This window comes from Vanacampus margaritifer, chromosome 14 (assembly GCF_051991255.1).
Source record: "Vanacampus margaritifer isolate UIUO_Vmar chromosome 14, RoL_Vmar_1.0, whole genome shotgun sequence".
Lineage (NCBI taxonomy): Eukaryota > Metazoa > Chordata > Actinopteri > Syngnathiformes > Syngnathidae > Vanacampus > Vanacampus margaritifer.
The window spans coordinates 17812112-17884200 of NC_135445.1; the positions used below are offsets into that span (position 1 = coordinate 17812112).

General features: G+C 38.4%; 4 protein-coding genes across 7 annotated transcripts in view; 3 read left to right on the forward strand and 1 right to left on the reverse strand.

Moving 5' to 3' along the window:
- Nucleotides 1-1043: 1043 nt before the first annotated feature.
- On the reverse strand, nt 1044-27349 carry ptpa (protein phosphatase 2 phosphatase activator). 2 transcript variants are annotated; one of them, XM_077542289.1, is made up of 10 exons: nt 27192-27349; nt 25758-25861; nt 24850-24936; nt 24471-24596; nt 22484-22601; nt 20601-20700; nt 20259-20383; nt 16832-16932; nt 8745-8852; nt 1044-2213 (listed from the first exon to the last, which is right to left on the reverse strand). In XM_077542289.1, the coding sequence occupies exons 2-10, from the start codon at nt 25824-25826 to the stop codon at nt 2139-2141; spliced, it is 909 nt and encodes a 302-aa protein (XP_077398415.1). In that variant the 5' UTR covers nt 25827-25861; nt 27192-27349; the 3' UTR covers nt 1044-2138. The 2 variants fall into 2 exon arrangements, with proteins under 2 accessions (XP_077398415.1, XP_077398414.1); XM_077542288.1 differs by lacking the exon at nt 27192-27349 and adding an exon at nt 26549-26634.
- crata (carnitine O-acetyltransferase a) lies at nt 26587-38080 on the forward strand. 3 transcript variants are annotated; one of them, XM_077542286.1, is made up of 14 exons: nt 26587-26653; nt 28823-29119; nt 29249-29367; nt 30762-30815; nt 31180-31345; nt 31490-31664; nt 31862-32040; nt 32158-32258; nt 33661-33780; nt 33876-33998; nt 34391-34526; nt 35654-35716; nt 36111-36248; nt 36981-38080. In XM_077542286.1, exons 2-14 carry the CDS (start codon nt 28835-28837, stop codon nt 37194-37196), a joined length of 1875 nt encoding a protein of 624 aa, XP_077398412.1. In that variant the 5' UTR covers nt 26587-26653; nt 28823-28834; the 3' UTR covers nt 37197-38080. The 3 variants fall into 3 exon arrangements, with proteins under 3 accessions (XP_077398412.1, XP_077398411.1, XP_077398413.1); XM_077542285.1 differs by lacking the exon at nt 26587-26653 and adding an exon at nt 26680-27257; XM_077542287.1 differs by lacking the exon at nt 26587-26653 and adding an exon at nt 27495-28248.
- A 2898-nt stretch (nt 38081-40978) lies between these two features.
- LOC144034067 (leukemia inhibitory factor receptor-like) lies at nt 40979-57131 on the forward strand. The gene is made up of 18 exons (XM_077542593.1): nt 40979-41180; nt 41260-41424; nt 47177-47328; nt 47419-47572; nt 47669-47944; nt 48059-48185; nt 50151-50287; nt 50392-50537; nt 50619-50772; nt 51361-51422; nt 51625-51841; nt 52009-52188; nt 52292-52393; nt 52524-52685; nt 54521-54649; nt 54772-54865; nt 54955-55021; nt 56517-57131. Exons 2-18 carry the CDS (start codon nt 41355-41357, stop codon nt 56916-56918), a joined length of 2631 nt encoding a protein of 876 aa, XP_077398719.1. The 5' UTR covers nt 40979-41180; nt 41260-41354; the 3' UTR covers nt 56919-57131.
- A 9168-nt stretch (nt 57132-66299) lies between these two features.
- tdgf1 (teratocarcinoma-derived growth factor 1) overlaps nt 66300-72089 on the forward strand; it is a 5885-nt gene continuing 95 nt past the window's right edge. Inside the window, exons 1-6 of the mRNA XM_077542452.1 lie at nt 66300-66955; nt 67063-67118; nt 67657-67845; nt 68777-68891; nt 70558-70667; nt 71433-72089. The exon at nt 71433-72089 is cut by the window's right edge and continues 95 nt beyond it. Of these exons, the coding sequence (XP_077398578.1) occupies nt 66942-66955; nt 67063-67118; nt 67657-67845; nt 68777-68891; nt 70558-70667; nt 71433-71536 (588 nt within the window). The 5' untranslated portion in view covers nt 66300-66941 and the 3' untranslated portion in view covers nt 71537-72089. The remainder of the gene's footprint in view (nt 66956-67062; nt 67119-67656; nt 67846-68776; nt 68892-70557; nt 70668-71432) is intronic.

Below are 72089 nucleotides of genomic sequence, written 5' to 3' on the forward strand. Positions count from 1 at the left end.
CCTACTCAGCTCAGACGTCTGGACCCCCAGAATTCATGGCCACTATTTTCCCACTTCCTAATTGTGACTCAATTGTTCTATAAAATCAATGTAACCTTCTATTATATCAGCTACTTTTGTTGCAAGGGTCTTGTGATGCTTCAACAAAACTCAATTTTAAAAAATCCATCAATTTTCTATACCCATAAATAAATTCGGGTGAATGGCGAACCTCATTGCATTGGTCGGCATCAAAACAATTGTACATAACAACTTTATAGTACAGGGGTTTGTACTATACTATGTCCTTCAGAAAGAGGTATGTCTGTTCTTATGAATTTTGGGTGTAGACAGCATAGATTGTTACAGTTAACAATTTTAATCAACCAGAAATTTAATTCCTGCCATTTTAAGCTCAAGTTGCTAGACTCAACTGGCACATTGTGAGCAGAGCGCTATTGAATGTCCCACCATTTATGTTAGAGCAGTGATTCATCTGTAGAACATTCCATCTGTGGAGCCTTCAATCGTCAATCGAAAAGACGTTTCAATGAATTCAATTAAAAAATCCAGAAATCAGGATCAAGTGGTTAACTTTTGCAAAGTCCTTTGTTAATCTTTGGACTGCTTGGCGCTCACTGCAGTCTAACATCCTCTCTGAGTGGGGATTCCCACCTTCGTTCTTGAGAGGGCTCATTGTATGGTGTGGGGGGGGGGGGGGTGTTGTTACACTAGAATCGTGGATTTGCATCGCAAAAGTTGACACATTTTACACACTATAAAGAAGACCAATTATTTACACTTGGGTCTGAACCAGAACCTGTGAATACAGTAAAAGCCTCAAATGTACGTTCACTGGCTTTTACCAATTCGGCTCTGTGCATGTGGCACAAATCTACGAACAAAAAATATAGCTTTCTCATGACAAGTTCCTATTACCGACCAGACTCACATTAGTAGATTCATCCACTACCAAAATCTATATTTTATTAGTTCATTTCAACCAATTCTAAATGGCAAATCGATCTCCCTAAATACTTTACATTTTAAGTCAAAAGACAAAGGAAGGTGCACACAAAGGTTTATTAGGTCAGGACAAATTAATGCAAAAATAAGCACAAGAAGCAAACACATGGTCTTGCATATGTTCGCTCTTTAACATTTTAAACAGACAAGATGAAGTGATTGAAAAACTTTGGAATATGAGCAACATAACTTGATCAGGCATAAGTAATCCGGGGGGAGAAACAGACTTAAAGGTGAGATGACAACATTATAGACAGACCAGTTTCCTCAGCCCAGGTTTTATGTACTAATCTTTACCCTATTCAAATAATCTGACAAACAAAAAATGATTGTGCCTCCTTATTTATTACGGTACTTATTGTGCCTTAAATGTTAAGATGAATGGGAAAATAAAGGGGAAAAAAACATACAATGGGAAAGATATTAACATTTGGCTTTGAAAGCAATATAATAAAAATAACAAAAATGTTTATATTACATATGCGAATTAATGACTACCTTTTCGCTGTCATTACCTGCTCCAAAGTAAGCAAATCTGGAGGCAACTCAAGAATTCATTTAAAAAACATCCCCTCTAAAACAGAGTTTGATCCAAAGTTTATCCAGGATATAAATACGATAACAAGAATAGAAATATGATCAGAAAATAACAAATCCACAACAGATGGACGGTTTCAACATATTCACACCTAATACACAACTTGGGCGCTCACACCACAAAATGGCAGCGCTTGCATGAATGCAAGCAAAATCCATTGCTGTTGACTCAGACATCTGGATGTGGTTGGGAGTGCACCAGTGAAGGCCCACACGCCCTTTTTCTTACAATTTGGAAAGCCTGGAACACGACGAGAACGAACAAGTAAAGTTTTAATTTCAGAAAGAAGTTATAGCGTGTGTAGATGCTGATGCATGTGAAAGTTGGAGCTGTCAACATGTGCTTCGAACACTCAAGTTGCATTTCAATGTGAGGTCCAACAAGCCATCGTGACCACATTTGGGAGAATGGCGTTTGTGTCCAGATCTGCAGTGCTGTAAATCCATGACAAGATGTTTGACATTGGGAAAATGGTTGATCTGATGTGCTGGGATTGTGGTCGTTCCATCATGTTGCTTGGTTTGATCCAGGAGTGTCAAGGGTTTGATGGCTGGATCGACAGCAGGCTACCAAATTTGAAGTGCTGGATCACAGGGAACTTCTCCAAACACTAAAAAAAAAACGGTTGCAAATTGAGACGTTACCAGAAAAAAAAGAAAAACAAGTATACTTTATGGTAATTTTATACAGTGTGTCAGCTAAATTTTCCAAACTGTTAAAATTATGCTATTGGTTCAGTTTTTATTCCAAACAATAACCCTTTTATCCCTCGCCCATATATGAATGGGTGGGCTGTGTCAGAGAGGGCATCCGGTGTAAAAACGGTGACAATCAAATCATGTGAACGAGTTGCCCTGGCGACCAAACAGGGTCAAAAATCACCTTTTCATTTTGTTCGTTTGGTGTAGTTCCAGGTGAAACAATGCGAGTGGCTACCGCTTAACTTGTACTGTTTGGACTGCGTATAAGAGTCCATGCTCTATAGGAGCAAACAACTATTGAGTCACTGTATGTGCAAAACTCATTGTGAGCTCATATACATGGTGAGTAATATTGTGGGCAATATGACTGATCCGACATTCAAAATGTAACCTTCTGCCATGGTGCATTGAAAGTCCTTTATCTCCACTTGACGTATTTTGATATATGTATATATTTCAAACTCACACTACAAACTTGACTTTGGAAAATATGATTGAGCAGCACGTCTACAAACAGATCTTGTGGCATTTGCTTGGTTCAGTGTGTGAGAAGAGGTGACAATAGTTTTGGTTTTAGATGCAATCTTTTAAGTTCTCTGTGCTCAGTCAAAAATAAAACCTGTCCAAAATCCATTTCCCAAACGAACAATTTTTAACAGTAAACCAAAATGCAAGAGTTTGATCATTTTGAAGTTAATTGTTATCCTTAAAAGGGAACAATTTACAAGTCAGTTGACTTCTTAATTGGTTTCAAGCCTACTAGAGGTCTGGTTTCACTAATTCCACTGTAGTACTCGACTGTCGGTTGTGCCCTGTTAATTACCTACATTTTCTAATAAAAACACAGAATGATTTAGCTATTTGTTTACAAGCAGGGCTGGTTTGGCACACAAAAAAATGAAATAGGCCCTGGCATTTTGACTTAGACTAGCCCACAGAACTCTCAATGCATTAATGGGCTGCGCCTTCTAAATTGTAGGCTATTCTCTTGGGGTTAAAATGGAGGAAAATAATAATCAAATAGCACCGTATTGTCCCCAAAGGATGCCGGCCCACCGGGCAACTGCGCTACAATGTATGCCAGATGGCCAGTCCAGCCCTGTCCTTTTAAGGAAAACAATTGTGGCGGCTGTGACTCAGGGTGTAGAGACGATCGTTCAGTAAACAGAAGTTCGGCTGTACGATCCTCGCTCTCCCCAAGTCATATGTCGTATCCTTGGGCAGGGCACTTCACACACGGTGCCTCCAGTGCTACTCACACTGGTGTATGAATGGTGCAAATATTTGGTGGTAGACGGAGGGGCCGTAGGCGCACACTGGCAACCACGCTTCCGTCAGCCTGCCCCGAGGCAGCTGTGGCTACTTAAGTAGCTTACCACCACCAGAGTGTGAATGTGTGAGTGCATGAATAATGTATACATTCCATTGTAAAGTGTCTTTGAGTGTCTAGAAAAGCGATATATAAATCTGATGCATTATTATTATAAGACATTTTAGAGACTGAAAATGGGGGAACACCAAAACTAAATCAAGAGTTTTCACTTCCACTAAATGACCTTGTATGATCAAAACGGTTTTGTTTCTTTGTGTGTTTACAGATGTTTACAGATATCAAAACACTCTCCATTTACATATAGTGGCATAAACAGCCTGGTTCATTTGCATACCGTGCCTGAAGGAAGTACAGTAATACAGTACAGTAGGAAGTACAGTACACAGAAAGTGCTTATCCTCCCAGTCTTATCCATAAGTGTATTTTTAATAGTCCACTCCCTCTCAGCATCAGCATAGAGAGAATTTGAGTAATGGCAGTTAATGTGTCTCCACTGGTAAAAGTAAACGCATACTTGGTGGAGAAGCGTTATCAAGCTTATTTATTTATTTTATTTTTAGCATTTGACATGCACGCGCACACAACAGCACTGTGCTCCAACCTTCATGAATGAATGTGATGTTTTGCACATATCCTCTGATTTAGAGCTCTCAGGTTTGTAGCTTTCAAAGTTCGCAATAGCGATTAAAAAATTGAGACATGTTTTTAAAAGTTTGCACTCCTAAAAATAGTTGAGTATACATGGGATCAACACATCACAATTTGTACCGTATTGTGTAAGATGGGCCTGAATTTGATAACACTCCACACCAGCAGCAGTGTGTATTTATGGCACCACTACTGTGGCCAGCGGAAAATACATTTTGCTTACTTTTGGATAAGCCCTTGGAGAACAAGCAATTGGTGTTTCCTTACAGAAAGTGATATTGCCAACTATTGGCAAGGCATTCATACTCTTCATTGTTTTTTTCTGAATGTAAGTTATTATTATCTCATCACATGTAAAAGGTACTAGGGACAAAACAATCTCATTTGTTTACACCCAAGTTCGAGCCCAAGTTGATTCATTTTGAACTCTGGTACCATATCTCGGCAATGCATTATGAAAAATGTGTATTTCAGAAAAAAAAATACAATCTACAAAATCAAATAATAAATGTAGTGGCAAATAAAGTTCTTAACTGGCCAATGATCCAATTTCACACAGTGAAAGACTACACGAGTAAAACTAGCACGGTTAACTCCACTTCAATCAACGGACATTGACAATTGGACGCATTAGATATGTTGCTTTTTTTCCCCCTCAATTAACTCACCCGGTAATGCTTGGTTAAAGGCCTCGATACACAAAGCCGACATCAGCCAAATGTGTCCAATGCCAACCACCTGTGACGTCGGCAAGTCACACCACATGTGAGAACCTCCCTACCATCGGCGGCGATAGTCACTATTACTTACTACTTACGATGTACGGCAATCAGAGTGATTGATGAGTAATATAAAACAGATTTTTTTTTTTTTATAAAAAAAATAATTAATAAATGTTTCATTTATATATATATATATATAAAACGTTCAAAGACAACAAACATGAACATTTTACCGTGATAATGTTTAAACTATTTTCTGAAGTTTTTTTGTTCGTGTATGCTGGATCCACTTGAAGTTTCAGAAAGATACAGCCAAATGGGGAAAAGAGGTACAATTTCTCAAGCTGTGGAGTGGGCCTTTGAGATGAAGAGATCAGAGCTCACAAATGAATCCAAAGCTTCAAACTATCTCCATCCAAATGTGTCATTTCATGTCTTTGGAAACATTAGCCCCTATCAGACCGAAGAAGCACTGGATCCTGCTTTCCCCAGGCCGAGTAAAACTCAGCCCGAAACCTTGTGTGGGGCCAGCAAAGGGAGTGAGGAATGCGAGTCTGCTGATGGTTGCTCCAGGCTTGGAGGAAGGTCGGGAAAGAGGGAGGGGTGGATTTAATGAAGGGAATGGCAGTGGAGAAGGGGGAGGGGAGGCAGACAGCTTGGCCCCTCAGCTCTTTGGGAAGACTCGCAGGCTGCTCTGGAAAACACAGGATGTGGGCATGCAGGCGGGAGAAGGCTTAGACATCCCCCCCATACCCCTCCCCCTACCGCCCACACACACGCACACAATTCCATTCTCTCCATTCCTCTCTTAACCCTTCCCTGCCTCTTCTCTTGCTTGCAGATGGTTAAGGGCTTGAGTTTCTCTAATGCCATTAAAAAAAAAAAATCATGAGAAAATACTTCAAAATGAGACTAAACTAAATTTACTGAGACCTGAGAATTTTCAACAAGAAAGAAGGATTACAAATACTTCTCATGAAACATCATAAGACGATGCAATATCCCCAACTACAGTACAATGACAATTTACATGACCATTCTTTCTGTTTTAGGCAGAAAACGTCCAAAATTAAAATGAATCCAAAACCAGAAGCCAAATGTTTTTTTTTTAATTTGCTGACTAAAAATAGGTAGACATTGAGATATTGCAGACAAATACATCTCCACCGCTGACAATAAATCTCAATTAAAAGTAGCCACTTTCACACCAAATGCCCAGTTAATTAGCGCATCAAAGTAGAGCCGGGATTTATTTGCCTGTTCACATAGCAGTTGCGGCTTGCCTGATTAAAATAATTAGATGCGTGGTAACGTCAGTAACACAAAGGGGTATTGGAAGCGAGTCTTGGGTGCTAAACTTCACACTGCTTGTGGCAGTCAGTATCCCGCCTGTTACAAGCCCTCAAAATCCTGGTCAACCCTACCGAACCCTATCAATACTTACCCACAGGACGGAGAACCGGGAACGCAAAGTTAAGAAAAATAGGGGTGGCCTATATGGCTTAAAAATTATATCAAGATACTTCAAGGACATTTGCGGTGATATTTTTGACGATATGAATAAATACAAAGAAAACACAAGCCTTGAGAAGTTAGTGGCCCCCATAACTGTTTGTGCTCTTACAAATTGCACGAGTCAAGAACGTCCATTATTTTCTCCTGTGTGATTGATCTTCGTGATGTAGAGGCAAAAAAAACACACAGATGAAATGCTATCAGCCAGTTTGTGTTGTCATGCTTTGCACATCGCAAGCAAATGTGTTGTTGAAAAATGTTTTTCCCTGGGATCGTTTAGGCAGTGGTTATTTTGCCGTGAATGTCTCTGATTGGTCAATCAGAGGAGCAAGATATGATGGACACGCCTCAAGAGCACTTAGCTTAGCGGTTAGCATCCCAAAGTCACATCAATTAGGAGGAGAGTTGCCGGTCACGGGAAAATAACAATCGCACATTGTTTATCTTGGCCAAACAATATGTGACCACTTAGAATCGTGTATTATAGTACAGGTATTATCTAACCAGGGTCTGCTTTTTTTTTGTCATAAGGAGTGTGTCTAATAACAAGTGCTTCAGCAATGCTCGGTTGTTCACGTTTATGCCGAACAAAACAAGCTGTTTTCATGTCCTCCTCAGGTGTCTTTAGCCTGCACAAATTTGGCTGTGTCATAAAGCTCTAGTATGTTCCTCCTCAACTTTAAAGGTAACAGTATTCCTGCATAATTTGTAAACAATTGTATTTTGCATCATATCCTGACCTCTTGTAACCAAACAACCTCCACACTACAAAGGTAGCTCTCATTTTAGGCACTAAATCCTCTTTTGAGGATGAAGACGCGGCAGAACTGGCTGCCAACGTTGTCATGTTAGTTGTCATGCTGTAGCGAACAACTCATGTATGTCCAAAGGGACACGATGACATATGAGGTTACGGATAAAGTCATCACATCCCTACAGTTTCAATTTTGCGATATTTAAATTTTTTACCACCCCCCACAAAAAATACATAGCTCCGTTAATTATCCAATAAGGTCACATCATTGGAGCATGTTAATGAAATGAATGGAGAAGTTTTTTTCCCCCATAGGTATTTTTGTTTTTTTCCCATTACATTACTGAATTGACAATGTTGACCAATCAATGGACTGTGTCGAGCTCAGAGGTCTCCAAGTCCAGTTCTTGAGAGCCCCTTTCTAGCCTGTTTTCCATGTTTTCCTCCTCCAACACACCTGAATCAAATAATCAGATCAACAGCAAGCTTTGCGAGGCCTGATCATAATCCGGATTACTTGATTCAGGTGTGTTGGAGAAGAGAGAAATGGAAAACAAGCTGGATAGGAGCTCTTGAGGACCGGGCTTGAAGACCCATGGTCTAGCTAAATCCTCAATGGCAAACAGCATTGCAACAACCTGGGACAGTATATTCGGAAAATTATGTTAATAAAAAGTCTTTAAACTGTGCAAATGTAAACCAACTACAAACACATTATTCAGTATCCACATGAGGCTAAATAGTGTTGAAGGAGAAGGGTGGCTCCTTTAAGAGAGCAAGGCATGTATGCTGTGGGTGAAACCAGGAAGGAGGGGGAAGCAGACAGGAGAGCAGAGTGCAGCAGGGAGTAGACAGCTACCAGGAACAGCAAGTCAAAGTTAACAGAATGTGAGCACACTCTGGACTGGAAAATTCGACATGCTAAGAAAAGTGACCTGGAAATTAGCAGAACTGCTCGTTCAGAGACGCACATCTCCGATGTGCGTGTGGCTAATTCAAAACCTTCCTTTGAGGTAATCTCAAGGAAACTTATTCCAGTAAGAATTCTGATCTCACCCTTGTCTATGTTTCCAGCAAACTATACAATTTAGTTCACTATGTTAGATTTTGGAACATAACAAAACACGATTCTAAGTGTGACATCATACATGGTATCAACAGTATTTTTTTCATGTTCTGTATGTATGGAAATGAGAATTGTCCATGTTGACCAAAGAAAAGCCAAATATGTGCCTAACTATTGGTGCTGTGCCCTGTTCAACAAAGCATGGGTTAGCCCTAGGCCATGTTTCCACCAAGGGGGGCAGGTGTATTCTGTTCTCATCGGTGTGACTGGGATGAGTAAATTGTACGACAAAACTTAGATAACATTTCAATGAAGCATGATGGAGTCATTTAATACAAAGGGCAATTATCTTTAAGATCCTTGATATAAGGGAGAATTAGAGAGTAAAATGAGTAAACTCACCTCAGCTTTGTACATTCTAATCAGACCCTGGTTGACTTTGGACCAGGAAGGAACAGCACTGATGTTCCACAGCTGGTTGGAGTGTTCAGCAAAAGGACCTGTCTTCATCTAGAAAATTCAATAAAAGATGGAAGACAAAATATAAAACACTGCAGGTATGGCTCTGCTACACTGCATTATAGAGTGGTCATCTCCCATCCGTGAGGAGAAATTTGCCGGGATACAAAACTGCACTGGCCTCATAACAGGCAGCAAAATGTGTACCACTAAACTACCACTCCTTCAAATCATAATACAAAATACATTTAGTGGCTATAAAAAAGGCCACACACCCCTGTTTCATATGCTAGTTGTTAGTGATATGAAATAACGCTATAATAAAATAATTTCAAAAGTTTTTCCACTATTAATGTGACCAGTGCCGTGCTGTCAAGACCTTCAAGAACTTCTCTGGTGGCTTATACACTATCAGAATTATTGTCTTCATTTCACGACATGTGTCTTGGCTTCGCAGCTTCTAGCCATTTGTAGTTTTTTTGTGTTTTTTTTTTGTCCAATCACAGCTTCAATGTGTTGCCATGCAAATATTAGTTGCCCAAGGCCTTCAGAATCCCAAGTGCTAGCGTCGATCACACACACAGTTGAAATTGCTGTTTCTCTTTTTAACCACTCATATTTTAGATTCACCACAGCACCCTAATCAATACTATGACTGATGTCGGCATTTTCCTGTCCTCTGATAGGTTCAGATATGTTTATCCCTCTAATTGGTTGAGCTTAAAATGTCCACCAAAGATTGATTAACAGGAGAGGACAGAGTTTCCACATGATCAGAGATCTCATTGCTCAAAGATATCACTCAGTAGACTGGTACAAAATAATTTCCAAGGAATTACATACACTATGGAACACTATGAAGACAGTCATAAGCTGGAGAAAATGTGGCACAATAGTAATAGTAAAACTAGACGTCACCTCCTTAACTGAATGAAAAGATGAGATTTAAAGAACTGAAGGAATTTCAATCAACTACTGTCTTTTTAGTACCAATTAGACAACAATTTGCCACCTTCTTCATATGACTGACTTTAATTGTACTAGGCATTTAAAACATCTAAAAGGTGGCCAATTGCAGAAAATTTACATAATATTTATATGTATGACGCTTTTTTTGTAGTTTGGCTTGGCAACAGTTACTTATTTGTATTGTTTAGGCAGCACCGATTACCATATTTCGATGAAATCTGGCTCACATTGACGGTGTATATCTATCTGCTCTGTCCATTTACGACGAAGGGTACATAGGCAGATATTGAATACATTTTTTCAGACACATTAGAAAGAAGCCTAATTTCAATCTGAGGGTATATGATTTCAGAGGTGCCCCTCCCTGTACCCATTTACCAGCTAACGGGTAAACACTTGTGCAAAAAAGAAAAAAAAAAGATTAGAATTTTGCTCCCTAAACTATTACTAGTTTTAATCCAGTATGTGAGCAAACTAGTTGTGTGTTAATATTAGGGTCCACAGAAAGACAATGCTTGTGTCAAAATTCACAAGACTGGGTTTTGAAAGGCCATGAAAACAAGCTCAAAAACCCAAATATGCTGTTATTCAGGTTTTCAAAAACCAGAGAAAGACCCCTTTTTTAACCCAAAAACTTGTTGATATCAACGCGGTCGAAATAACTCGATTGAACGAGAGGCATTGGTTTCCTCTTCTGCGCATGCTGTGTTTGCAAGGAATCTTGGTCTTTTGAGTACATAAAGTACTTGTATGCGCGGCTGTCCCATGCACTATCCACAAGAGAAATATACAGGCAGAGATAAACAAAAATGGCGGAAGTTTGACCCAGTGCAACAATACACTTTTGGAGCAAGGAGGAAACTGACTACTTTACTAGTACGGTGGTGAGTGATATGACAATATCTCTTATTGACGGTAGAAAATGAGAAGCGGAAACGGCGTCAACTTGCGTCATTGTGCTGTCCCCCAAAGGGATCAATAAAGTCAAGTCTAAGTCCAAGTCCGCGCGTCGCAGTTTAGACCGGAGTCGATCACCTAACCATGTACGGAATTCCTCTGTCCACTCACACATGTAAACAGGTTATTCTGAATCGTTCAAAAACTGGAATTTTGACCTTAACCTGAATAATGACAGTATGTAGTCATTGAGGTTGATATGTTCAGTTTCCAAAAAGGAATACACTTAACTCATTCAAAAAACATATGCATAATTTTAATACTTTGTCCTTCACTTCCCAAAACATATTTATACATTTTTGTTTTTTTATGCTAGAGCATACAGAAGGCTTTGATACAGCTTCTGACATGAAGAGGTTGCTTAAAGCAATGGTAGTTATAACAAAAAACGGTCAGGTGGCAGCGGAGTATAAGATATCAGCCAGGCCATGTTGCAACAAGATATTTTTGCCAGTGTTTTCAACAGGAATGTTAATAATGATGAAACTTAGCTATATTCTAATGCCAATTGCTGCAAAACAGAAACAAATATACTTCTTTTTTCCTGATGAAAGATCTTTTTTTTTGGTAGCAATAGAACACAATATTCTGTGGGCCTTGCAAAATCAGTCAAAATCCAGTAAAACAGCCGGGAGTGAAGTGGGTTGCTTCAGTGAAAAGGGCTGGGAGTGAATGAGTTAATGGAAACGTGACTGACAATTTAACTGTTTAACAATTAGTAATGAATAAGAAACATGGATTAGTTGTAAACTGCACTTATATCTAAGTATGTAAACTCATGTGTACGACTTGAAAATAAAAATCAGGTCTTTGTACTTTCCTCAGTAATGACGGTCTGAAATGATGTACAGAATATACAATTTTAAGTAATGAATTATTTTTGTTTTACAATTGACACACAACAAAGTACAAGTAGTACACTTTGATATCTTTGCACAGATATTCTGGTAAGCAGAATTGCAGGCTCAGCTCCAACACAGCTACCAATAAAGGAACTTGACTTTCAAGCACGGACATGTACAGACAAGCTGGTTACATATATATACTTCAGTCTAAGGCCCTCAACTATCCATCCATTTTCCAAACCGCTTATTCCTCACTACATCACAAATACATGATGAGAACCTGTTAATTGTCCAACTAAACTGGGACTTTTAAAAATATGCTGTGAGGGTGGGAACCAGGAGCATTTAGGTACGTAAAAGAGAAAGGTAATTTCAGTAAAAATCAAAATCTCAATAAACATGAAAAAAAGTGAATTTATGAATGAAGTTATATGCTATTTTCCAAATATCTTTTCCCGAGAGCAAAGGAACCCAAACCCAGACCCTGGGGCATCCATCTAACAACCCCCTCCTTTTTCCATTCCACCCCCACCGCTCTCGAGACTTTCCATGGCCTCGCATGAGAACACAAGGGGGGAGGGGCATGGAAGAGGGAGGAAAGGGGGGTGGAGACAGCCCATATTCCCTGGAGGAAGGAGTGATTCACAGCAGCATGTGGGGAAGGAAGTGACTCATGTTTAGGCTGATGCATGCACGCACACACATACACTGCATCCTTGTGTGTGAATTAAAAACTGAATTTGCGTTGTGTTGAAGTACCCACATGTGAAACAAAACAGGAATATAGTTCAGTAGACATGCTAACATTGAACAAAATGTGATAGAACCACATGTGAGGCAATTTCTCCCTCTTCCACATACAAAGACGGGGATTTAACACAAAAACAACAATAAACAAAAACTAGTTGAGGTAAAGTTAAATTCTTGGACAGTGATTTTAGTACTGGACATTCAAATTATATTTTTAACCTGAAGTAATATTAACTATTACTGTGCAGCCTCAAGTTACGAACTTAGCTGGTTCCCGGAGTCCATTTATGACCTCAAAAGTTCATAAATCAAGGTAATGTTTCTCATTGACATGAATGGAATGCAATTAATCTGTTCTAGCCCCTAAACCAAGTTAGTTTTTTTTAAGCAGGATGTGGTAAAAATAAAATAAAATGAGGCAATGTAGAACTAAGTAAAAATGCACTATAAACAAATATAAAAGAAAATATAAAACATTAAAAAAAAACTATTATTGCTTATTAGGACTACAGCTCCTCCATTGAAAAATAGTCTTCTTCCACAATAACAAAGGGATTCCATAACATTCTGATTCAAGTTTTTGTTGTTTTTAAATAGTGTGAGTTTCTTTTCTAATTCTTTAGTTGACTGTTTAGTGCCTTATTTACTTATTTGGCAAAAGTTCATGTCGACATGAGACCTACTTCCACATTTATTTATAAAATGCGGCTGTTTCTGGTATCTGTGATTGGGTTATAGATCCATCCACTTGCACATAAGATTGCTCTTATATCAAAAATAGTACATAAAGAAAAAAAAACAAAAAAACTTTTGTGTGCAACTCAAAGTGTTTGTAAAAAGACACGTTTGGGAACTCGAGATGTGCTTCTGCCAATAAGGGGAACCACTGACAAAAACACGGTATCATAAATGTCTTCTAAATATTATATGTTAGGCAACTACAAATGCATTGTCCACCATCCAAATGTTAATCATACAAGTTAATTCATACAGTACTGTGCAAAAGCCTTTGGCCGATCAGCCTAACATTGAAACTTTTCAGTGCTTTTTAAATGACTAAAATAATTAAATAATCAATCACTTGTACAGCCGACAGATGATTATAAAACCAATGTCCTGATAAGATAAAACAAAGAAATTATTTTAAGATTCTTAGGCCTTGATTTCCCATGCATGAATGAACTTGTGGGGTTTTATTGGTAACACTGAACCAATCAAGGAATGTTAAAAAGATTTACTACATAAAATGTTGAAAAAGAAAGGTGGGAATAATTTGATGTTTGCATGAATATGAATAACATTTCAACTCTGATTTGAGAAAGCAAAAATTGCAATCACAAAGAAAAACATGTTTTATAAAATATATTCAGGTAGCAGCAAGGTAGACAGCCATGAGTGAGGAGATGCGGTACTGTGAATGTACAGGCATTAAAATGCAGGCTGCCATATTTTAGTATGAAGGTGAATTTGAACTTTTCAAGCTGCTAACGAGATATGAAAGTAGCCTAGTCACGCCCCTCACAAATGTGCAAGCGACCTGCACTGTACGTAAAACATGCAGTGTATACAAGCCGACGTCAGCTATGACTGCTACGTTTGTAGCATGGCAAATTCATGTTGTAAAGTTGCAAACACTACATGTTACCAGTTTCATGCTGTTATTTGGGGAATGCACAATCAACTCAAATTAAGAGATGTGATGACGATACCTGACGACCCTGTGAGAACAGTGAGGTTGGCAGTGTGTTTTCCAAGCCCAGCGGTGCAGCTGTCCATGTAGGACACAAGTATTCCATATGTTTACCCTTGATTTGTTTCCAGAGCTGTCCAATTACTTATTTTTTTCCTTTTTTTTTGATAAACATGCACAGCAATGATTGACAGGCTCCAGTCACACTTTCTGTCACAACAGTCTCCATTAGGTTATTCTTATCTCGGCGTGAGAAGTTTAAAAATAGCAATAAAAAAAAAGAGGCATACGATTGGGTCAGAATGGGATGATTTTTCAAAAGGTAATTTTAATAATATTCTCCTGTCAAGTCATACAGTTTAAACAATAACATATACTTCAGTTTAACATATTTAACTGAAATATGCCTCCAAAGTTTCAAAAAACAATTTTATAACTCATGAGAGCAATGTTATAATAGCAGCACAATGTGCGATTAATGACTTATGACAATTACTTGGAAAGTCTATACTGGGGGAATTCCAGTCGCAACTCAGCAGACACGTGCACGTCAAAATTGAGCAGTAATACATTTAATGATAATGCATATATTTGTGGAGACTGGGGTAAGTGGTATTTTACAATTTTAATAATGTGCAGAATTTCACAAGTTACATGTTCAAGATTAGATAGCTCTTAATATGAAGAGAAAAATGCACTGAGCTGTCACCGTCTTACAAATGCAATTATGCCATCTAGTGGCAGAAAAATGACCTCAACTTAAATCAATATCACTAATTTTTTTACAGTACAGAATACATAATTAAGTACATAATCATTTTTAATAAATGTTAACTCAATTTGACGAATTATTATGAAATTACTGTATCAATGATGAAAATATGCAGCCATATTTCTATTAGTTTAACATCTCCCCCCTCCCCCCCCACACACACACTTTTATGGTAGCTAACAAGAGTATGATATTAGAGTAGAATAAAGTGTTCCCGTTGTGGAGCTAACTTGCTGGGTTCAGTTGAGCTCATATTGAGAAAAGGGGTTTGGCTTGTTTAGGCCCAGTGGGTGGGTCAAGGACTTCCCTCCCAGAATCAATAATATCAGCAAATCAAGGCAGTACCTTAGTCAATTAGGCAGTCACTTGTTTGAAGGACATACCGGTATATATTTTTTTGTTTGTTCCTGACACAGTTACCTCAAACATTGAAAGCGGGACAGTTGGACAAGTGTAAAATAAAAGGCACATTTCAAACTGTGTCCTGGAAGTCCATCTGTGATGTATGGATTAATCTATGAAAGGTAGTAAGCGTAACATGGAGACCACTTTGACACAGCAGCCCCCTTTCAGAACTGTGAGGAGGGCGGAACAGGTCAAACGGGAAGGAGGAGAATGAGGGAAGGAGGCAGTGTGTCTGAGTGGGAAGGAGGAAAAGGATGTAGCATGGTCTCCCAACACCCCTCCCCTCTACTTCCCTCCCCTCCTTTTCCTCCCAAAAACAAAAACAAAGCGTACAGTTCCTGCACTGGCACATTACCAAAATAATCCATCTGCTTTCCCCTGAATAAACCCCTGTCTCCTTTTTCCTGGATTTGCTTCATAGCTAATTCCATATAATGTATTTGCAAAAGCTACATGATCCAGATGATATATATTGTGATTCTAAATGTTAAAATAAGTCAATGGAGTGAAGCAGTGATGGAATAGAAATAAAACAATGTAGATACAAAGTTAAATGGCATAACTGAACCACACAATAACCTTAACTAATAAGAGACCTCCACGTGTTATGATCCCCATTTGAAACAGAGTGGCTTTTACTCACCAACTGTGCTTGTGAGAGAAAAAAAAAGGCCCATGGCTAGCTTTCGTTGACGCATTTGCTGGGCTAAGCGGATTGGTTCTCAAAGCAGGCTGGGCGTGCACCGGTAGCCAGCGTCATTAGATTGCTGTGCATTTGCAATCTTCATACTAATATGTTTTATCAGTTGAGCTTTGATTTTACTGAAAATGTGTACAATGCGAGCATACTTAATTTAAAGAATTTAAAATATTTTTCTTTTTTTTTGTAGCAAGCAACATTCAAGCCACTACTGGAATGTCCAATGCACATTTGTCACCCTGTTTCCGCAACTAAATGCTGCATTAAAATGATTAAAATTACACTGTTTTGTTTGGAGTTTATGCTCTTTTTAGTCTTTGAAATGTTCCCTTTTTTTTTGGTCTGAGTGTGTGTGTGTGTGTGTACGAGCAGTCTTATGTCTACATATGGACACTATAACCAAAAGCTTATCTACAAGTATGTCAATTAGAACTGCATACACTTTAAATGAATTAGCACAATGAGAAAAAAGTACATGGGTACAAATCATTCGGCTAATTAAGAAATCATCACAAATCACCCCGCAAACAAAATTTGGACATTGGAAATGATGTCCAATCAATGTCCCTTTAACACTGTATAACAAAACACATCTGCATTAAAACATACGTATTTTGTAATAATGATTATTGCGGTGTAAAGTGGGCATACTCTGAAGTCTGAATGATGTTTTCATGAGCACTGTAAAAATGAATGAAGTATTGAAGAGCATTTAGCACACAAAAAAACCCTGAACTTCAAGCATGACATGAGTTGAGTTTCTGCAATGAGGTGTAAAAGTATCCCTTAAATACCATTACTGAATAAATGCTAGATTCAAATATCACACAATAAGCACATTCTCAATTTGACAGATTGTAGAAAATATTGATAGCTACTAAGGTGTTATTTTGGTCAAATGTATGTATGCTTGTGAAAATGCCAAGAGTTTTATTGTCCCACCTCATTTATGAACTTGATGCAGTCCAGAAACATGTAGTCTTGCTGATGTTCGTTGACCACCCTCTCATCAACAAAGTGCCGAGGTTCGAGGGTTGGGTGATCTATGGGAGAGAGTGTTGCAATTTTATAGATTTGCCATCAGGTGTCACTATTTGTCTTCTCGTTGCCCCAATTCAACACTCACATTTCAGAGGTTAGGTTGGAGATCTACAATACATTGAAGTAATTACAATCCTTACTTCACCCACCCACACTTTCTACATTGCAGTGTTATTCAATATTAATTCAGTCACAACTCTCCAATCAGCAGCAAATGATGACAAGAGTAACACGTTATTTAACCAAAAGAATGTACAATAAAAGTATTTATAGTAGATACTTTGCTGCAACACTAAAAATAAACTCTGCTCCTTCCATGAATTTTGATCAACCTTGAATGAACTTACACCACTTGTGCTGCACATGAGTTGGAATGGCACACAGCATTTTAAATAAGGAAACAGATGACAATAGTACCGTACAGTAGAACACAGCAAAAAGCAAGGCATAAGGTCGAAATAAAAGGTGGGCTCAGAGATGGAACTGGTAGAGACCTGGACAAAAATCTGCTTTATCCAATGTTCCCAAAAGCATAGCAGTCTCTATCCATAAAAGGCAGCAGTTTGTGACAAATGGTCTCTTCCTAGAGCAGGGGTTTGCAACATTGATGATTACAGCCTCATATTGTATGTTTTGTCCATCACGTTTATTTTTGATCGAATGTAGGCTACTTAATGTCTTTGAGGCAGTTGACTATAGTGTTGTCCCAACTAACGTTGCCCAAACCAACTAATTGGCTTTTGAACACAACTAACGCACACATGACAAGAAAACAAATTAACAAGGGCCTCTTCGGATTCTCGTTTTTGCCTAGGAAATGTCCTTTCCTATCCAAGCGAGGTGACTCTGAACTACTTGGAGTATAGGAGCATTCAAATTCTAAAAATGTTTAGGAAAAGTTGCTAGCCAAGATTACCTCTGACCAACCTTTACGAAAGGATACACATTTCTTTACGGCAACAATATTTAAAGCAACAGGGCACCAACGTAGTTGACAGACTACGCAAAGATGTTTAAGTTTCATGCTCAACACTTTAAAAATAATGTTAAAAAAACACAAAATTTTAAACAAATAATAATACAACTTTTTGACATAAGATAGTCATTGAAACCAAGAAATATACGTTCAAAGCAAAACGAAAGGTGTGGTTCCACAGAAAAAGAAATACAATTATAAACACCTTTCCACTATTTATTTGTGAATGTGTGATTCCAAAATCACCCCAAAAAAATCATAATAGATCCTAGTATCTCTATTTTATTAATATTTTGCAGATAAAGTCTGCAAGTGAGAGACTTGCGTCATCAACACTTGCCGTCGCATGATGACAGAAAAAGTGGAGTCAAATTTGTGTGAAAGTGCGTTGTCCTTTCCTATGTTCGGAACGATGCACATTTTAATTTCTCCTTCACACAATGACGCAATCCAACAAAGGTTAAGCAAAGGTGGCATACATGTTCGGGGATTTAACCTTACAAAGAGGCCCTAAGTGTGCTTACTGTTCTTTTAGGGCCATATTCTCCCATATGCTTAAGTCAGAAAAGGCACATTGCTGCTCATTTTTTGGGCTGTGTATATTTTCCCATCGACCTAAAGTGTGTCAATTACGCACCTTCATGAAATGTACGCACTTGGGGTGGAGCGACGTTAAATGAGGGCGTCCCCTGTGAAATCTAGCGGTGCACGTATTTCCCCTTGCTCAGGAGGCTGTACGAAGGACTAGCGCCTCTTGAAGGTGAAACATAAAATTGCACATTTTTGATTCAATGAACTGCTACCCTGCTCCACTGGTGGTGGCCACGTCACGCCGGGCAGCTTCTAACTCATACTGGTGTCTTTATGAAGGAGCATTTACAGCCATTCTAATAGTGGCAAGTTGTGACTTAGATTTTGAAACATTTGTTGTAATTTGACATTTGCCGGTTGGTTGTGAAATCCACAGAGGGTGCTGCGCTCGCGTATCTGCCGTTGCTCGGCAACACTTAAACAGCCCACTCACTCACTTTTCAACTAATTCGACAGCTCCAAATATGCATTCAGTTATGATCACAATACTTCGATTAAATTACTTTTATTGTATTTATTAGATACAGAATGCAAAAAACACATGCTCCTTCAACGTTATTTGAGCCGCACACATCAGTATAACTTCCGGATCCATACGGAAGTCAAGTTCACACTTCTTTGGAGACTGCACCAGTTTTCGCCTGTTACGCAGGTGGGTGTGTCGGAAGAATAGACGAGAAAATCGTCGCACATTAAAAGTGTGTAGGATAGGCGCATTTCGAAATTGTCTTAAGCGTGACCGGGAGAATAAGCCCCTTAGTGACAGATATCTATTGTAATACCATGGCTGACCAGTGAGAAGCAGTAGTAGTGCAACAGAGGATCTAGGCCAGTGGTGTCCAAACTCAGTCCTAGAGGGCCGGACTCCAGCAGGTTTTGGATGTTTCTCTTCTCCAACACACCTGAAACTTATCAGTAAGCTCTGCATAAGCCTGATAACGACTCTATTTATTGGAACAGGTGCGTTGGAGCAGGGAAACATCCAAAACCTGCAGGACTCCGGCCCTCGAGGACCGAGTTTGGACACCACTGATCAAGGCCGTTGAAAAATACTAAAAAGAAAAAAAAGAAGCTAGGCTAGGTGTTAGCCTATCAAAGCAAAATGTGCTTATACTTCAAGCATATTCCTTCTTACAAGGCAGTTTTCTGTAAGAGCATTTAACTTGCATCATTTTTTTCACTTAAAAATACTAACAGGGAACTGTAACCTTATTTAGATTTTATTACAGTTACAACACAGACCGCCCAAAAAATAATATGATGTAATATGTGTCGGTTATGCATTTAAAAAAATCACTGGCTTTAAGATGGTGTTTTTTCAAGCTAACTTTTAAGTTATTTTATGAAAGCTTGCCAAGTCAAATATTCTTGTTCTATTGGCAGAATATTTGGTTACATTAAGTAATACATTCCTCATTTCATTTCTATATATGACGCCGAGTTTTTTTAATGAGTTACTCTTCTATTTGTGTCCAGCAACACTGAGTGTCAATGCCTGACTGAGAGCTAGCTGCTGACCAGAATAAATGATCAAGGGAGGGGAAAAAAAGCTTTGACGAGAAAGATTGACAAATACCGGTACCTATTGGTCCGGCTCCAAAAATCCTGTTTGAAGACATTAACTGTTCTAATAAAGCCAACTACCACTTGTTCATATGTTTTTTAAACAAACAGACAAACACACAAACAAAGCATTGTTTGTTGATGCCAGGAAAATATGAAATATTTTTTTTTTTCTATTTTAGTTGAAAATCTTCATACCAATAAATTGAGAGCTACCCCATATGAAAGGTAGAAACTGGAAGTCATCGAGGCCCCATACACCTTGGCTTCCAGCTGGTTCCATCCTGTAGGTCCTCTGAAGTTTTCGCATCACTGAGAGATACCTAGGCAAAAAGACATTCTAAATTAGTCATGATTTGAAGTGACGAGAGGTGATGATGAACTGGGAGAAAAATAAGCTTTGGAATTCAATGTATTTGTTTTCTTTGTTTTCAATTTTTTTAATTCTGGTTAAAGAAAACAATGGAAAGCTATGGATATGGTTGATTGGGTTAAATGGAATAACAAAGCAATAACACCAAGTCCGCAGTAACCACTTACTTGTTAAAAACTTCGAAAACAATAGCCAGCTGATCATCTACTTTAAGAGCTCCAACCTTGCAGAGACAGCAGAGGAATGCAGCAAAAGCAGCTTCATGACCTGAAAAGGAAAAACATGACGTGAGATGTGACCAGAAACTGTGCATGTGCAGTTTCACTCTGAGCCAAAAGGAATATGTTGCTCTTGAAAATTGAAATTAATTTCATAATTCATCTAGCCATCCATCAATCCAGTAAATTGCTATAAATTGTAATAGTCAGTAATTACCAATTGAGCATGTCAATTTTTCATACTGTACAGTAAATACACCTTTATCAATTTGATTTATGGCAGGTTCACATAAAACTCATGGAAGGCGTTTCTATCAAACCTCCTTGGTAATAACCTTGCCATCAAGCTGAATTATCGCGGTATTTGTTCACAAACACTACAAGAATCCATCTTGTACTGCTCCCGCCGATCAGTTCACACCTGACCTTTTTTAGGCCGGACCAATCAGGCGTTTTTTAGGGCGGGACATGCAGCTGTGACAAAACCAGGAAGCGCCGATGCCGGAAAAACAAACAAACGTAACATAGACGAATGCATGCCGCAATTAATTCTGTTCTCGCTGATTACTCACCGTGTTGAATGTTGAACAGCGAGAGGCACTTTGTGCATTTTTATCTGGTAAAGATGTCAGTGCTATTTTTTTCCTTTCGTAAGACGACATTTTCATCTGTTGTCATGATTGGTCAAAACAAACCTGCACAAGATGCCGCAGCGTCCAATCAACTCGAAGTATTGTAAAGAATGTCCCGCCTTTCGTGAGCAAATCACAGTAGAGCAGTCCCAGATTGATAATGTGAAGAACTCCCTTGAGTGGATCACAATTATCAATCTGGCTATTGCCAGGTTACCTTGGTGAACAATGTGAAATCAGTTTAACCAACCAACAACAGTAGTCAAACGCAGTACCGGCTGGGACACTGGCCCAATTTGTTTTCCTTGAGAAATAATGGCAAAAAAATAGTGTGTGCATCAAACTACTCATGAATTCCCCCACCCTGTTACTTGTCTTTTCAGATGTTGTGCTTGTTCTGAAAGTTGAAACACCATAAAGTTCCACAAGACTGCAGTAGATTTTCCTAATAGAAAAGTGGTGCTCTGGCGCCATCATGTGACATTTTGGTGCTAAGGAACTATTTTGAAGTGAAGGGAGGAGCTCAGACATGCAAAAGCTCTTTCTAATATAAAATGAGTGTATTGGCACCATCTTGTGGTTATCTATAGACAATTATGAAGCTTTTTAAGGGGGTGTCAATTACTTGTGGGTTTTTTTCACTATTTGCAGCAGGACAGCAGGCAGTTAGTGTATTCATGATTCTCAATCAAAACTGTTGCCAATATAACCTTTAACTGTGCAGTGGATCCCTATACGGGAATAGAGACGCAGCCCTCTGCCCCAGTAAATGTATTAATTTATGAATGTCCAACCGTAAATATGCGGTGGTGCACTGTGTGCAGACTATTTATAGGGGTATGTGTTTTGTCATTCTTATCATATGAGAGGAGAAATAAATTGACCAATGTTAATATGAAGAGGGACAAACCAAACATTCAGTCTTAACTTAATGACAAATGACAAAGCTATAATCATGGGACAAGATGGCAGTTCGAAAACTAAAATTTGGTGCAACTTAAGACGCTGAATTGTACGACCTCAGAGGCATTTGATATTTAGAGATCCAATACTTTGGAATGCACCAAAGCATTACATACCATTGTAGTGATATACATGTGCATAATCATAGCATAGTTCAGTCACATACTTTGTGCCAATCATTGCCTTTTGTTTTTGCAGAGCAATGCAAAAAAATACAAATAGAAAGAATGATAATACCTGTTCCGTAGTCTATTCTGGTGGAGTTGCCCACGGACTCTTTCAGGTAGACAGCTATCTCTGGAGCAGCGGCTTGTTTGTCAGCAGGTAGCACTGCTGACACCAAGGCTTCTGCTTCCTGCCGACAGCAACATTACTTAAGTTGCAAGTATCTACAAAAGATACTGAGCAGCTGCTCAGCCTGAGTGGGTCAATGTTAAGCTTCGTAAATTGGATGGGTGACTCTTTTCATACAAATGTTCTTAGGCTGTCTAGCTCTGAGGATCTATAAAATCTCAGCTAAAATTACTTGCTGTACTATGAACCTTAGGCTGTGTGCGATTTGTTGTTTTTTTTGCCCAAATGCGACCTGTATCTGATTTTTTTATGTCAGTCTGAATGGCTCAATTTCGATTTTTCAAATACAACCTGGGTCACTTTAATATGGGATATGTATCCAAATTTTTGCAATGCGACCTCAGTCTGAACGGCGAGGTCACATAGATCCGACCTATACATCATCAAAAGTACAATATGTGCTCCACATGGATGGGTTGAGCATTCGGGAGACATACGTGACTCTGCAAAGCTATTTTGAGTAACAGTTGTGACTTTATATTTGACTTTAATTTAATCCCACTTGAAACATGAAGCAAAAAGTTGTCATTTGTGGCGATAATAGTAATTCAGTCACGCTGACGTTTCATTTGTTACTTGTGGCAATGACGTGACATCAACTTTAGTAGACGCCTCCATGAAATGAGATCGGACAGGCTCACATTACTTTCCCAAAATATTATTTCTACCTCTTCCCGCATCGCTCCTGTTGTAAATATGAGGTAATAAAAAGATGAGCTCCAATGACGGACTTATAAAAGTCCATTCCGTAAACACAACATTGTGAGTGAAGTAGTCCCTTCTTCTGAACATGCAGGTCACTTTGAGGATGCATGTGGTTCACACAGCAGACAGACTGAGGTCAGAATTAATTCAACAATCAGTCAACATTCAATCGACCTTGAACATGACTGTGTTGAACTTGGCACATTCACACAAATTAAATTGCTTGTATGACATTACACGTCCATATCGCAGATTTACCACAGATTAATGGCATTAACATATGAATAAAGCAGAGATGTATCTACTCATTCACTGACAGCCGTTTTCAAAGCATATATCCCTATACTGTAAGCTGTTTTACAGTATTCTTATGACTAATCTTTCCAAAACCACAGAATATTGTGCTGTGGCAATATACTGTCTATAAACTGCTAAAACAATATCACAAGACCAACCAAAGCAAAGACTGCCAAACAGTTAACTTTCTTTTTTCACAAGAAAAATATTATATTAGAAACAGTGCAGAGCAGTGACTATAGCTGCATTTCCATTAATAGTTATGTTGAAATGACTACGCGTCTACTCACCGCCATAATTTACTCACAAACTTTCATATGAATATTATATATTTCATATGTACGCCTTTGTGTTTACTACTCTTCTACACATACGTCCCGCTTTTATGACGTCGCGCCCGCTCTTCGTTGATTGGATCTTTTCACTGTCTGTTTGGTAAGGTTTGTTTGTAAACACAGCTTAAAATATTGCGATATTGTGGTGACCTTCAACGGGGACTTGTATCTTTAAATGAGAGGTGGGATTTATACATGTTACCGGGTGCAAAGGGTGTGTCTGGCTGTTTGCTGTGGAAGCTGTCATTTTTGTTGTGTTGAGTAAAGAGACATGACTCGATTTTGTCTCCTCATCTCATTATTCACTGCTACGCTATAATATAATACAGCTGTAATTCAGCATGCCTAATTTTTCTTTACATTTGTCTTCTATGAATTTATATTTTACCAATTTGATTAATTGTTTTCATAAGCCTGAAATTGACCTGTTAGTCCTTTGTGAAGCATTGACACGTGAAAAAGGAACAGTATAGAACCCCATACATATAGCAGTGCAGTAAATGCGAGTGTTTTATGTGTGTTTGTTGACTAACCTCGTCTAATTGAGCAAACCAGGTTCTGAAGGCTTTATTACCAAAGCGGGATGGCTGGTCAACAGGAGGGGTCTCATTTATCCATCGGTCCAGAGTCCCCAAAAGATCGAGTAACTTTTCCACTGTCTGTCATACAAAAAGACAACAATGACTATAGTGATAAGACAAGACAACTGGCTCTTGTAAAATGTTTTAAGATGTTACATATCAAGGAAAACAATATGTGTAAAACCACCACTTCTTTGTTACGCAATAAGTTTGGACGTTAGTCTTGTACAACATGAAGAATGTATCCAATCAATCCACAATCCTCGGAACAGAAAATGCAATTAGAACATCATGAAACCATTTTTCTGGTATAAACAAAAAGGCAGCATACCTCAGACACTTTATATTCACATGTTAGCTTCTTTCTTTTCACACTTTCATTAAGAGTCAGAATGAATCCCATGTAGTCAGCGTAAGCCTGTAACAAAGATAAAAATCTGCAGTGAATACGCAGTCAGGCCAATGGCTGCAATCAATGATTATGATGAACAACATTTGTTAAAAATCACATCAATAATCTCTTTCACACTGCCCATCTAAGCAAGCATTTTCAAGTTGTTTCCCTGGGTCACTGTCCTGTGTGTTAGGGACTGATGCGGCACTGTGGTTTTGGGGTTTAAGTTGACCCAATAATTTGCCAACTACCGATGTAACAAATGTAACAAAAGGGAGAGCGCAACATGCTACAACCAGTGTGTAACGTTTAACACCCCACTCAGTGTTATTGCCCCTTTAGGTTGAGAGCAGTAGTCACAGTTGCCACACATTTACTTTGTGAATGAATTTCTCGGTGCTACTTAGTCCTGCTCTGAAGTGTAGCACCTTTCTTTGCACATTGACCTTTTAAATCTTTATCATGGTGTTGTGATATGCTCGTGTACTGGTACAATTGATCAGTATTTACTGCTCCCTATTCTGGGTGGAAGGTAGTGACAGTTTTCTGTAATTGTATTGTGTTCTTTTATGGTTACTTAGATGTATACTGTGTTCTTTTATGATTATGTTTGATGATGCATTTATGTGAATTATTGCTCAATGTTTTTTTATTTTCTGGTTAGCTAAGGGTTTGATTGATTGAATTATCTTAATGGAAAGACCTGCAACAGTTGAGTGAGCGTGCACTCCACCTCTGTGATTTGTCTAAAAGGGATAAGCGAATAAATACCAGCTCTAGTCTACAGAGTTGTACATCTGATGCGCCAATTCAATGGCAATGCTGTCTAGCAAGAGGACATTCACCTTAGACCGCTTCCACTTGCCCATGTCGGGCACCATGCTTATTTCTTTCTTGGGTACCATGAAAGGCATTGTAACCTCAAGTGATTCACCCTCGGAACCAGCTCCTACAAAAAGACAAAGTCACTTTGAAATGTGCAGTAATTTAAAGTTGTCTGCTGGAACAATAATACAAGCAAAATATAAAAACATCTATTGTCATTGTAAATAATAGACTGAATATTAGTGCTGTTGTTTATTTTTCTTGTTTTAAACTAAATTGCATGAGGCAAGGATCTATGATGGTGAAACGCAATGTGACACAAACATTTCAATTGTGGGAAGCATGTCAGCCTGACTGAGGTTTCCTGTGTTATCATGGATTTTCTCGAGGTAGTCAAAAACATGCATGGCAGCATAATTAACGACTCTGATTAAAACTTTTTTTTTTTTTTTTTTAAATACAACTCAAAAAAGATTACCAAGTAAAGCTGACAACTCAGGGTTTATAGCAGATTATATCTAGTAACTAAACGAACAATTCAACGTTTAACTAATGCATAGGTCCACTTGGCATAAGGGAGTAACATAAATGTACTTTAAACGTATGAAACAAAAAAAAAAACAGCTTTGTTTATGGACTCCACAAGAGTTGTTATTGAAATATTTACACAACGATTTAACTGTTACGCGTTGATGTGCAATTTAACGTGCAGTATACATTAAAAATGTTTTTGCTAAATGTCAAAGACACATGAGCATAATCGAAACAAAATTACACAGATTATGAAAACAAACATTTAGCTGAGTTTTACCTGACTGCTTTTTTGATTCCGCCATGTCGAAGCTGTCAGTCTTCTTCGCGGATTACAAACCGAAAAAATAGTGGAGATGTGACTCGCTACCGCCATCATTGTTGGGTAAGTATGCAAACAAAATGTTTTGTTTTGTTTTATTCATTCTCCCCCCCTTTCGGACACATTATTACAGGTTACATCGATCATATCATTTGTAACATCCGAAAGAAGGGCTGACGGGTAGAAGCCATGGCTTTTTGGAGCTGATGTTTTATATAACTAATGTGCATATATTTAAACATACACATGACGATGTGTTTATTTGTTGTATTGTTCATTCATAAAACGATATAATAATAAATAAGTCAGTACTTATTTGTTTCATGTGAAGTATTTACGCCGGAAGTGCTCGTAAAGTGCCATTTCCGTTACTTTTGTGCCTGAATTCTATTACTGTAGTTATCTAATCTGATCAGTGATCATAATACTGTATCTGCATGACACTCATTTGTGACTTTTTAGTCTCATTCTATATTTGGTTCGGCATCCGTTTTGTGCAGCTGCCGTGGCGCGTTTATAGAATTTGTCCTTTGTTGGCGGGTGCAACGTAAATACAATACTTAACTGAATCGGAGCTTTCTGCTGGACTTCGGGCACTTACTTTGATAACTTAGAACACAGGGGGGCGTTTCTAAGCCTCAGAATGTGGGGCATTTGCAGCAGAATGGTAAGAAATCTAACTTTAGTTGAATCTTAACATGGCACAGTTTGCGATGATCATAACTGTTTGATCGCTGTTAGCACGTTGGCTAGCACAGTAGCATTATGCTATCTGGGTTAAAGGTTATCTGTGTTTTTGTTGTTTGCTTTTATGAGCTCCAGTATAGCTAGCATACAAATAAAAACAACGAAAGGCAATGCCTTTTCTCAAAGGGTGACCATATTCCAATGTAAACAAAAAAAAACAAACAAGAGGACACTTGCCCAATTGTGGTACCAGTCGCATTTACACAGACTACTTCACTTCCTATTAGTCACGCAATGCCAACCGGACATTTTCATGAATTTATTAAACCCCCGGACACCCGAACAGGACGTAAGAAAATAGTCTGTATACTGTACTCCCAAAAAAGGATACGTTTAATGGTCACCCTATCATACGTCGTTCTCTTGAAGCGAATTTGTTTTACTACGGCACGGAATAAAATACTGTCAAATTGAAGCGATTAGACTAAACAAAACATCTACAGAAGCTTCAGATGTGGTTGTTTATACATTGACACTGGTGGCACAACGCTGTTTATCAGCCAAAATAATCACTGTTGTTCAAGCAGTACACATAATACTGAAACTAGCTAGAGTAGGTTAATATTTATATAAAACCAAAGAGACAAGAAAACGGTGCGCTCTTTTTCTTGTTTATGTATGTAACGTCACGTGTGACATAGTAAACGTCTTTTTGTCACTCCTTTTTGATGCATGTGCAGCCTGCCCTCTAGAGGTCACAATTATAAAGTGCAGTTCTGCATTTATAGCCAAAAAGCAATCATTGTATTGTACTTGTCCGTATTGAATACTTGATGATGAAGCATTAGGACTGAAAGAAAGAAATAATGGGCGTATCTTTGGTACCCTATTATTTGTTAATTATTCTTAAAAACATATGGAAAATAAGACATGTTAGGTCTTCGTTTATTCTACTATTTGGATCACAAAAGGTGAGTTTTGCAATGTCATACAAACATGCATCCATTTTCTGTCGTGTGTACCAGCTGACTTTGGGCAAGAAGCTGGGTACAACATGTCAGTCAGGGCACATATAAGAAGGCATCCATTCACACCCATTCATACCTATGGACAATGTTTTGTAAAGAGGGAAGAAACTGTTGGTAAGCGGAGAAAAAACCCACACAAGCACAACGAGAATATACAAATTTAGACGTGTGAACTTTTAATCAAACTCTCATAGAAGTATGGTCTTTTTTTAATAGAATAAGCACAATTTGCAAGGTAGATTTCTGGAGGATAATGACCAAGAATAGTATTTTGGAAATTCTGAAATTAAGTTATCCAAAGAAATGATATTCACATGATCATTGTGCAGATGTGAGGGTCACTAAAATTTGGTGTGTGGAGCAGTGCAACACAGTTCATGTTCTTTTCCACATTTTTTGTTTAAACAACTACCGGTACATGTATTTGCCTTTGAGAATGCAAGGGGATGCACCAAAACTAGCATGCCAAATGAGAACAATGATTTTAAATGCGAAATGATCTTATTTTATCTCCCAGGTAAAGGTGGGGATGGCGAAACCAGGTGGCCTGGTCAAACCCTGCCACTTGGTGAAGCCAGTTTCAGCAACCCGGATCACTGGAAGATACTTGACCCACCAGAAGGGGTTGCCCAGTCTGCCCGTCCCCCCTCTGCAGCAGACCTTTGAGCACTACATCACAGCACTGGAGCCCATTGTGGAGGTGGATGAGTTGATGCACACAAAGGAACTAGTGGATGACTTTCAGAAAGCTGGAGGGATTGGTGAAAGACTGCAGAGAGGCCTGGAGAAGAGAGCGCAAAAGACGGAGAATTGGGTGAGCTTGTCCCAAAAAAAAAGAAGTCATTTATGCTGCCATTTATATTAATGCTGTCCTATTAGTTGTACATTATTGTTGATTTGTTTAATGATCTTTTATTTAGGACTTTTATGTGTGTCTGTGTAGTTGTCAGAATGGTGGGTGCAGGTTGCTTACCTCGACTACCGTTTGCCTGTGGTGATCCATTCAAGTCCAGGGTTGGTTTTGCCTCGAATGAACTTCAGTGATAAGCAAGGACAAATAAGGTGATTACACTATGTTTAAAATATTCAAATAGACTCATGCTATCAGTTGTGATATAAGAGATATGAGTGGCTTGTGTCAGTTTAATCTATTCTTGGTGTTATGCAGTTGTGTTAATGCAGCCTTGTTGTCGTGAGAGCCACACACATTTTATCCAAAACCGGCATGGCAAGACTGTAAACGATCAACATGTACCCCTTACTGTCACCTCAAACAGAACTGACACAGAATGGGGCGGCTGTCTGCCTTGACCAGTTGGGTGCAGACTGGAAAACATATGCCGGTATGATGGGGCAAAAACAAATTGCTCCCACTCTTGACTGAAAGCTATGCTTCTTTTGGTCAAGTGTTCTCATATCTCTGTGGGCAGTGGGAGGGGTGACACATTCGACACCATTTGCCCAACCTTAGTCTCGAGTTATTGTTAAAGAGGGTTTCACATGTACTACATATGGTATGTGACTGAAATAAATGTTTATAAAAGTGATATTCTTAAAGTTTACAAGTGAAACATAAAGTGACCTCTGACAAATCTGATAAAGAAATTCAACATGTATTCAATGTTAGTCATTCAACCAACTATAGGTCGCAATTTTACTACGCACGAACATGTTTACATTTCGTGCCAAGAATGATCTTGTAAAAAAAAAAAAAAGGCGATTGGGCATGCACTATAATTTACCATGTTCTGCAGTAGGTAGAGCAACTGCATTGATATTTAAATTGGGGCTGGGTATCGATTCAGATTTCCAAAATCAATTTGATTCGATTCAGAAGGGCCCGATTTGATTAGATTCACGATTCACATTGATTTTTGATTCAGTTAAGGATTTCATGCAGTACCAATTTTAATTTTATATGCAAAACATTCTCAGAAGTACACATGCTTTAAACAGTAAAAAACTCTTGCTCTTACTTGGTGCATTAGTATGAAAAAAATATAAATATTTACATTTAAAATTGAATCCAATGCAGTTACATTAATATCGATAACAACCACATCACTGTGTAAATGAAGTGGCAAAAACACTGGGTTCTTCTTGGGGTACTCTGAATAACAGAAGGGCACATTTGAACAAGGCTCGAACAACGAGTTTTTGAACGGAGTACGTGTTGCCTCAGGCATATTTCCGTGGTTTCCTTTTTTTGTAAAATAAATTTCCCCGTGATGCGAGAAGCGGTATTAAAAGTATTGATTCATGGTTTTATGAATTGATGTTGGGCTATGAAAAGGAATATCAATTTGATATCGATATATCGATTATTATAAAAAAATAAAATAAACCTAGCCCTAATTTAAATAGTTTAAATGCTTGAAAACTGAAGATACTTTATGTCCTGTGTGACTGTGGTCCTCTATAACTGCATTATTTATTTGTTTATTTTCGGTCTGCAGGTTTGCTGCCAAACTGATTGCAGGTGTTTTGGATTTCAAGACAATGATTGACAAGTGAGCACATGTAATTAAGTATCTTTTGTTTGTATTCTGATTTTTTAATGTACCACACATTTTTGTAGTTTTGTATTACTATTACACCCCTTCAACAAATGAACATTGTAATACTTCTGTAGATCTAAAGCAGCTTCAAGTATAAATGACACTGCCTATTAATGCCAAATAGTATCATACCCTAGGTTATTTTAGTAAAATATTAAAAAAAATAAGTTGATAATTGTTCAATTATTTATAATTACAGTTGACTTTCCGATCTCTTTATGTGTTCTTTCATACACAGTCTCCTTTGCCTTATATACACATTGTCATAAATGATGTATTCCTGTTCAAATCAACAAGAGCTGTTGTACCACTGCAGTGAGACCATTCCGGTGGAGTACCTGGGAGAGAAGCCACTGTGTATGAATCAGTACTATGAAGTACTAACGTCTTGCCGTATCCCTGGTATGAAGAGGGATGCTGTGGTGAACCATGCAAAAAGCTCCAGGCCCCCTAAACACATCACTGTTGTCCATAATTTTCAGGTGAGGAGCACAAATATGGTTTACTGTCATCTGTCTGTGGGCTCATATTGGTGATCCCGACACTAAAATAATATTCTGCTATTCAGACATACCGGTAATTAAAGCAGGTGATTCTCTCTCTCTCTCTCTCATTTTTGAATTTAGTTCTTTGTGCTGGATGTGTACAACAGTGATGGGACACCACTGACAGCGGAGCAGCTCTGTGTTCAACTTGAGCGGATCTGCAGTTCCTCTCAACAGACCAATGCGGAGCCTGTGGGCATCCTCACCACCCAACATCGGGACACTTGGGGCAAAACCTATGTTGACCTCATCAAGGGTAAGTGTACTTTAGCAATACAATGTTGAGCATTTGGCCTTTTTGTTTGCGCATTATGCTTCCTTGAAAGGTCTGAGCTGTTTAGCACTCGGTTAAAAATAAGGGATGAACATTAGATGATTAAAATCACTTTATCATGTCAAGTCTTCCCTCTGAATTCCTTACATTTGGATTTCTTAACCAATTTGTTTATTTAGATCGGACCAACAAAGAATCTGTGTCGGCTATTCAAAGGAGCATATTCACGCTGTGTTTGGATGGGCCGATGCCTCAAGTGCCAGAGGATGCTTATCGCAGCTGTGCGGCAGTGCAAATGTTGCATGGAGGAGGGAGCCTGTGGAACAGTGGCAACCGCTGGTTTGACAAAACACTGCAGGTGAAAAGGAACTCTCAAACTGGGCCTCCAGGCTAGTAAAGGTTTCCTGTATAGAAGTTGTTTAACATGATGTGCTCTCAAATTGTTAATTGTAAAGAAGAAGAATCTGTCTTTCAGTTCATTGTTGGGGAAGATGGGACATGTGGTGCCAACTATGAGCATGCCCCAGCAGAGGGCCCACCCATTGTAGCCCTGATTGACCATGTTGTGGAATACACGTAAGTAGTTGTCTATAATTACATTGGCAAGGAATATCTTGAACAGCTAAATGTTGTATACTGTGCAGTCAACGCAAAGCTAAAGAAAACACGCGGGGCCTGCTTTACTAAAGGTTTGCTTGTGCAAAAACAGGCACAAACTTGTTTGCGTGAAAAGCTGATCCACCCAGGATTGTGTCTGTCAAACACACAAATTTGCTGCACAGTTCATTTTAGACATTGTTGAAGAAGAATATGCACATAGGTGAATTAAGCACAAGTAATAAGATTGATCAAACCTGAGAGGAATCGTAATGGATGGTTTTGTGGCCTAAAATACAGCATGTAAAAGGTTGGTGCAAATTCAGCAGTACAATTTTAGAGCTGATCGAGCTGATTTGGAGTTGGTCACTGAGAGTCATACCGTATCACTTAGGACGAAACTATGCATCAACTCTGCATTTGCTTGCATCTGGGTCATTTTAGTGCTCTTTGGCAATACATTGGAGAGGCATCTCCCAAGTTTTAAATGCAATATTACGCAGCATGGACAGATGCATCCTATTCTCATGCTTTTGGGGGCAAGTAAACTAAAAACAAAACATGCCCTTTATGCAGTTGCTGGCTCCCCCCAAATTATGGGAACAATACATTTCTTTTGTGTAACTCAGTAATATGTCTTCAGCTAGCACCTCCGATTACATATTATTCCAACTTCATTTTATGCTTACAGTACTCTCCCAATTTTCTCTGGTAAATTGCCAACAACATAAACAATCAGAATAATTGAACACACAATTTATTGGGAGATCACACGTGACATGCCCCCCAACAGCCTGCTCAATATTTTTGAGTGAACACACAATTTAGAGCCTGCTATTTGAAATATTTGAGAATTAAGCCGTTTGGTGTGTATTAGGGGTGTGAATTGCGTAGTACCTGGCGATTTGATCCGTATCACGACTCATAGGTCACGATTCGATTCGATGCGGATTAATCTCGATACAAATCTATAAATTGATTATTGCAATTTTTTAAAACTCAAATATAGAACATATTCATCAGTAAGCTTGTACATGTACTCTCTAAGATTTGTATGAAAATGTATTAATTTATCTGGAACTTCAGGCTTATAACTGAGCCACTGTATTTAACAAACAGGTTGCAGTCTGTTTCATGTTTAAACAGCCCTGAAATAAAATATTAAGGCTTAATGTTCCATTAATAGAACATTCTTCCATGCTTGAAGTGTGAACCCTAACCCTAAGTAAGACATTTTGTTGAATATTTCCATCAAAAATTGATGTTTAAAAATCGATTTGGTCGCATATTGAATCGGTTGGAGAATTGTGCACTATAAGATCGCAATATATTGCCGAATCCATTTTTTTTAACACCGCTAGTTTGTATCATGTGAAAACAGGAGGAAGCCAGAGACGGTTCACTCTCCCACAGTGCCTTTGCCTATGCCCAAAAAGCTGAACTTCAACATCACACCTGAGATTAAGACGTACATTGAAGAGGCCAAACAGAGCATGAATGCGTAAGCACTGTTTTTTTTTACTTCCTGATGAATAGTGATATTTAAATCACTTATGAATACACTTGGCTGAATGACTGACATTGTGTTCGCTTCAGACTGGCTGATGACCTGGATATGAGGGTTATTGTGTTCAACCACTTTGGAAAAAATGTTGCAAAAGCCCACAAGATGAGCCCTGATGCCTTTATACAGGTGGCATTACAACTGGCTTACTACAGGTGAGGTGCATGGAAAGCTTGACTGCCATTAAAAAATCTGAAGCCATCAACTCAAAGATATTTCTGTTTAGAGGGTGTTTGTTCTTGTATCACCTCTCTGAGCCTTTACAAAAATGCTTTCCACAATTGTATCATTTTGTTTTGTCTTTGTACACACACAGGCTACTTACTGCTTGTAACTGATAGTTGTTGGAGAAAGCATACGTTATACTCTGTTTTTAAAATAGTTTGCTCAGATGAAGTTGATGGTGCTTTGTAAAGAAAATATTCAGTTTTTAGTGGCTATTGCCCAACTAAGCAATGATCCAAAACGTATTATATGGCCGAGTTATCATATATGATACTGTATGTTTTTATTTACCGTATGTTACAATCTTTTTTTTTCTCTGCAGAATGTATCAGCATTGTTGTGCCACATATGAAAGTGCCTCCCTGCGCATGTTTAGACTTGGTCGCACTGATACAATCAGATCAGCCTCGAGTGCCTCTGCTGATTTTGTAAAGTCCTTCGATGATCCAAACAAACAGGTGTGAAATGCTCCTCTTTGAACTTAATTTATAAACCTTATGTTCCAAGCACTCTTCCAAGACCTGTCACCTGATTCTATGGCAGAAGTGTTTGGATGTCTAGCAGGCAAAATGGCAGACCCCAGAGAGAGAATTTTTCTGCTAAAGTCATATTACACAAAATACAATATTACCATATTTTTTCAGGCTAAGTTGCACGTTCCGTTCATAGGTTCACTGGCACCCAAATTCCGTTTTCCCTAATCGTTTGACGGCTACGAACAATTTCTAGGTGCATTCAAAACTTTTGCTTCTAACTATGGCAAAGTTGTTCTTTTTAGTTTCATGTGTCTTACCTTAACTAGAATCCGCCCATCACAGATTGACCAAAGGTAGACTCCTGGTTGGTTAATGCACCTTTTGGTGCTGTAAATGTTAAATATTTGTTTTGGTCTCGGTTTTTGTCAAATACATTTCCCCCCAAAATGCAACTTGTACGACTCATTATTACGACTTATAATCTGAAAAATACAGTAATCAGAATACCATGTTTCGATTAATGGGGGCGCATAGAACATATTATTGTTAAGAAAATATTTTGCTTGACTTCCTCTTTGAGTTTACTGAGTATGTACCGCTAGTTTTAACCCCGTATGCACTTTCCACGTCACCAAATCCTCTCATGGTGAGGGTGTTCTGGTTGATCCAAAGTCGACGCTTAAAGCTAAATGTGATGGCATATTTTCCATCAGAGTGCTTAAACTTCGGAACAACGCGCTACAGTAGTTGTGATACACAAAATTAGTGACACCTTTTAAATATTTTCGTAAAACCCTCTTTTGGAGTTCCTTTGATATATTTTAAAATGTATGACTTTTTTTTTTGCCACCCAACATCTGGCCTCCTGGTCTCAGTTGTTGGTTTGTTTTGTTTTTGGGAGGGGTCGTATATGAGCAAGGCAATCCTCGTCTTGTGTTTCTGTATGACAAAGCACTTACTTTAAAGGTGCTAATACACTATACAAATGAAAGTATTAATATTAAGGAAGATGATGATATCTAGATCATGTGTTCAGATGTACTCTTGTTAAACAGTGATGCACTGTAGACAGTTAAGCTTGAGCACAGTCATCTTTCTCTTTCTTGCAGAACACGGAGAAGGTGGCTCTCTTGGAGAAAGCTGTAAAAGCACACAGGTCTTATACAAACCTGGTGAGTAATTGTGTTGCCTTCTCAGTTTCTGTTGAAAAGTATATGTTTTCAGTGTTTATGGATTTTTTTGAATGTGCCACTTACATAGTCTCAAAGGTGAAAAGGTGCTGCCCCAACTTACTAATTTACTAGGATCACTATAATATCATTGTGGGGCATCTGAGTAATTACATTTAAGCTCAGAAATGTACTGTTTCTGGAGGAAGATCAGTGGTATTGCCCTAGAACTACCAGTATTTTGCTAAAGTGCCTTACATGCATGGGGATATATTGTACTTTGCAGTGATGATAGTATAACTCATGATTGATTTTTTTTTGAGAATTTGCAAGTTCTAGTTCTGTATGCGTGCAATTACGATGAGTTAACATGGACAATTAAACTTTGTCTTGTCAGGCAATCAGTGGTCAAGCCATTGACCGACATCTACTTGGTCTGAAGATGCAAGCTGCTGAAGAAAAGATCTCAACTCCTGAGGTTTTCAAGGATCCATCCTATGCCAAAGCTTTACACTACCGCTTATCTACAAGTCAGGTATATTTTGTCGAGCTACGTCGTACAATTATGGTCATATACAGTACTGTGCACAAGTATTAGGCCCATATTCAGTTTCTCATTTTGCAATGCTATAATAATCACATGTAATTATTTCGAGATATGGTCAAAGGCTTGCAAAGTGCTGTATATCAAAATCTGTAATTCCAATCCATTCACAATTGATTACTATTGCCTGGAATCAAACCCACCACCCACTACTTCAGTGTTGCATGATGACGACTCTACCACTGATAATGAAATATGTTTAAAGTCATCTTACCCTAAAACATAAATGACTTACATATGGTTTGATTATTTTTTTTAAACGCTGTGTCGCCATAGCAACCTGTAAAATCCATTGTAAGCAATAACGAGATCTCGGCTGTTTGTTAGCTTGAGCTTCTGAATAGCCACAGAGCAAACACGTGGCAAGAGCACTTTTGGTTTACAACCCAAAGTAAACTAAGCTGCGCCCCATCATTAAAATATCTTAGGACAGGTACAAGGTGTATCTGTTCAACATACCTTCTTGACACCAATTACTACTTTCTTATTAGCCGGGGTGGTGGTTCCATCTTATACCATTTTATAGGTTGTATACGTTTCACAGAAAACCAATGTGAATAGGTGAATTTGTGAATAGCGAACTACAAATAGGAGGGGGTTAACTGTATCGTGCTTTGCATATTTGGGTTTCAAAAACACTTTATTATTTTTTTTTTCCAAAAGGTGCCGTCCAAGACTGATTGCGTCATGTGTTTTGGCCCTGTTGTACCTAATGGATATGGCGTCTGCTACAATCCCATGAACAACCACATCAACTTTGCAGTGTCATCATTCAATGGGTGTAAAGAAACAAATGCAGATGATCTGGCTCAAGCTGTGGAGAACGCTCTTGTTGATATGAGGACACTGCTGGAACAAACTCCAAGAGCCAAACTGTGATGCCTGCTGAAAAACTCTTGGTAGATACAGGTTTAGTGAGCATGGAAATAACTTGAAGGAATTGCCTCATTTCACAGGTGTTAAATCTCCACTTTTTTTCTTTTAAGAGCTCTTCTTTAGCATATCTTGAACTTTATGAATCTCCTTAAGGAGAGTCAAATCATGCAACACCAGAGTCAAATCTTTTCTACTTAAATAATTTGATGAAATTAAATAATTATATTATTGGTGTTAACGCAAGGTTAAAGTACAATCAACCATGTGGTGGTAAACTCAACATAGCAAGACATTTATAATGTCTGAAAGAAAACATTGTGTTACACAGAAAAGCCACTGTTTTCTGTAAGAAGAACCTGTGCTCTGCAGATAACGTATGTGCAAGTGGTCAGATAGTTTTGCTGCCCCACTTAAAAAGAACATTCTATTGTCCTATTTACAGGTTTTAAAAGACAAGACTGTGCCTTCTATTATGTTGACACTTGGGCACATAGCATGGATTTTTATTTTGAATGGCCAGTTATCTTTTTTGTATAAGATGGGATGTAAAATGTGTTTAATACAATAAAATTGTGTAAAACAGATTTTTTTGACAATTTGTGTAATACAATCAAGAGTTAAACTCAATTAAAAATATTTAACGATCATCCGTATATTTTATTGTAAAGGAAAGTGTTTGCCTCCAAGTATTGGGGTCAATTTTCTTGTTTTTTTGGGGGGGGATGGGGGGCGTACTGAAGATTTGGGTTTGACAAATTTGATTACGATTCTACTGATAAGTTGGGTGCATTTTTCTGTAAATCGCCAAACAGAAGGGATTTGTAAACTTCAGAATTCATTTTGCTGCAACAATCATGAGTTACATCTTTAATAAAGTCACAAAAGTCTTTATTGAAGTCTTTATTACCACAAGATAAAAACAAAACACTCATCAGCAAAAACTTCCGTGAAAAGTGAGTAGCTTCAAACAAAAGGTGCGCGTGGTTGCTGGAGAGCTGCTTTTCTTCAGGATTGTCAGAAACTGGTCAGAGTTGATGGGGATATGAATGGAGCTACATACAGAGCAATACTCCAAGAAAAGCTGTTGAGACTGGGAAGGAGATTCATCTTCCAACAAAGATAACCATGGCTAAGCATATAGCCAAAGCTACAATGGAATGGTTAGGTCAAAGAATATCCACGGGTTATAATGGCCCAGTCAAAGTCCAGAGCTAAATTCAATTTAGTATTTGTGGCAAGACTTGAAAATTGCTCTTCACAGATGCGCTCCATCCGATCTGGCTGAACTTGAGCTATTTTTCAAAGAATTGGCAAACATTTTTAGTATCTTATTTAATTTTGCTACTTCAAATGTTTTACCCCACACCAACCCCCTTTAACAGACACCAGTGATGGTAACCTCTTTGTGTAATATTAGATATTTAAGGTTGAGAGTTTTGTACTTGTTCAAGTCAAGAATTAAAGAAGTGAAAAAGTGAACTGCCGCTACCGATGTTTGAGTTCTAACCGCATTCAAATGCAACCTCTTGTTCTTGGAAGCGGGATGCAAACAAAGAGAGGAAGGAAAGAAAACTTCACTGCCAGCATAAACGGGTCAAGGAGAAAGTGAAATGCCCTCTGGTGATTTAATACCCGTCCTTTTTCTGTACTGTTTTTTTTTCTCATCATGGTCACTGCCCGGTTGAGATGGAAAATACCGAAAGACCCATACAACAGAAAGGCCAAGGCTGAGATTCGAATCCCTGTGAGATAGACAACTTCAAAGCAAATGTTGAGTGGTGGTGGTGGGGATCATTGGGCTGGGTGTTGAGCACCTTGGCATTTATTTCCATTCATGAATCATAACGAGATTCAAACCATCGCATGCCATGACAGCTTCCCTGAGTTACTACTGTAGAAAGATTTTTTGGTCCTCTTAAAAAAATGACTACAGTTGACCTATATGCTTACAGTAGTTGTCAGTGTGTATGTAACCACAGTGACTCCATGAGATTTGCATGAATGTTAAGTGTCTAAAACCTGGCTTGGGCAGTTTAGTTGGCCGTTGGCTGTCACAGGAAACTATTCTATGTCAGTGCCACAAACAGTGTTTCAGTCTTCTATAAATCTAGGCTGACCATATCTTAATTTCCAAATTAAATGATACTCAAAGTTGCCATACATTATAACTATCTTAACATATGCCTAGGGTTGGTAGGGTAAAATGTAATTAGTTACAATTGCAAGTTACCTGCTAAAAAATGTAGTTATTAACGTAATATTAAAGTAATGTAACTGGATTACTTTTGGATTACTCCAATATTGAGTATGCTCATGAAGACAAAATAAAAATAAATATCACCACAATATATATGCTATACAATGTGCCCCTGCTATTTGCGGGTGATAGGGACCCGGGCAGCCGACAAATAGCAAAAAGCCTTATGTAATTAAAAAGCATGTAGGCGATTGATTGATTGATTGAAGGCCATATGGTGTTTTCGAACTGTCACTGAAAGCAACCACACCTCACAGTTAGATAGATAGATAGATAGATAGATAGATAGATAGATAGATAGATAGATAGTCATCCAATAAGGATGACGATGTGTGACATCAACTGCAAAATGAACTTTTATCCCAGTCACAAGTTTAGCCGTGTATATGTTGTGCATGATGTTTAAATAGTGAATTGGTGGGAGGAAGATTTGTTTGAAAGGTGTAACTCACATTATTGTTGTAGGCTAGCGGGGGGCTAGCTAGCAATAAGCTACAGCACGTAGCATGTCGCTGGACTCAGCTCAAACTTTCGCTCCGAGTAAGTTCCAGTAAATACCGGTCGCTATTTCCTCTTCCCGTCCGTGAAGCTTTTTCAAACTGCCCGCGTGTGGAGGACACGACTAGCCAGTTCGTTAGTTCCCACCTCCCCGACATGTAGCAACGGTCCCACTTGCGCAGGCGTGCACGTGCTCTCTCTCGCTCTGTCGCTTTCTCTCTCGCCCTCTTTCGCACTCTCTCTCATCATAGGAATTCTAATCACTCGAAGTAATCCCCATTTTTAATAAATGTACCTAAAATCTGATTACATGTTTTTTCTTGTAACTTTAATGGAAAACAGTAAAATAAAATTATAATCTGATTAAGTCACGGCGATACATGTATTCCATTACTCCCCAAGCCTGCATATGCCTGCTCTGTATGAGTAGAATATAAAACAAAACTTTCTTTTGATGTCTTATTTGACAAATGAATAAATTATGACATGTTGTATGCTCAACCTTTTTTGCTCTTGTTTTTTTTTTTAATGGGGTCAGTGGGGATCAAACTTGCACCCTCCGGTTTGGCAGTGCAGAGCTTTAACAGTGAGCTAAAGTTCTGGGTTTCTGACAGCTCAGGCACACAAAACCCACCTTTCTTTTTTCCTTACGCCCCTCGCAATCGACGGGAGCAGTCCACAGTCTGCAAGTTGCGGCATCACAGTGCACTGAGTCTCCCATTTGCCGCATAATGAAAACCACGCATTTTCATGAATATATCCCTCCCCCCTTGGACAGGATGTCAAAAAAAAGTTGACATGCCAGGGCAAAAGAGTCACCCTAATAAATGTATACTGCCTTGCTCAAAGGAACCTTAACAGTAGCCTATGTCAGGAAGAAAACTAGCATGTCCCCAATAACAACTTGCTCAAATTGTTTTCCCCTGAAATTCCTTCGAAAACATTTTTCTTTTCAACTTAGACCCAGCCCACTGCAGACAGAGTATGTCATTTCCAAGCATTCAGTGTTCATGTCTTTATCTGACCAGTATGACTAATGGTTACCAGAAAGTAGCTTCTCCATTTCCTGCATTCCTATCCCCATGGATTTCACAATCATTAGGAGGTAAGCCAGCAAATGGACTCGAGTGTACCACAGGCTGTGTTTTATGCTAGTGTTGCTACAGGGACAAACTGGAATTTATTTTTGCCTTCATGATTCTTTTCTCACTCTTTTGGAACTATTTTCTCAGGTGAGACCTTTTGATTTACCTCAGTAATATGTAATCTTTGATAACTGACACTAAACAAAAATCTAATTTATTTCCAAAGCTAACAGCTTCAGCAAAAGATAAATAAGTCTACTGACTCCATGGAGATTAACTAAAAAGCTCTACTTCAAGGAATCTGGCCACAGTTTCACCATCATGATCACATGGCTGTTACTTGTCTCACTGTTCTGCAACAGCGCACAGGATAGAAATTTAAAAGACGATGGTGAGTAATTCAAGCTAGAACTTGTTATAGCTTGCAGTTATTATTTAATGACAAACGATAACATGCTTTTAACATGCTCTGTTGCTGCTACTGAGACTTAAGCAAGCTAATTTTCACATCCAAATCAATAAGACCTCGATTGGTTGTCACAAATGCTCACACACAGCTGCTGTTGTACCTTGTGGTTCTATTTAAAGAGTGTTGACGAGATGTGTGTGTGTTTTTATTTTTTTAAACTTTACAATTACCAGCATGAGGGCTGAGATACCTTGTTGCTAACCTGGAACTCCAGAAAATCAATCTCCAGATGGCATACACCAAACTTTTTCCTCAGAGGGTCACATGGTATACACCCATATTGAAGACATTCGCCACCAAATCCGATAAATTGCTCAAATATTGCTCCATTTCATTTATACTGTGTTCCCTATTATATTATATTATATTATATTATATTATATAACAGTAATGCTGAATGGCTATACTCAATTTCAGTTTTAAGTTTCCTGTTTTCACTGTAAAGACAACAGTTACAATTGATGCAAAACCAATACGAAAACCAGAGAGGTGTCTATGAAAATTGAAAGCAAGCAATTTGTCCAGCAGGGAAAAGATGGATAATTAGAATCATTGCATAAGCATTGGTCATGACGAATACAACAATTTGGAATGTCCTGAAGCCGTCAGAGTACTAAGAAGCATTGTGGACTGCAAAGAAGGCCCCGAAATTAGTGATGTCAGCAACAATCTCCAGAACGCAGGAATGAAGAAATAAAAATTATATAAAAATGTCAAATATTAAATATTTAATTTATACATTATTTCAGGACTCAAAATATCCCAGTTGAGTTATTCGACACCAAATGCATGCAACCAGCCATGCTTTACAAATTGGTGCAGTCATAAAAAGGTCGTCCCTCAATTTTAGAAAAAGAAATGGAAGCAACCCCCCCCCCCCCAAAAAAAAACGATTTGTCCCTCCATGTAATCCATTTCCATTTTGCAGAGTCCACCACACACTTTAAACCACTCTGGTGATGTGATTTAAAGCTAATTGCCTTCAACTCTAGCTAGACCATGTATACTCATGTCATTAAGATCCCTGGACACGGGGCAAGTGGAGGTTGCAAACTCTTAAGTTATTGAGTCAGCACAGTATTGCAATTTTTGCATACTGTCTGCCTCAGCACTTAGCAACCACACCCTGCAACTTAAAGTGGTTTACTACTCCAGTGCTAAATGGTTCTAAATGATTTTATTGCACCCAGTTTAACACTGAGAGATGAAATTACAGATACTGTATAGTTTTGTTTATTTATTATATATTTTTTTCTCTAAAGAATGGACCAATTTTGTTACAAATGTTTCTTAACGAAGACTGTGTGGCCGGGTTTGGGGAATCCAGGCCCAGAAAGTAAAAACCTGAAACAGTCTGGTTTTAGCCACAGGTGCTTCTACTCAACAGATGGAGACAAGCTCATTTACCTGCCAGTTGAGTAAAAGCACCTGTGGATAAAGCCAGGTTTTTATAATACTTGGATGCATAAAATAAAATACATAATTAAAAATGGTGACATATAATTTTTCATAAAGGAAGACCTATATATACACCAATATAGCATGTTTCATCAAAATTGCATGAAATTAAATTCATTTTCTATTCTTTTGATTTTCCCATATGTATGGATGGATATACTAATTTAGAAAAATAGCAGGTTAGTCTTTAATCTGGTAGTTTTAAAATAGGAAAATTCAAACCTTATTGTCATAAAAAAAAAAAGGATAACTATTTTTAATGTTTTTAGACAAAAACATCTTGCAATAAAAAATAAAAATTACCGGTATATGGATGATAGATAAATATTTCTATGTGGTGTGGGTAACCATAATTGTGCTCACTGAACCGAACCACAGATTCAGTGGTGTGCAGTGAGGTTCAAGACTCGTGAGGCTCGACTACTCTGAAGTCGGATATAAAAATCTGAAACCAAAACAGAGGATTATCCTATATTTCAATTTGGACTTTAATTGACACATACTGTATCCATGGGTAGTGGTGCATGGCCATTCTTAGTTGGTGGAGCGATTTGTCTGGTTAATTCCGATAACGAACGAGACTGCGGCATGCTAACTAGCTACGCGGCCCCCGAGCGGTCGGCGTACAGCTTCTTAGAGGGACAAGTGGCGCTCAGCCACGCGAGATTGAGCAATAACAGGTCTGTGATGCCCTTAGATGTCCGGGGCTGCACGCGCGCCACACTGAGCGGATCAGCGCGTATCCCCTGCCCTGCGCCGAGAGGCGCGGGTAACCCCCTGAACCCCGCTCGTGATAGGGACTGGGGACTGCAATTATTTCCCACCAACGAGGAATTCCCAGTAAGCGCGGGACATAAGCCCGCGTTGATTAAGTCCCTGCCCTTTGTACACACCGCCCGTCGCTACTACCGATTGGATGGCTTAGTGCCGGCGCCGGCGCCGTGCCGAGAAGACGATCAAACTTGACTATCTAGTGCCGGAGTCTCGTTCGTTATCGGAATTAACCAGACAAATCGCTCCACCAACTAAGAACAGCCATGCACCACTACCCACGGAATCGAGAAAGAGCTGTCAATCTGTCAATCCTGTCCGTGTCCGGGCCGGGTGAGGTTTCCCGTGTTGAGTCAAATTAAGCCGCAGGCTCCACTCCTGGTGGTGCCCTTCTGTCAATTCCTTTAAGTTTCAGCTTTGCAACCATACTCCCCCCGGAACCCAGAGATTGGTGGTTTCCCGGGCGCTGCCCGGCGGGTCATGGGAATAACGCCGCCGGATCGCGAGTCGGCATCGTTTATGGTCGGAACTACGACGGGGAGGTAGTGACGAAAAATAACAATACAGGACTCTTTCGAGGCCCTGTAATTGGAATCCATTTCAACTTTCAATCAAGGTCACAACTGATTTAAAAAAAAATAGCCTAGCAGTATTTGTTTTCAAAACTTTTAATTATGTTTGAATGAAAGTTTATTTTGGTTCCATACATGGTACAGAAAAGAAAACACAAACATCCTTTCGAACATATCAATTACTGGAAAAGAAATAGACTTCAATTAATTCCACAATGTTCAACAATCTGAAAGCACGAACAAAAGAATATAAGGTCAAGTTCATTGTTGTTGGGTAATCTCTTAATCTCTTTCTTATTTTTTTTTTTAAATAAAACATTTACTTTTGTATTTAATGTTATGAATGCAGCAATTATAAAATTACCCTAGTGTCTGGTATCATAACTGAACTGACATCTGATGTTTCTAACAAACCATTCCATGTCAAAATCGCTAAAGAATTCGAGGAGATATTACTGGAGCCAAAAAGTTACTTCAATACAAGTGTCTGGGAGAGATCGCCAGGGACTCGTGGTCCAAGATTCGAATGGTTTTCAACATGACAAAAATGACCATTCTCCAAATGTTAAACATTTTTACCATTAAAATACACAGAAAAAAATCTCTATTCATTCCCAATGACACATAAAAAAAGAAAAACAGATTAACATTCAACAAAACCGATTCACATGGTTCACATTTGAAATTCTAAATGTTCAGCACATTCAATTCACATGCCAAAAATGTAGATTTTCCAAAAATTCAACTTTTTCTCAACTAAAATTCTCACAGAAAATCCCTATCCATTCTCAAAGACACATTGTACGAAATAATTACAAATTCTAAATTCAGCTCATTCAATTCACCATAGCAGTGATTTTAAACATGACAAAAGGCTCAAGTGGTTATGTATAGCTATGGCAGTGGTTAAAGCAAACAATTTCCATTTGACTGAAAAATGTTTGTTGAAAATGACAGCGGCCAATTTAAGTCTAACTTTGCAACAAGTGGAAGGAAAAGATATCCTGTCAGCCAGACCCAGTCATCTCCTTTTCAAAACAAGCCGAGAAGAGGTTAGCAACGAGAACAACCAATTTCAAGAAAAACAGTAAACACAATTTTTTGGAGGGGAGAACAGGGTCATGAAATGTCTTAAATGCACAGAGAATGTTGAAATGACACATCATTACTCACTAGACTTGCTGAGGACTGAGGAGTAGGCGAAGTATCAAGGAGAGGAGATAGATAAAGGAAGAAGAACCGTAAATATTCTGAACTGGGTGCTATTAAAGGTTGAGCATTTTGAATTAGTTTTACTTATTTTTTTTATTATTTGAACCCTTTTTTTTTTTTTTGTGGAATACTTGACACACCCAGACTATCTCCGGCCACCCCCCTCATATGTTCATTTTATTTGACATCCATCCATTCATCCATTATAGTTTTTTTTCTGTATTCTTTCTTTTCTATAGTTTTTTTAATCAGTGTTTTTAACTCATTCACTGCCATTGACCGTTAAATCAAAAATTCATTTGAACTATTTCTACTAGTTTAACATTTTTTTCCACTTTTGTTAACAAGAGTATGAAAACCTAGAATTTTTTTATTGTACATTTAGAACAGATATAAAATTTGTGATTAATCGTGAGTTAACTCGTAAAGTCATGCAATTAATTGCGATTTTAATCGGCCGACGCTCCTAATTTTTAATTGCAACTCATGACTTCAATAGTTAACTCACGATTAATCATAAATTTTGTTGTTCTGAATGTAAATGTATAATATTTTTTTTCTAGGTTTTCATACTCTTGTTAACAAAAGTGGAAAAAAGGGTAAACTAATAGAAATAGTTCAAATTAATTTTTGACGTCAATAGCCGTCAATGGCAGTGAATGAGTTAATATGTGGAGCACTTTGGGCAGTGTTACAAATAAACCTTGACCATTCTAAAACATTTATAAACTGTTATCTCAGCCCCTATGGCCTCAGGAGCAAAAAAATCTTAGAGCCGTGCCTGGTTTGAGAACCCTGTTGTATTTATTGTATCAACGGAGCACAGCACTGCCACATGCTGGCAGCGACAATTTACATTCTTGACTCTGTCGTGAACTTTGAGTCGCTTTTCTGGACGAACAGAAAGAGTAAATACTTCACAGACATTGATTTAATATAATAGACTGTTGACTGTCAGCATGTGCAGTACAAACAATTAATGTTTATCGTGTGAGCGCATGTGCCTTTAATTGCCTGCGTCAATTCATGCTTGAGCCACACATGGAGCAATGCTTCTGTTTCTTGCCCATGTAAATGATAAAATCAATGCCATTATTGGAATGAAAAAGAAAATCTATGTAAAGCATGAAATAGAGAACTAAAATGGAAACAAATAATGTAATCCTTATTATTGTTGTTTTTTAATTTGTGTTGTATATTAGTGATATAAAGGCAAACAAGCAATGCCGCTTGTGTTCCCTTCTGTATTTTTTTTCTTTACTTTTCACATGTAGGAGAGTTCATTGTCTACCCTGCCTACCCTGACCACATATCCCTTCACAGATTAAAATATTGCTCAATTAATTAAATATTTGCCTCTTTAAAATAAAGTGAAAGGAAATTTTCACTTCGAGAACTAACCAATCTCTATTGTGCTATATAATGATTGAATCTCCTTCAGAGACCTGGCAACTAGGCGGGCGCCTTTTCTTTTTCTCTTTACATTTTTTTTTATTAATATTTATTTATTTATTTTGCAATTTTTGCTATCATGCCATGCCATCTTTTCATGCACACAGACATCTGATCACTCTTATTTCAATTGCCTTTGAATTTTTTTATTGCAAAAATGATCACAGAATGAGGGGACTCTCATTAATCATATGGTAATTTTCCATCAGGTGTTTTTCGCTGTGGCCCACAGGATATAACAGTCAAGACTTCAGACCATGCAATCTTGTTAACATGGCAAGATGACCCATCATGCATGTCAGTACATGATATGCTGACGTATGAAATGGAGGTGCTCAGAGCTGACAAACTAGTACATTATGTAAGTTAGGGGTGGCTAATGTTAACCATAATGATATCTCAAGTACTAAATCAAACTTGAATTTTATTTTATCTCCCCCTCAATGTTTAGGATGAAGTCGCTGTTACAACAGATCAGATAGGATCTACTCATTCCTGGACATGGTCACCTCATTTAGCATTGGAGTGTGCTCCACTTGCACTAAAGCTCAGGTCTCGAGCCGAAAATCGGACAAGCCAGTGGAAATGGGAGCACATTATTCCTGGTTGATAAAAATTCTACTACTTATTAATGCCATTCACAATGTGATAACGTCACTTTGCTGTCATCAAATGCTAATGGTGTTCTTGTATTATTACAGCAGGCTACATTCACTCCGATTCACCACAAGTTTATCCACGAGACAAAGTGTTTCAAGTTGGCAGTAAAGCTACCTTCTGCTGTGTTCTACCAATGGGCCAAGTTTTGGAAAAACTGTATCTAAGTGGACAAAGCAGCTCTGACTGGAACATTAGCAGGATCAGCAATCATACCTATGTCTTTACTGTTGACCTGAATAAAGCATCAACGACCAGTTGCACTGATATCATTTGTGAAACAAAGACTGCTGACAATGGAGCTTGTGCTTACATTGGATGTAAGTGCAGTACAATAGATTTCCCCTCCTTAAAATTGAGATATAGATGAATTAATCAGCTGTTATTACATTCATGATTAATTATATATTTCAAATATTTTAACTATTGACCAGATCCACCTGCTGATCGGGATCTTTGCTGTGAAACTCGGGATTTCCAGTCGGTTGAATGTCTGTGGACAGTGGGACGAAACACACACTTGGCTATCAAGAGTCCAACAAGCTATCAACTACTACAAAGGTATTGAAAATGTAGCGTGGTGCAGGATGCAGTTTGGCGCTACACATTTAATATTTGTGGATTTTTATTTTGGCTTTCTGGGAAACAAAATATAATGCTTCACAATGGTTCACACACACACACACACACACACACAAACACACACACACACACACACGCACGCACGCACGCACGCACGCACGCACACACACACACACACACACACACACACACACACACACACAAACACACACACACACACAAACACGGCTCTCCACATTGCGTGTGGCTCTTCTTTCCACCCCCTAGGCTATGTACACAAAATAGCGAACGCTACCCTCCGCTGGTTGCCGTTAGTAATTTTTCTCCTTTTTCCTCAACTGTTTAACAATAACAAAAGATGACCGCCCTCTGAACATGGGCTGCACTATAAATTAACACAAAATACCTGTGGGAACAAAATAATTCTAAATATAATACTTTTGAATATAGTTGTATACCACAGAATTTTTTTTTCCTTTCCAACTAAAAGTTGCAGCTGAAGAAGTTGCTTAGATTAGCGATTCTCAATCAATGGGCCAGGGCACATTAGTGTGCCGTGAGAGCTCTTAAGATGTGCCATAGGCAATGATAAAATTTCACTTAATTGGCCAAAACATATTTTTACGATATGTATTTTTGCTTATCTATCTATGCCAGCGACTTAAAGACACAGACAGAAATCATAAACCATCTTCTATTAGATGGCAAAAATACATAATTGACATATGTATGCACTTTTTGTGACATTTTTGTTTGGTGGTGGGCCGTGATATTTTTCAAAATTAGAATAAAGTTAAAGTGAAAATTGTACTGGCTGTAAAACTTATTAGTACTGTAAGGATTAAGTTCTTAAGTTTAAATTAATTAAAGTTTAATATTAAGTATTTTAAGTATGAGAATAAAATGTTTTTGTGAGTGTCAATTATGTACAATACCCATTTTGATAACTTGTCACAATATATCCTCCTGCGTATTTGTACTGTTGCTAGCGTTGATTCCACAGAAGGGCTCAAATGGTGCTGACAAGCAATTGTCATCAGCAACAATTTTTTGGAGGAACGAAGCCAGCTTTGCTTCCGTGTGAACAAGGCCTTAGACTCATGTCTTTTGTTCAGTTCTTGTTGGGCCATTGTTTGTTTGTAGCTGTTTGTTTGTTGCTGTTGCTGCTGTCAGTCTATGTCTTGCCTTGTTTTTTCCCCGTCATGCCATGCTCTGGATTTGGACTTTGTTGTTTTGTTTTGTTCCTTTGACCTGTGCCTAGTTTCCCTCCTTATTTTTGTTTAGTTAAAAGAAACCTTTTCTTTTGGTCTTTGCTCCTGCCTCCTCATCTCTGCTTCCCTGTGTTTGTTTCCTCAACCCCCACATTCCTTGACAATTTCTGAACTAGCACTGAATATAGCCATAAAAAGAAACATGTACATATATTGGTAGCTTTGTTTTGTAAGCCACTGGTCTCCATGTTAAAAAAAATTGGATATTTTACAACAATACTTAATCGTACTTATAATTGTATGTACCTGTGGATGAAATAGTGAAACTTGTGGTAAAAATGTTCGTAAACGGCGTACATACTGCAGTGGTTCCATTCAAGTGAATGGGAGTGAGCCCCACCTTTCATTATATTCCCGTTTCTCGTCTATGTTCGCGCCCCTGTCCTTTCCTTGAATGACATTCTATATTCTGGTGATACAGTTCAACATATTGTATGGGGAGCCTTGTATTGTATGGGGAGTCACGTTTGTAAGCATCGCGCAGTGTGTAGCGGCACATTTTTCATTTTCATCATGCATCGGTCTAAGCCATTTGAAACCCACTGATAATAGTGGATCTTTGTACACTAATCCATGCTGTCAAGGTCCAGTTTTGGTAAAATATTTCACTTCCCACTGAAATGTACGTTATATGTGTCGGATAATGCATATTCTCTTGGCCTTTGTGTTCCAGTAATTGTACAGAGGGATCCAGTGGGAGATGCTCTCACAAAGTGCGAGTGGATTTTGGAGAGCGGAATTGGACTTTAACAGCACGGAACCAACTTGCCACAGTCAAGCTGACTGACAGGGCAGACCTTACTAAAAGAGGTACCTCGATTTAAAACGGTTTTTCAACAGTTTAAAAAAATATGAAAATAATCTGTACAGTATTAGCTAGTCCTGAAATTAATTTCTTGTTCATTTCATTTCAGTGCACATGTTTGCTCCACGAGAAGTCAAAGTGTCATCAGTGAATGCAAGTAATGCCAGATTAGACTGGAAATGGGCAATGCAAACGTATGACAAGCTCGATATAAAATGCCAACTAAACATCAGTGACGGAGAAACACATTTAGTAGTAAGTTAACAAAGCAAGTATCAGAAAAGTGTTGATCAAAATGACAAACTAAATTATCGTTCATCTATTGTGTGATCCTAGAGGGGACGCAATGGAGTTGGTCTTAATTTTGCAGTCTTGAATGACTTGATTCCCAACTGGACATACAAGGTGATGATACGATGTGGAACAAGTGAACATTTCTGGAAGTGGAGCGAGTGGAGCTCAAGTGTCGACTTCCACACGATAGGCGACGGTTGGTATTTAACTCATTCACTGCCATTGACAGCTATAGACGTAAACAAATCATTTTAACTATTTCCATTAGTTTAACTTTTTTTTTTCATTTTTGTTAACAAGTGTATGAAAACCTAGATTTTTTTTGTACATTTAGAACAGATGTAAAATTTGTGATTAATCGTGAGTTAACGAGTGAAGTCACGCGATTAATTACGATTACAAATTTTAATCGCCTGATGTCCCTAATTCTTAATAATCTTTTTTTTTTTAAATCTTTAATAATGTTTTTTTTTTTTTTTTTAAGAAAAGATTATTTAAAATTAGGGGTGTCATGCGATTACAATTTTTAATCGTAATTAATCACATGACTTCACTAGTTAACTCACAATTAATCACAGATTTTATATCTGTTCTAATACAATAAAAAAATTCTAGGTTTTCATACTCTTGTTAACAAAAGTAGGAAAAATGTTAAACTAATAGAAATAGTTAAAATAAATTTTTGACATCTATGGCCGTCAATTTAATGCAATTAATGCAATTTATGAGTACATTTTTTTGCTTGGTATTTGCACTCAAGTTGATTCATTTCAATCTCCCACAGTTCCAGATGCTCTTGATATATGGATGCATGTAAAAGGCAGTCAAACCATAATCACTTGGAAAGTAAGTGTGGACTTTATTATATTTATCCTTATTTTATTTAATTTAATTTAATAAATTCAGAAAATTGTGAGTAGTCTCAAATGCAAATATAATCATAATATATATTTTTTTTACCACTTTTAAAAGAAATGATCGCACATTTTCTTAGTTTCTGTTCTGCTTCATAATAATAATAATCTACCATAATTATCACTTTTTGTAGGTACCACTGGCCAACCAAAGCCATGGTGATATCATAGATTATGAAATTATTTGGGCGCCAACCTCTGAGAGATGCCAAAAATCCAGAGTTTTGCACCCACAGAACAGTTTTGTTCTCAGTCTGGATGCCACGAAAGAGTATGCAGTCAGTGTTACGGCCAGCAATGAATATGGAAACTCTTCTCCTTCAACTATCACCATCCCAAACCTCAATACAGGTATGATGGGGAGCTGTGAAGCACCATTGTGTGGAAGAATCAACGATTCTTTAACATTTTTGTCATTTATTGAATTTAAATAGTCCATATTAACTGTAAATTACTCCCTTGTTGTGTTGATTTGTGTAGTATTTTAACAGCAACTTTGAATGCATATTTTTATACAGGAAGTGTTCTGGTCAAGTCGTCAAGGACACCAGGTAGTAACGGTGGTTTCAACCTGTCTTGGTCCGCCAGCCCAATTGCTAGCTGTGGCTATATCGTGGACTGGTGCCCAACCAAAGGGCCATACGTAATAGACTGGTTGAGAGTCCCTCCTAGTGAAACTAGTGTCCGTATATTTTCAAGTAAGTTAACTTTTTTTCGGGTAAGATATCTACAGTTGCATTTATAAAATGACGTCTTTGTGTCATAAAATACCTTTCGTCTGCTGTGTTATGTCTTCACCAGAAAATCTTAGAGAAGGGGTCAGATACTTGCTGTCGATACATGGCTGCACTCATGGAGCTCCAGTGTTACTTGAGAAAATAGAAGGATATGTCAAAGAGAAACGTAAGATATATTTTTTTGATGTGATTATTGCCTGTGGCCTACTCATCTCTGAATAAATATGTCATAAAATATGGGTAATAAAACGTTGCTTTGTTTGTTAAAGTTGTTGCTGTTTCCTCTCCTTTTACAGTCATACAAGATGGTCTTTTTCAAACATTGAAATGGGAGCAGAGGGACATGGATGTTGAGGTATCTTGGGATCCTGTAGCTCTACAAGACCAGTCTACTTTCATCCAAGGCTACATTTTATACTATAGGGACAACAACAGCAGGGTGATGAATATCAGTACAGGTAACATTAAACTCAATTGGTAAAGAATTTTATTGTATTTTTATTTTGAATACCACGTATTGCCCCTCAGCTCAGAAATTGTAAAGTAGGTGGCTCGAGCACATTTCTGTACAGGCCTATAAGGGTTATTCCGTGTCAAGTCACACGCCCTTCCCGGTGACCTCTTCAATTTGCCAGATTTTTATTCCATTAGTGCTTTATGATGTCAAAAGAAATAAGCTGAAGTTTGAGCCTCCTATATCAAAAGGTTTTCAAATTATGGCCCTTCAAAATTTGAGTGCCATGCCCACTTTTCGGATCCAGGAACTGAACACTAAATTTTGGACCATAGTCGGATGCCCTAATCTTTTGTTTTAACGATACGATACGATACGATATACTTTTATTTTCCCCGTGGGGAACTTTTTCCTGGACTCCATCCAGCTGCAGTTTACAGTAAGGAAAAAACAACAGAATAGAAAGAGATAAAATCAAAATTAAATAAGAAGTGCAGCAGTAGTTTACAGTAAGAAAAACAACAGAATAGAGAGGGATAATTAAAATAAAATAAATAATACACACACACTCCTATATATATATATATATATATTGCACCAGTTCTGGGGGCCCTGAATCTCCTGCCGGAACGCAGTAGCTGGAACTTAAGGTAGGTAAAAACCTGTATCTGTCTATTCTGGCCCTGCCTATCAGAATCAGTGCTTAAAAATAGTGAGGTGAGTTTCGGTGCGGGCGGTGTGAGCGATCCTCCCTGATTGATGGACCTTTTCCCCTACTCGGTTCACCAATCAGGGCAAGGGAGGAGCGCTGATTGCTGCATCGGTTTCAGGTGCATGAAGAGCTGTGGCCACAGTGACAGATTTGATTTTGATCATTCTATTATTGATAATAATGTTGGGCTTATGGTCAAGCCTTGACATGAGCTTTTTTTGCTCACAAGCCACTGTGGATAGCGGCTTCCCTGGGTTACTTGCTACCCAGCATTTTCACTAGCCACAATTTTGCTGTTGGCTAATAGGAGTTATGCATAACCAACTTCTCTATTTGGTAAAACAGAATAACTTAGACAAACATGTGGCCTTTCCTCCATTACTTAATTTCCCCCCTCTTCAATGGATTCCTGTCTTCATGCAAATGTTTGTGCAAGTGCATGTGTGTGTGTGTGCGTGTGTGCGTTCATGCATGCATACGTGTGTGTGTGTGTTTTCTAAAAGACAAGGACAAAAAAAGGACAAGTTGGCAAATGCACACAACTTACCATAAAAAGTCACACTGAACAAAGCGGATAAATGAAAATGATGTTAAGCCAGCAACATTAAAGCACCCAACAAAGCACTTCCGTTTTATGCACTCATGAAATTCAGATTCAGACTACCGTACTTCCATTGCAGTACTTAGCGGAATGACACTAACTTATTGGTCACATACTGATACATATCACAAAAGGGTCATTGACACACAGTGCCGAACAAACTCACAAAATTGTGCACATGGCACACTCTGTCCTCAGACTTCTGACTTTCATCAAATATTCCACTTCTCGAATCACACGTACCACTGCTCAAATCGCATGAACTAAACTTCTAACCCAATATTATTCAAATGCATACAAAATTAACAAATGATTAAGACACTAATAATTATTACAATTATAAAGCTTAACATATTTACTTAAATAATAAATGCTTGCCTTTTTTTTTTTTTTACACTGCAATTAGTGTAAAATCCAACTTGCCAAGGTGGCCAGTAGAAGGAGCTGTGGTACCCACTACTGCTGAATTTGGCAAATTGGCTTAAAGTATTTGTCTACTGTATAATGTCAAACTCTTTTGTTTCAGACAATCCTCAGGCCACCAGTTTAACAGCAACAAACCTTCAAATCAACTCATACACATTCACAGTGAAGGCAAATACTACTGTTGGACAATGTGGTGCGACGTCCATCACTGTCACCTTGAATTCACTGAGTAGGTTGCTTCTCCTTACTAGCTAGAAACTGAGTCAGAAATACATTAACATTATTTATGGGAAAAAAACCTTACATCAGAACGCTACTTGTTCCTCATCTGAGCTGTTTCTCTCCCACCAGCTGATAACTTGATCAATGCCATCGGTATCACCCTCGCTACAATTTTTGTTCTCCTCTGCTTGATTGTTATCCTTTGCTACAGAAACTGGGAATGGTGAGGAACACAACTCACTGTTTCACATCATGTATCACTTTGTTGACATGTTTTGCTCCTTAAAATATTGTTTATGCAATGTTTTCTAGGATCAAAATGAAGGTCTATCCTCCAATCCCAATGCCAGTATTGAAGGACAAATGGATGACATCACTGGTAAGTAACGGCTCAGAAAAAGTATACCTGGATGCAGGTCATCGTGGTCCCCCTCCAGAAAAAGTTGTGGAAGTTGGGCTGGATGGCAAGCGGCTGCTAGTCTGCACCCATTGAGCCTGGCTGGACACAGCTCAAAGTGATAATGTAGACCCTTTCCACCGCCACCTCTCCGCTCTCCACCTGGACCACGGTGATCTGATCCCCAGCTACAACTACAGGGATCACAATCCTCAGCCTCCCTGGCAAAGATCAGCGGACCTGAAGAGGAGGGTCCATCAGTATGTTGAATCTCAGATTTCAAAGAACCAGTGTGTTTTTTGTCCTTCCCGTCAAACTGTGGACCAGCTTGACATCCTCAGCAGGGTTGTGGAGAGTACATGGACATTGGCTAAAACAATTTATTTATGTTTTGTAGACTTAGAGAAGGCGTTTGCCTATGTCTATCGAGGAGCCCAGTGGGCAGTGAGGTGCTGTGGGACGATGGACACGATCAATGTCAGAGTTTGGTCCACATTGCCACTTGCAAGTAGCATCTGTTTCCATTGAGGATTAGGCTGTGGCAAGGTTCCCTTTTGTCAACAAATCTGTTCATAACTTTAATTGACAGAATTTTTAGGCGCAGCCTAGTAGTTGAGGGGGTCTGTTTTCATGGCCTCAGTATGACGTCTCTGCTTTGTGCAGTTGAGGTGTTTCTGTTGGCTTCACCAAGCTGCGATCTTAAACTTTCGCTAGAGTGGTTCTCATCTTACTATGGTAGCAGTTGGGATGAAAATCAGCACCTCCAAATCTGAGGCCACGGTCCTCAATCAGAAAAAGGGGAAGTGCCCTCTTCAGATCGGGGATGAGTTCAAGTATCTTGGGGTCTTTTTCAAAGTGAGGGGAACATGGACAGGCAGATTTGTGCAGTGTCTGCATTGGTGCAGATTTGTGCAGCAGACTCTGCATCGTTCAGTCGTAGTGAAGAAGAAGCTAAGCCAAAATGTGAATCTCTCAATTTACCAGTTGATCTATGTTCCCACTCTCACTTGTGGTGAAGAACTTTGGGTCCTGACTGAAAGAACAAGATCATGGACGCAAGCGGCTAAAAGAGTTTTTTCCGCAGTGACTCTTGGGGGGACCCAATCTTAGAGATAAGATGAGAATCTTGGTCATCCTAGAGTGGCTAAGAGGAGAGATGTTTAAAGAACCAGCTGTAGCTTGGGCATTTGGTTAGGTTACCTCCTTGAATGCCTCTCAGGTGAAGTGTTCTGGGTAAGTCCCATTGGGAGGAAGCACCTGGGAGGGCACAAGATACTATGGTCTCTCGCTTGTCCGAAAATACAATTACCCAAATCTTCATCAACAAGCTACAAAGTTGAAGAAGGAGGCAGGGAGGGGCAGGTCATTTTGTTTCTTCATACTGTGACAGTACAATAATGGGAATTAAACTATGTCTCAGTAAAGTGTTTCAGATAGTCCCATTATTAAGATGTTTGTAATTTTCTCTATTTTCCAGACTAAACAAAGTTGCCGTCCTGTTTTTGTGGAAATGGGTCACCACAACGAGGCAGAATTAATGGCTATTCCAGAGCTGCACTGCAAATCAGAAGCACCAGTAAAGGATTGTGTTGACCCAGGAAATGTTTTTTCACAAACAACAATGTACTTCAACAAACCAGTTGAAAATCTCACCACACACAGCACCATCGCTCCATGCCAGTTACCACTACTACCACCACCATTATCATCATCTCTTGTGAAGGATGGACATCTTAACCCTTCATTCAACCTGACCTCAACAGACTCTTTAGAGACAAGTTCCATTGGATATCAGCCTCAGAGGCAAGAGCGACAGCTAGAAGAAGCCCCAGAGAATCCTTTGCCTTGTGTCTTAACTTACATTGTGTTACCACAATGACCTTCTGAATAGTTACTGCACACTCATTTTACTGCTAGGAATGACAACATACTGTAAGTATGGATGAATAGTAAAGACACTGAATAGCACTTTTGTAGTTTACACATCACCTAAAGCACTTTACAACATTCAGTACAGTACAATGTTCCCTTGATATGTTATGTAATGTTACTTCACATGCAATTGTTACATTAAAAGCAAATGCCTATTGTTTTTTAGATTTCTAATTGGCACAAATCTACAAACAAACAAACAAACGAACAAAAAAAAACGGCATACCTAACAGGAAAACACAGCCCTTAAATTTGCTTGAAATCCAATCAAGCAATGAAATCTTCACTTATATGGACTTTGCTTTGGACCGTTGTGATAAAGGATCCAAGATGCCAAAATGAGTTTCTTCACCGGTGCTGTCCTTGAGAAATAGGTTGAGAAGCTTAGTCATCGGGGAGGGGATGAAGATAAGGGACCAGATGAGCTGCCTCGGGTTTGGAGCACATCCCGTGGTGAGGAGGCTGAACAAAGTGGCCGTGGGAGAGGGTATTCTGGATTTCTTGGTTTAGGCTGATGGCCCTGCGACCTGACCCCTGATAAGCAGAAGATAGAGTGTTGGATTTTAACCTGTTGCATAAAAGTGCTTTCTATAAATGTTCAGAAAAATCTGTGACATAGGGTGGCGGCCGTGGCTCAGGATGTTAAGACGGTTGTTCACTAACCAGAAACAGACAAACAACCAGAAGGTTGGCTGTTCGGTCCCCACTCTCCTCAAGTCATGTGTCGTTGTGTCCTTAAGGCAAGACACTCTACACACATTGCCTCCTGCTACTCACACTGGTGTATGGAAGGTGCGTATGTTTGGTGGTGGTCGTCGGAGGGGCCGTAGGCGCACACTGGCAGTCATGCTTCCGTCAGCTTGCCGCAGGGCAGTTGTGGCTACTTAAGTAGCTTACCGCCACCATAGTGTGAATGTGTGTGTGCATGAATAATCTGGCCATTACATTGCAAAAGTCTGTCTAATTAGCTAGAAAAGTGCCATACAAATCAAATGCATTATTATTATTACAGTACAGTGGTTACTGCCACAACAGGCTCTATCCACCTTACGACCATAGCGTCGCTCTGCCGCTAGTCAACAATAGAAGGAGCAAGCCTGGCACATCCTAGGTCCTAGGATGTATTCGAAGTTCTGCTGGAGGTGAAAATGAAACAACTTCTGACCAGGGCCACAGCCAAACATTCCTCGCAGACCCTCACAATATGTCTGATTTGACAATGACCAACTAAGTCCACTGTTTGTTGTTATTGTGGCGGCTGTGGCTCAGGATGTAGAGACGGTCGTTCAGTAACCAGAATGTCGTCTGTTCGGTACTTGCTCTCCCCAAGTCGTGTGTCGTTGTGTCCTTGGGCGCAAGGCACTTCACACACATTGCCTCCAGTGCTACTCACACTGTTGTATGGAAGGTAAGAATGTTTGGTGGTGGTCGGAGGGGCCGTAGGCGCACACTGGCAGCCACGCTTTCGTCAGCCTGCTCCAGGGCAGTTGTGGCTACTTAAGTAGTTTACCGCCACCACGGTGTGAATGTGTGAGCGCACGAATAATGCAACGACTGTGAAGCGTCTTTGAGTGTCCAAAAAAGTGCTGTATAAATCTAATGCATTATTATTATTATTATTATTATTAGTAGTAGTAGTAGTAGTAGTAGTAGTAGTAGTAGTAGTAGTAGTAGTAGTAGCAGTAGTAGTATTATCATAGCGCGTCTTTTCATATCATCATACTGAGATTTTTTTTTCATTCACTTCTAAGTTATGAATATAAAACAAATGCAAAACACATTAGAGACACGAATGGCTAAAATTTACAAGTTAGTGATGACAGCCGCCCAGCCCACTTGATCCCCATCTTGTCACATAGTACGTCATTACAGATAGTTTCGAAAATACTGTACACCGACAGGCCCAAGCCAGTAGGTGAGCTTATATCAAATACCAAATTTAGTTTCCAAATTAAAAAAACAAAACACAAATATATGAATTCCACAAATAGGTGGATGTTTAATATACAGTGGTATCTGAGCATGCTTTCTTATGCTCTTCAAGTTGTAATTGTATGCTGCTGCACATACTAGTTAATCGTAAGCCATTTGTAACCTTAAAATGTCATACTTACAGTAAAAATGAAAAATACTCCAGGACGCAAATGCAGGCTACAGGGTACAGCATTATTGTTCACTCAATAAATAGCCCAAATATAAAACACTTTTCTATTCATCCATTTAGTTTGATCGCAATAAACGACCTGTTTCTTCATGCCAAGTTATGGTGAAGTTGCTTGGCTTCCAAAATATAAAGCCTTGGATGCAGTGAGCTGTAGCTGACGTCACATGACTTATCCTCCTTTACTTTTTAGGCTAGTTTAAGGTATGTTAGAGTTTTATCAGAGGGTTAAATTTGCTTTCTTTTTTTGAAATGTCAACTGGTGCAAGGTGAGATTGTCTACGATTTCCTTAATACTTAAAATGGCAGGTCATGTGCACTAGTGCAAAGAAACACAGGTGGAAAATAAATCTTACTTGGTTTGTCGTGCACATGGAACCCAATTTTATGAAATAGAATCAAAAACCTGTTATTAATTTTCTGTATGACAATATATTATACAAGTCAGCCAGCAGAGGGCAACACATTCTCACTTTCACCTATGTAGTAAATAGCAACGCACTGTGTTGTGCTGTAATTGTGCTAACGACAAGCACACAACCAATCGAGCTGCACAAACTTGCTGCAGTAATGCATCAGCGTATGCCCAGCAATTGCACTGTTGGATATTCACACCACTTTGCTGTTATTCATATCTTCTTGCGTTACATCTTCCTGCACATAACGTTCTTGGTTTGAACGCACACTAAACAGCACAGAGTAAGATGTATTTCTATTGACCTTGCAATATTGATAGTATGAAACATTTAGCAAAGCCATTGCTACATAATTCCCCATAAACTTTGAAAGTGTTTGTGAATATAACTGGAAATAAATGAGGAACCACTGAAAAGGTGAACAAAAGTGTGTGTATCACAGGCATATTTCTGTGACATCAGGCTTTAACTGATAAGCATGGTTGGCACCAGTGTCATTTTTTGTTCATGTGCTTCTGGTCTTAAATCTCAATTTGAAATTATTTTTTTCCCTAACACATTTGAACTTTGCCTCCTGTTGGGAATTAAAGGGAAAATTCAGAACCTGTGGGTGCTATCAGTGTACTGCAGGATCAGTGAGTACAGACTCACTAGTGTGTGAGGCAGGGGTGAGGATGGGGGACAGAATATTATGAGAGTAATTTTTCAACGTGACGTGACCATAGAATTGACATCAACTGCCTATCTTTAGTGAAATTGTTAACGTGTCTCGCCTTAAGCCACTTTCAAATCACATAATAATTCCCCTCAAAGTTTGGGAATGTGTTCAAACCCTACAGCTCCAATGTTAAAATCTTGTTGTTGTTGTTGAGCAAATCACATCGGACATGTTATTAATAAACCTGAAAACTATTTTAATTAGTAGAAAAAGTGCAGGCAGACAACCATTCACACTCACAATCATACTTAATTGAGAATTCAACCCATGCTGCCTGCACTGAAGTTAGGTAAGTAAACCGGGATACAGAGCAAAATGTACAACCCTTCTGCCAAATCAATCTGCTGGGCTAGACTCCTCATCCGTCACCCTAATGAGGACAAGCCGGTATGGAAGATGGGTGGATTGGTTCGTGCTATTGTGATAAAATGTAAAAAATAAAATAAATAAAAAACCTGGTATAGTATAGCATTCTAAAATTGCCATCTGTAATAGCTTTTATCGTAGTTTTCTACTCAGGTTGCTATCTTGCTGTATGTTAGGATCTCAACTGTTGGCCTGTTACAACTACAACCATCATTTGTAACTGTCACTCTCTGTACTCACCTTTCAAGTTCAACTTTTGATAGAGAACTGTTGCCTAATCCATGGGACCCAGTCAATCACAGGAACGACACATAATACAGCTCTTATGTCAAATCGAATTAGATATTTATAGGTTCATAATGCTGTGGTCAATTGTTGTAGATGGCTGTGTTCGGATCACTCGTTATCCACTATATAATCCCCTACATATTTTACAGAGACTTGTAATAAATTTGCCTTTTTTGTAGTGCTGTTTGAAAGTGAGAATGACTAATACCCTATCATCGTGCCCCTAATGTAGCCTATCCCACAATGCATCTTGAGAAGTAGTAAACGATGGTCTCTAGAAAATCAAATATGTCCCATATATGCGATAATATAGAAAAAATATTTTCCTTTTTTTTTTATTATTATTATTGGGATAAGCCAAATTTGAAGTGTGGCACAATACAATCCTTAAAGCAGAAGTCATATCAAAATTGCAAAAAATGTTTTATGTGCCAACACTATAAACACAGTGTTCTTATTGCATTTGTGAAATTGGTATATGAATTTAGCTGAGGGGAGAAAAAAACATTCAATTGACACCAGCAGGTGTCAGTACAACTTGTACATGGCCAAATGGCCAAATGGCAGGTAAGATTAAGGAAGTTAAAAAGGGTGTGTCCCCCTCCTGCATAATTATTAGTCCAACAAATACAGTATTACTCAGAATATCGTGTTTACTCTAATTAGGGCACATGAAAATGTTTGACTTGACACTGCTGATATAAAAAGAGCAACATCACAACACGAATGGACACAGTAAGTGCTATGTTTGCATTAATTTTGTAAAATACACTCAAGACTGTTGTCATTCTTGGTTCATTATTTATTTATTATGGGAATGAAACAGCTGACATTGATCCGACGTGTTGTAATCATGCGACCGCAATGATATAATTAATGAGGTGCTCGAGTAGTGTTTGAAAACTATTTTAAATTTGAGTGATGATGAATTATATGATCCACTACATAAATCCCAGTAGGCTACAGACTAATGATTAGTGAGTTGGAAAATGAGTGAATGATTCCAAAAGCAGCCGTTGTCCTCTACAGCTGAATTATTCATTTATTTTCTTGAATCAGTCCACCCAATCAAAAACGTAACAATACCACCGTTTTTCCATCATTAATTTAAGGTTTGTTCCCAATTGCGGCAACTCCTCAAATGTGTCTGTGATCAAACGGATTTGCTTTAACTGTACTCGTTTTACTGTGAAAAAACATTCGTATTCATATACCAAATGTGTTAACGCAGAGATGTATTTTAGCTAGGGATGGGTGGGAACAAACCTTATTTTAAGATATTGTACTCGTGAAAGTGGCTGAAACAAGTATCGGTCGCCCTCTTGTTGTCATTTTATATCAGGAGCTAGAAATTAGAAAATTGAAGAATAGAAAATTATCATTAATTTCGTGCAATTTTAACGAGAAATGCTACATTGGGATATGTAGGTCTTTTTTCAAAATTATACGTCACTTTTTATTTTTTCAAAATGTTAGTTATCAAAGCATAGTGGTACTCAAAAGTTGAGTACTCATACTGGTATCGGTCTGAAGAAAAATGGTATCAAGCATCCCTAATTTTAACGTTCACATTGTGATGCCAAGTGTACTATCATTCTAGTCAATATTTGCATGAAATGAGAAGAAATTATATTCATGATTTGAAGCAGGAAGTAAGCAAACGGCTGTTCTCCAATTTACTTCATAATGAAGAAACCTGAGTTTTGAAATCACCTGTTTTTTCTCTCTCTAGGTTCCACACATGTTCGTTTTAGTGAAAAAACTACTATTATAACGACAAATTAAAAGTGAGTTAATTTATTTCCGGACAGAGGAGTCTATATATTTCAGAGCTCTTCATGGGTCAATATCTACACCTATATTGACAAAGGTTATCAATTCCTGGACCACTCATACAATTTTTCAAAGCAAAAGTGAGGCTTAAATAAGAATTAAATAAGTATAAGTCAAGCCACTAGCGTGATTATATCTTCTTCTTTTTTATTTTATTTTAGCTATCTATGACTAAGCAATGTATCCATATCCCTTTAATAACAATATAATTGCTACCATTCAAACAAGATGTCTGATAACAAAAAAACAAAACAAAATCCAAGTAAGACGATGCTCCACCTATGTTACGTTTCACAATGGTGCCTTTGTGATTGACAATGCAATTCAGGGAGTTTATGGCTGAGTGGGCATCAAACAAATATCAAACATCCCATTGTGCCTGAAAATCTACTCTGACAAAATGATTTGTGGTTTATGTTTGTTGTCTGGCAAGAGTGACACATTTTCGTGAGTGTAAACCTGGCATGGCGGGTGGCGTATCTCTGGCTGGAGATTTCACCCAATGCGACTAAATTAAAAAGATCTATGAGGGGGGAATGGGTGTTGGGGGGGGGGGTGTCTGCGCTGCTGTGGGAGTGGTCAGTGGTCACAGCTGACTTCAATCATGGCCAAACAAAGTGGCTCATTTCATTTGCTTCAAATGTGCCGCGCTAGTTGTGCACTAGAGTCTCGACATGAACACTGGCGGAGCCAGAGGGGAGGCCGGAGTGGCACGTGCCCTTGCTCACATGAGATTGGACCCCACAGGCGCCAAATGATTGACATAACACGGCACCGGCGCAGTGGCGCCGCACGTCTTCCCAGTGCAGCCTCCCATTTTTTTCAATCAGACGCCTACTAATTGCTGTGCCCCTCCTGCACAGTAGGTGGCTCTATGTACCACAATATGTTGTAATCCACCTCAATAGAAGTCTGGAGATGAAGAGTCTCCCGAGTCCCATCAAGACACTTCAGATCAGTGCATCAAGATGAGACGTTTTTGGCAATGTCATGTTGGTTTTTCCGTGAGATGTGAGTGACTGTTTAAAATATTTTATATTCAGATAGATTGTTTCAACATCAATAAGTTAAAGCTGCAATATGGAACTTTTTCCCCCCAAAATAACTTTACAGTAAGCTTTTTATTTGACCATTTATGACTGAAATGCTTTCTAATTAGTAGATTAACAACTTAACTGTTCACAATGGGTACTCCGGCAATCCTCTGGCCAATAGTTTTCAGACTGGAATCGGGTTAGAATTTCCCGCGCCCTGTCTGCAGATGTGACGTAATGTGCGTGGTGTGTACGTGAAGAACGTCAGCAGGTGGCAGTAGCGATTCGAAATGGAATGTTCTACATTCAGCAGCTTTAACGTTGTTTTGCACAAGCTAAAAATAAATGCATGAGCTGAATGACGAATAAAGAAAAACAGGAAACAGATTATAATAATAATAAAAAATAAATAAAATAAATATTATTATTATTATTAATAATAATAATAATAATAAGCATGTGTAATGCAATGTATATTTTTTTAATTTTCAATTGCTACATTCCCCCAAAAAATAACATTTCAAACCCATAAAATTTGGTTACAGTAGCACTCCATTACAAATAAGGCATGCTACCACCATAGCACCTGTGGTTAATGGCGGCTTGTTTACACTGCTAATGCTCGTGCTGCAAAAAATAAAAAATAAAAATAATGATAATAATATGTGTTCTCTGTGACTATTTATCACAGTTACACAGTTTCAAAATCATTCCTTTATGAATGTTTGAGAATCACACTTTCATATATTAGTGAGGGCAGTAGCTTTGGTCAGAGATTGGTGGGTGGGATGATTTTAGCAAGCGAAGCTACATCCAAATCTTAAACCACAACACTTTCTCTCTCTAACGATCAAATTCAGCAATGACTGTTTGTTGGATGTCTCTGAATATTATAATATTTGTACTGTGGGGTATATTAGTAGTGATTGTTTCTATACTTAAATGTTTGGAAAAATATCATCTCAAGTACACCATACCAGAGCTACAAGCCCACACTTTTTTCCTTGCCTCATGTGTTGTCTCTTACATTTTAAAGTCAGTATGTGTGTACAGCACCAAAACAGAAAATGTTACATCTTTTTATTTTTTATTTTATTTATTTTTTACTTGTGACTGTAAATAGCTAATTGCAGCCTTAACCAAAGTGAAAGGAACAGGCCTAATACATCGTTGTCTATTATTTGTCAAGTAGGGGGGGAAACAGAGCAGTTGATGGAAGTAATGGTGTTGACTGTAGATAGCAAAACTTTAGTGCTTTTAAATAGCAGTGAAGTCAATGCTTAAAAATATGTAATTTGATTTTTATTATAGTGTTTAAAGAGCATGAGTTGTTGCCCCCCACCCCCAGTACTTTTCATTTAATTGAAAATGTCACGAGAAAATTTAATTTTTGAAGTTATTTCTATATTAGTCAATTTTGTCCACCCTGTGGGCAAGAACAATTAAGAAAAGGATGAGGACCAAAGAACAACCCCAGGTTCTTGGGACACCAAATAAAAATGTTATGTGTGCCCCTTGACTTTCATAAGTCACACAATTGTACACACTGCAGTAACCCCATGGTGCATTTCTTTTTTGTCTCCATATATCCTCTTCCCTTTTATTTCTTGCTATTGGCTTAGCTTTCAGATGGAGATTTCCTGGAGTTTTCAGATGAGCTTTCCCTTCATGCTGCTGGTGCTCCTGCTGTGTATTAGCATGAGATCAGACTGCATTGTGATGCTGCACAGATTACAAAATACCCATTTCCACCTCTGATTATCCCATCTATCCAATAGTCACTTGGGGAGGCGGGTGGGGGTTTTGGTATAGGAAAGGAAAGAATGCAAAAATAAGGATTCAACTATTACACTGAGATTATACCAGACATTGAAAAATCATCAATCCACCCTCTTGTGATATCTGCATTGTATCAATGTTCCAAAAACTGGAGTGTTGAAGACTCATTGGCCACGTCTAAGATCACATAATCAGAACAGCAGGATGTTAGAGCAGAATTAATGTCATATGTTTTAAACACACAAATAACATCCACTAAATAATAGACACAATCTTACTCAACATGGTTAAAACAAATGAACCACAAAAGGCCACGAGTGTTTCAAAATTATGCATATTAATTTATGCATGATGGATAACCTTGGTATATTTTGCAGCTTGTAGTAAGAGTGTAAGCTAAATGTAATATGTGCAGCAACTTGTGTAGATGGTACCCTACTCATTGATTTAAAATAACAAAACAATTACAAAAACCTCAATGCGGCAACTTACAATTTAAACTTAATTTAAAATATTATTTATTTATTTAAAAACAGCAAGAAACTACAATAAAGTAGCTACACACATTAAATAGATTTGTATCCTGTAACATGGGTTTCTCAGTGTGCAGAGAAAAGCTTGTTTCCTGGTGGTGGGCATGCTTATTTAACATGTGAATGGCCGTATGGGCGAGTGAGGGTATTTACATATGCATGAATAGGGAGGAGGAGGGGCACAGTCAAGATTTCAGGCTTTCGACAAAAGCATCGTTGGAGAAACTGAAAGAATTGATTTAATATACATTTTCGTCCTACGTTGATTGCTTATCATTTGAACAGTAAAGGAACGCATATCAATATTATGCGCCGCGATGGTTGATGAATGCTGAATCCAGAACCAGGATTAATTTTCGGTTACGCACATTTACTAGTTTCTAGCGTTGTTGTTGATTGGGCCAAAGCCATGACAGATAGCGAGACAGCCGGGGGGCGGGTTTTCCGGGGGCCACTCCACCTGGATGAGAGTCACCTGGGGTTGGAAACGCACTCTCACAAAACGCCTGGCCGAGAGGAGACTCTGGAGGAGGACTTAATTTCGTTTGTCCTCATTCCCCCAAACGGGCGGCGATTTTCGTTTCACACAAATCCAGGATTACAGCAAAGACAATTTCGGATGGGAACTTCTCTTCACTTATCTACACTGTTCATCTGACACAGCTGGATGCTTATTTCTGTTCTGGTGGATCCTGTCTAGGTTTATCCAGATTTTTTACTTTTTTACCTTAAAAAAAATTAAAAATAAAATCCCAACCGTCTGCTGCGGTAAAAAAAAAAAACTGAATTTGTCAGTGTGTGGATTTAATCCCGCATTTATTTTATTTTTTTAAGAAACAAAGATGCAACTGCGCAGGTAATAACCAACAAAACAGTGAGAGGGCAGTGTGTGCGCGTGTGCGTGTGTGTGTGTGTTTTTAGGGAGTGTCTGTTCATTAATTGTTTGTGGTTGTTTTTTTGTAGGTTTGTGTTTTTCACTTTGATCTGTCTCAGTTCCTCTGCTGCTATCCCTGCTTCAGGTCAGTGTTATAATTAGGCACCCTTTCCATGGCATTTACCGTTTTTTCACTTTTAAAAAGTACTTCTACTACGACTTTTATCTAGAATTTAGAATTATAAGTACAGTACAGTTTAAGTAAGAGTATTGAAGCCTAGTTCCTTTTATTGTATTTACATCCTCCCACAATAAAAAAAATACTGTCATAATTTGATAACAAGCTTAGCCTATATATTTAAAAATTGCAACTGGGCTGTACTAGATGTGACCACTGATCATGCTCAAGTGGTAGAATAATAATGTGTTGGAATAGGGTTGAAATACATGGTCGCAGATGACTGTGGTGTATCCCCCTCAACATTCTGATAAGAGTCATTTATGTGGCCTATAAAAGTGATAAATCCAACTGTAACTGTTAACTGACATTAAATGAAATGCTATTGAAATTAATGCAGAATGTGAGGATGAACATAATGACTTGATATCACTGCAAAAAAAAAAAAATCTGGTTCTCTCTATTTTTTTTCATCGAGCTATAAAATCTTCTTCCTTTTTTTTAGGTTGTGTGGGAGATGAGTGCAACAAAGGCCAGACTCCTCCATTTCTTCCGTCGTCCCCCGCTGAGATCCAATCCCAGCAGCCCTCCCAAGAATTCCTTGATCAATTTGCCCAGGTTAACTCACCAAACAATGGGGACCGTAAACACCGTGATGCCAACGCTGTCATGCCCTTCATCGGCCTCACTAACAGTAAGTTTGCCCAAATTGTCACTAAATACACAGAAAACGACAGCCTGCCTGCCCACACGTGGCAGGATTTGTCACTCGCCCTATAACAGACATGACCGCGCAAATTTAATTGACAAAAGCGAAATATATATTTTTTTCTTTAGTCTGCTCCGAACACGACCTTTAGATATAAATAAATATTCTAAATAAAATAAAGCTACTTAAGAATTTTGCATCCGCCAACAAACCACACACTAGTATGTGAAACTATGCGTACTTATTTGCACATACAGAATAGGCGCAATCTATTTATTTGTGTGTGCGTGTGTGTGTGTGTGTGTATGTGTGTGTGTGTGAGTGTGTGTGTGTGTGTGTGTGGGGGGGGTCTGTTAGTTCTAGTGTATTTTTGCTATTTTCGGATGTTTGTTCAGACTCTTTGTGTTTGTCTGCTGACGTAAAGCAGATGCACCCCAAGAATGTGTGTGGTTAATGGATTACGTCACACACAGACACCAGGGCCCAATTTGGGATCTAGTGTCTGACTGGGACCAAAATAAAAATAAAAACTACCGTTATTTAAAACATAAAACTGACACAGATTTCCCTGAATCTTGGTTCTTTAGATGGGATAATATATATCATATATATATATATATATATATATATATATATATATATACAACAACAATTGTACACCTTCAAAAACAAAACAAAAAATGAAAAGAAAAAAATTCAGCATCCTAGTTATCCTGCAGATATCCATCCATCCATCTTCTTAACTGCTTGTCCTCACAAGGGTCGCGGGGGATGCTGGAGCCTATCCCAGCTGACTTCGGGCAGTAGGCAGAGTACACCCTGAACTGGTTGCCAGCCAATCGCAGGGCACACAGAGACAAACAACCACCCACGCTTCCTGCAGATATGTTTATTTAATTTATCCTTATATTTTTAGGCGCTGAGCAGAGCCGGAGCTGCTGTAAGAATGGAGGCACCTGTATTCTGGGCAGCTTCTGTGCTTGTCCCCCTTTCTTTACTGGTCGGAGCTGCGAGTACAACCAGCGCATCAGGTAACGTAAAAAGAAACACCCGCAATTAACAAAACTACACATTTAAATGACCTTTTATTAAGACCAACATCCTCACAGGAATACCTTTAGTCCAAATGTAAATGAGCCATTTTCACATACAGTAATTTCTGGACTACAAGCTGCTACTTTTTTCACTTGCATTCAACCCTGCGGCTAATACAAAGGTGCGGCTTATCAATCAGATCACAATGGGGCGCAAAGGAAGCGCAAGAGCGTCAGGCAGAGCAAAACAAACCAAGTGACCCAATTATAGTAGGAGAGACAAAACGAGAGTGAGACAATTTGCACCCTCATTATGGAAAATTAAATTAGCGGGAACCCGGTGCGGTAACATTAAAAACACCTGCGGCTTACAGCCAGGTGCGGCATCTATGTGTAGTATTCCACAAATTTAGCTAGGTGCGCCTTGTAGTCCAGAAATTAATTTATAATTTGATCAAATATGGTAAAGACAATTGTAAACAAACTAACTAAATCATAGCATTTTTGTTATGCCACCTTGGTTTGTGTATACGTCTCCCACGCTGAAATAGTTACACTTAAAATCCTATTTTCAAAAAGTTATTGACAATTTAAAGTTTCAGGCATTCAGAGAAAATCCCCTCCTTATTGAAAGAGCAAATGGAGAGTACTAAAATACATTTCTTGCATAATAAAATAGTAAATACATAATGGTAAAGAGCTTCATAGCAACCATGTGAGTTACACAATTTGCATGTTTCCTTTCGATCTTCGCTTATATAAAAAAAAGTGCATAAATGATCCTAACTAACTCATTAAATCCCTCAGACTCTTGTCTTTATAAATCATAATAACGGTAAAGACAATGCAACGCTATCACAAATTCATGCATAGGTCAGAAATAACACCATTTCTTTTTATTTACGCAAAATGATGCTTCATCCTAACACTTCAGCTCACAGATCTCTCAGGTGGCAACAACATAATGTAGCTTTCCCAGTGGCATTAACAAAAAAGACGATCCAAAAGAACCCTAAAAGGAACTCTTAAGACACTATGACACATTTGTTAGTTTTCATGTAGAATACATATCAAGCAATAGGAGAACACATCTTATATTGGCACATAACTGTCAAGACATTTTGGTGTTAAAAATTTGAAAAATATTACTTTAGACGTTAACAGATTTTTTTCCCACAGAAACAATTATTTCCATTTGAATTATAACAGCTTCCAATAATTGAAATACTCTACTCATATCAGTAAAACTAATTTATTTGCAAGTGCAAATTCTATAGGGTATGTCTACCATTATTGATTATATTATATGACAGTGACCCATATTCATTGGTTTCATTGTGTTTCAGTATATATTTGTAGCTTATTGTATTAATTTGTTTTCTAGGCACAATGATGACATTATTAGGTCCACCAATTTGATGTTATGTATTTGCTCCATTAGGTGGGGTAAAATAAAATGAGACTTATTTTAGTATGATGCTGCTCAATTTAACATTTTCCTACATGTATAACTACTGTACTAAATAAATACCACTCTGAGCATCAATATTTTTTGGGGGATAATGTGTTCATTTTTATCTCATGCCTTGTATTTGGATCTCTTCGACATAGATGTATACCTCTAAAAGACTATTAGTAACTAGTGTTTCTTTTCTTTCTGCAGGCACTGCGGTCTGATTCCACATGGTGAATGGGTGCGGAAGGGCTGCTCATACTGTCGTTGTGGTTATGGTTTTCTGCACTGCTTCCCCCACGTCTTCCACAAAGACTGCGGTATGGATGCCATGGTTAATGCAACTACAATGCTTGAATAACACATATTTAGTCTATAACATGTAAGGCAGTCTTATTGTTTTCGAGGTAGCCAACTCCCAACTCAAGTGCTTTTCCTGTGTTCGTGTGTGGACAAGACAAAGGTGTGGCTGGCGCATAAATACACATCAGTTAGTTAAAACCTTCCCAATTTGCATCCAACAAGCAGCCCCTAAGGGGTTTTCTTTCCGGTGTAAAGTGTTGAATGGCTACTGTGCCCGCTCCCATAGTTGCCATCTTTCCCAAAAATAAAAAATAAAAATCACTACAACTATAAGCTTAGTCCATAGAAAAAAATTCCATAGAAATATGGAACATTTAGACACAATTCTATGTTTCCTTTTTGTCTGAACTGTCTGCCACATAGGTAAATGCACTTAACTACACAATATCATTCTATGCTACTGTATTGTCACGGTTGGCATCACTATTGCTATATACATTGCTCTCTTACCCCCATCTATTCCCTTAATCGGATCATCTCTTACTGCAATCACTCTAGGCACATGGCCACCCCACACCGAGTCTTGGTTGTGTCTTCTTTCCACTGTCATCAAAGTGCTTGCTTTTATATGGTATATAAGCCAACTCTATATATAAAGAGTAATTAATATGATGTAAGTATTATTCAAACGGACAGACGTGATTACAATCAAGCCAGGTATAGAAATATCAGCAATCATTATATTATGTATGTTCTGAATTGTCTGTTTATGTGGTTTCTAGATGACTCTGAGGAAGTGCAGTGGTATCATTCGTCTGCTGTCAGGACACTTCACAACAGCTATGTACTGAGTCTGACACCGCTTCTATTGTGTCTCTTCCTGTGATGCATCTATATTTTTAAGGCTGGATTGAAACATCTCCAAAGCTGGTCTGAGCTTCAAAAGTATTCTTAAAAAATATTTATTTTATTCATGCGAAATGTTTCACAGGAGGTAAAAATATGTCTGGAAAATTGGAAGTCAGACGCCGTTCCCGATGAGTGAACACTTTCAAATCCTGATGAGTACCTATAAAGTTCAGCGACTGGTGCGCTTTATGGCCTATGGAGATGTTCGATGATGCTGACACCCCTTTCAGCAGTGATTGTGATTACGTCAAACAAGAAACATATTACTCACTTGCAGATTTGAAAGTTTCCTTTGTGAACAGAAATGAACAAGCGGAGTTTATTTCCAGACATCCAACCACACATCATTCGGATTTGTGCACGTTTCTGTGTTTTGAAGACAGCTGTACATAAAAGCTTTATGAAAAATATATATAATTTTTTTTGTGTTTTTATTTTTTAGGCTCCTTTTCCATGAAGTAAAGATGCACATTTTTTTTTCCTTGCTTCAAACTTTGTGTCTTCTGTTTGCACAAGAGATGAGTAGATGT

What these genes read in the sequence shown, in the direction of transcription:
- ptpa (XM_077542288.1), bottom strand. Translation starts at nt 26,573, where the DNA reads ATGGCGGAATCAAAAAAGCAGTCAG. An exon ending in GCAAGTGGAAGCGGTCTAAG is followed by an intron (nt 24,937 to 25,757) that starts GTGAATGTCCTC and finishes TCTTTGTTACAG; the next exon opens with GCTTACGCTGACTACATGGG. An exon ending in GGTTTGCTCAATTAGACGAG is followed by an intron (nt 22,602 to 24,470) that starts GTTAGTCAACAA and finishes TGCTGTCGGCAG; the next exon opens with GAAGCAGAAGCCTTGGTGTC.
- crata (XM_077542287.1), top strand. Translation starts at nt 28,144, where the DNA reads ATGGGCGTATCTTTGGTACCCTATTATTTGTTAATTATTCTTAAAAAC. An exon ending in GATAAGCAAGGACAAATAAG is followed by an intron (nt 29,368 to 30,761) that starts GTGATTACACTA and finishes TTCGGTCTGCAG; the next exon opens with GTTTGCTGCCAAACTGATTG. An exon ending in GACCATGTTGTGGAATACAC is followed by an intron (nt 32,259 to 33,660) that starts GTAAGTAGTTGT and finishes ATGTGAAAACAG; the next exon opens with GAGGAAGCCAGAGACGGTTC.
- LOC144034067 (XM_077542593.1), top strand. Translation starts at nt 41,355, where the DNA reads ATGATCACATGGCTGTTACTTGTCTCACTGTTCTGCAACAGCGCACAG. An exon ending in ACGGAGAAACACATTTAGTA is followed by an intron (nt 50,538 to 50,618) that starts GTAAGTTAACAA and finishes GTGTGATCCTAG; the next exon opens with AGGGGACGCAATGGAGTTGG. An exon ending in CATCCCAAACCTCAATACAG is followed by an intron (nt 51,842 to 52,008) that starts GTATGATGGGGA and finishes ATTTTTATACAG; the next exon opens with GAAGTGTTCTGGTCAAGTCG.